The sequence below is a fragment of the Phragmites australis genome, chromosome 11, assembly GCF_958298935.1.
Source record: "Phragmites australis chromosome 11, lpPhrAust1.1, whole genome shotgun sequence".
NCBI lineage: Eukaryota > Viridiplantae > Streptophyta > Magnoliopsida > Poales > Poaceae > Phragmites > Phragmites australis.
In genome coordinates this window covers 14653283-14725371 of record NC_084931.1, presented here as the reverse complement: position 1 = coordinate 14725371, position 72089 = coordinate 14653283, and the positions used below count along the sequence as shown (strand labels likewise).

Here is a 72089-nt window from a genome sequence, read left to right as displayed (position 1 = left end):
TGCGAGGCCACCGTCGCCCACGAACATGATGCCATCGCAGGACACGACCATGAGGCTGCCGCCGCCTGCGAATGTGAGGCAGCTGAGGCCTGTGCACGTGAGGCTACCCTCACCCGTGAAGACAACCTTGACTAGGATCTTCTCCTCCACGAAGCCGCCACCCTCGGCAATCTGCATGCCCAAGCCGTCGCGGTTCCGAACATCCATGCGCTTGTTCCCATGGTTCTGGATCTTGTCTCCCCCAACTACAACAAGTGGCATGGTAGCTTTCTCGTCACCCTCGGGAAGTACTCCCTCTCCGACCATGTCCTCACTGGCACCATCCACCTTGACTCTCACAATTGGGTTCGGATGGACTGCATCGTTCTTGAGTGGATCTATGGCACTATCACGCTTGAGCTCATCGCGATCATGATGGCGCATGACACCACCATGCACACCGTATGGTTCAGGCTTGAACAACAGTTCATCAGCAATCGGGAGACACGGGCTCTTTACCTCGATGCCGAGTTCCGTGCATTCGTCTAGGGTGATCTTAATGACTCCGACTACTGCCACTGCTTGAAGAGTATAGCTGATGCCCTCGGCGATCCCAGGCATCCTGTTCTTGACCGTACGCTCATTCTCACTGTTCTGCGTGGCCTCAACAAGAAACTTCAGTACATGGAGGCCCTCCTCAAGAGGCAATGACTGTTCCCCTCCTTCCATTGAAAAACTTGGTTTTTTCCTGAGCCTAGAGTTAGCTACTTATGTGATTCTCCAGTCTCTCCCTGCGAGCTTCGAGCTGTTCATTCTGATCTTTCATATGAATAGCATGGAGAAAAGTATGACCGAATAGCATGGGATGCTAAAGTCTATTGAGGAAAGCATCAAGAAAAACTCTAGTCATGTGATAATTATTCAGAAGGATAGTAAGAAGAGAAAGCATATGGCAAAGGCTAAAACTTCAGATGAGATCTCAAGCTCTCAGCCTAAACCTATTGGAAAGTGCAAGGCTAACCCTACTGCTAATGATGCTTGCCACTAGTACCATAAGTCTACCCATTGGCGGAGGAACTGCATGCTATACTTGGAAGAACTCAAGAAGAAGAAGGAAAGTAAGACTTCCACTTCAGGTATAAATGTTATTGAGACTAATCTTGCTACTCGTCCTAACGACTCATGAGTATTTGATACTAGTGCAATGATTCATACATGCAAATCATTGGAGAGACTAGGAAGAACTAGAAGTATTGCAAGAGGCGAGGTGGATATTCATGTCGGCAATGGAGCAAAGGTTGTTACGCTGGCTATTGGCACTTACCCCTTGTCATTACCCTCTGGATTAGTTTTGGAATTAAATAGTTGTTATTATGTTCTGGCCTTGGGCAGAAACATTATTTTTTCTTCATGTTTGGAAGAAGATATTGGTTTTGAAATCATAATAAAGAACAAGTGTTTTTCAATTTATTTAAATGGCATGTTCTATGGTCGTTGTCTATTGGTGAATGGACTCTATATTCTAGATCTTAAGGATGTCCTTGTCTATAACATTAATACAAAAAGGCTTTGTCGCTTGGGTCATATAAATGAGAGGTGCAGGGAGAAGCTCCATAAAGATGGTCTCCTAGCTTCATTTGATACATGCAAATCTTATTTACTTGGCAAGATGACTAAGACACATTTCACTGGTCAAAGTAAGAGGGCGAATGAATTATTGACCCTTGTACATACAAATGTATGTGGACCAATGAGTTCTATAGCTAGAGGTGGTTTTCAGTACTTCATTTCTTTCATCGACAATTTTAGTAGATATGGTTACATCTACTTAATGTGGCGCAAGTATGAATCCTTTGAAAAGTTCAAGGAGTTCCAGAATGAGGTACAAAATCAAATGGACAAGATAATTAAATTTCTACGATTAGATCATGCAGGTGAATATTTGAGTCATGAGTTTGTAATCATCTAAATCAATGTGAAATCGTTTCACAGTGGACTCTACCAGGAATGCCTCAATGGAATGGGATATCCGAACAGAGGAACTGAACCTTGTTAGACATGGTCCAGTCCAGGATGAGCAAATCTAATCTTCCATTGTTCTTCTAGGTATACGCTCTAGAAACTACCACATTTACATTAAAAAGGTTCCATCTAAAGCTATAGAAAAGACACCATATGAATATGGACTGGGAAGCATCCTGCGTTGTCTTTTCTTAAGATATGGGGTTGCGAGGCTTATGTAAGATATTTTATGTCTGATAAGCTTAATTTCAAATCTGTTAAATGCTTCTTTGTGGGGTATACTAGGAAAACCAAAGGATATTATTTCTATAATCGAGAAGAAGATAAACTGTTTGTCGTCCGAAATGGTGTATTTTTAGAGAAAGAGTTTCTCTCAAAAAGAGCATGGTACAACTCAAAAAAATTTAGGAAACACCATTAAGCGTTTCAGCTCCTACTGAATCTCAATAGGATGTGTAAGATGTTGTAGAACCTGTTGTTGAGCCATCTGCCCGACGCATGTCTGAAAGGGCACATCGCGCAACTGAACGATTCACACTCCTAACCACGGGGTAGCGCGATATATTATTGTTGGACAATGATGATCCCAGGAACTATACAAAAGCAATGGTGGGACTAGACTCTGAGAAATGGTTTTGAGCCATGAGATCCGAATTAGAATCCATGCGAGAGAATAAGTTTGGAACTTGGTTGATCCGTGTGATGGTGTAAAAACCATTAAGTGTAAATGGGTTTTTAAGAAAAAGATAGACATGGATGGAAACGTTCATATCTATAAGGTATGATTGGTGGTAAAGGTTTCAAGCAAATTTAAGGTGTTGATTATGATGAAACATTTTTGCCCGTTGCAATGTTGAAGTCTAAGAGAACATGGTCTTGAATTGAGCCACCTTGAGATATTGTTGGGATGTTATTTATTATGCCATCAGTTGTAGTCTTGAATGGTGTACATGCAGAATTCTTTGACCTCAAATCGTCATTGATTCCCAGAATATGAAGTAACACACTTAGGGGCTTCTAAACGCTACTCCGTAACAAGGTAGTTATAAAGGTAGCTTTCGGTATACTATGAAACATGTGAGCGACCAAGATGGAATTTTCCTCTTCTAGATAATGAGAGAGATATCTCTGGACCCCTCGATGTGGATGGATTAAGAAAGTGCATGGCCATGCTAATGTGATTAAAGAGCTCATCACAAGATAGTAATCCACTACGAGATCACGTGAATAGTCAAGCTATTATATGGGTGGCATGTATCTCACCTTGAGCTTGACTCGTATCGTGTGGTAAAGGGATTGGTGCATGAGTATATCAAGGTCCAGCCGATATGATCTTTGTGTGCATTTAGGAGTCGATATATTTTGCTAGGTACCACTATTGACTTGTAATTCAGAAATAGTTTCTGGGCAGCGACTATTTACATATGAATCTAACGGGTCACACACTTAAAGAGATGGAATTTAAAACTGGCATGATTGACTCTAGTGCAAGTGAAAGATTGTTGGTGATATATCCTAGAGGCGATCGTATATGCAGATTGGATTTGTAAGTGAAATTTAATATGATTAAAGACTCATTAGCGTACTCTATATAAGAGGAGGCAGAGATCATGGGTGCATAGATTTGACCATCAAAACCCTGGCTACCACTTCTTCCTGAAATCCCTACGAAACCCCAGACGGGCGCGATGCTAACACACCAGCGCACGACGTTTCATCCCTATACGTGTGGACACCGTAGAGGTATTGTTGCCATTGTTGTGGTGCTGATCGATTACAAAGACACTACGATGAGATTGACTATTTCCTCTTCATGGTCGATGAGGTAGTCGACATGATCGACTACTTCCGCTTCATGGTTGTAGAGCTGGTCGAAGAGCTACCTCTTCTTCATTAACGTATACAACGTTGTATCAATCTACTTCAACTCTTCTTTCGCTGTGTTGTGCATCTTACAGTAACGATCTATGATCTTCTATTTGTATAGTTTTTTGGTTGAACATGGTAGAGAAAATTTTATTTTAGACTAGCATAGCCTATTTATTTCCCAATAGATCCTCCGGACGCAGGGGCCGACCACGTCGTGACAGGCATGGGCTGGGCTGGCGCCCCCTAGGCCCAGCTGCAGGATATCGAACAGAACATAGCCAACTGGTTCTTCTTTCCCGTTCTCCTCTCCTCTCTATTGTTCATCTTCCACTTCCGGATTTTCCCTCTTTCCCTTATAGAACCTTCTTTAGCTCCTTCCTCAAAGGATGTTAACAACTGGTACTACTACGAAAGCAACATTTAGAGGCGGGTCGTAACCCATTTCTACAGGTGTTTAGCCAACCCGCCTGGGATCGAAGGCCTGCGGAAATAAATGATTTCTACAGGCGTAAAACAGACTATCTGTTGAAAACCATTTCCAAAGGTAGTTATCTTAAGAACCGCATGTCGCTTGTGGAAATGGTTTTCCACAAGCGGTCCTCTTATGGAACTGTATGTGAAAACCTTTTCCACAGGCGGCTAACTTTAGCTTCCGCCTATAGATATAAAGATTTTCACAGGCGGGTGACATAAGGATCCGCCTGTGATATGTATTTCTTTAAAAAAATAATGAGCATATATTTTATTTCCTCAAGATTTCACACAATTTCAATACAGATTTCAACATCACAGATTTCAATAGCATCACAGATTTCAATATTTAACACAAGTACAATAATATTCACAAGTATTTTTACATCACAAGCCTATATTACTAAGAGTCTTTCTTCTCCCACTCATAAAGCCACGGATGGTTAGCTACTTCGCCTCCGAGATCAAAGAATTTGTCACTCTGTGGATGACTTCGTGCATAATAAACTGGCACATATCACGTTGGACGTTTTAGATAACTTTGTCTGTAAGAGAGAGGTTGGTACGTTGGATCATCCGTGCCTGGAATGAAAACAAAACTAGAAGAATTAAAACACTACTGACGATAGAAATATAACCAAATAAGAATGTGCAGGCATAATGATGACTTACGTACTCAGGGTTCGTTGTGTACCTCCCGTTTACCTAAGAAATTGGTAAACATAGTATCCACAAAGAACGCTATCGAAAATTTGCTTGTGGCACTTCAAATAAAAACGCAACGTATTCGTTAGTTTAATAAAACTCTTCGTTATAAATAGTGAGATACAAGTATTAGAAATATGTTATTACCGGAAAGTGTGTACAGACCGTCATCGCATCCGATTTAGCCGTATCGTATATCACACCTTTCGTTACGTACCACTTGTAGGCCCTATTCGAATGCCAATAAGTAATTATCAATTTATAAATGATTTATAAGAATTTTATGTATGAAGATTTCATTTACCTCTGTATAACGTCAATAAAATCTTGATAGGATTTTTGTTGAAAATCGGCTGAGTCAAGAACCACAATTTTGCTCGACTTCAGCATCAGCATTATACAATTTTGCTTGACTTCGGAAATTAGTTTTCACAGGCGATCCACAACCGTACAGTGCCACAGCCACTTACTTAGATGATTTATCTTTAAATTATTTATAGAAATGAAACTTAGATATCTCAAAAAAATAGCTTTTGTAGTAATATGGTATAGTCGGACTGGAGGACGAACGGCTGCAGCGAGCGCTCATGGTACTTGCCTTGCAACTGGAGGAACCTGGCAAAGTTGAGGTTGGTGGCCGCCACGCGCACCCGGATAGCCATCGGCGACGAGATCTGCGGCACCGGGTGGTCCCCGGATACCGCCGCCGGGGGGCAGCTTGGGGTCGCCAAGCCGCCACACCACGAGCGCTTCCATTTCTTAGCTGGGTTTCTTTGGAGTACTGGACGAGGCAGGCTTGCCCGGCGATGCCGAAGCTATGCACATGTGCCGCGTGGGAGCTGTCAGGTTGTGGACCAGGCCAAGCACTGACGAGGCGTCTCCGTAACGCGGGGTTTCCGTCCAACTAAACACCGCACCGGTACCCGGTGCCCCTATGATGCGCGTAACTTGGTCGAAATTCCTCCGCGGTTACACGTGAGCAGCTCAACTTACATGCAATCGAGCGAATGGTCCATAGAGTATATCACTAGTTCCATATAAATTTTTCTTCTTAATTTTTTTAAAACTTTCCTCGCAATTTTTTTCTAAAAAGTTTTGAGTTAAGTTTTTTCTCAAAAAATTTTCCATAAAAATTTGAGCAAAACTTTTATGTGAAAAGTTTTTTAGAGAACTTTCCAAAAGGAGAAAAGACGGGGAAAAGAAAAAGTTTCTGAAAAAAGAAAGGTGGGGGCTGCCAGGTGATTAGTGTGTACGGTTGCTTGCACGCGTTGATTAGCGGTGTCCCACGGAATTTCTATTTCACGGTTGCAAGCGAGCAGCCTAACTTGCGTGCAAACGAGCGAGCAGTCCATATAGCCCACTAGTAGTCTGATATAAACTTTTTGTATTAATATTTTCTGAAAACTTTTTCTCACAATCTTTTTTCTCAAATATTTTGAGCTAAACTTTTTCTCAGAAGTTTTTCCTCAAAAGTTTGAGCAAAAACTTTTCTCTAAAATTTTTCTCTAAAAGTTGTAATAGAATTTTTTTTAGAAAACTTAAAGAAAGAAAGATGTGAAAGGGAAAAAGTTTCCAGACAAGAAAAGATGAGAGCTATCGGGTGGTTCGTGCGGATGGCTACTCACGCGCTAATTAGCATAGCCCTGCTATTTAGCGCACGTGAGCAGCCTCCTCATAAACCTTCCGACAGGCTCCCGCTCTTCTCTTTTTGGAATTTTTCCTCCCATAATTTTATTTTTTTGAAAAAAGTTTGTACGGGAAAAGTTTAGTATAAAAAGTTTTAAGAAAAAATTTACATGAGAAAAAGTTAACAAGAAGTTTGCTCAAAAATTTTGAGACAGTTCAAAAAAATTTATGTAAACTCTATGCTACAGTCGTCCGTGACTTGGCTGCATGCACTCACGCGCGGAAAAGGATTTTCGGCGTAACTGCTCGCAGTGGAAGCACAGAGTTTAGGGCTGCCGTCCCGATTCTGGCAACCGTCCACCAGACTGATCTTGCTCGCGTGGCCTAGTCTCTGTTCTTCCTCAAACCGATTCTTCCCTCCCCAAACACAAAATTTCCAGCTCAATTGCAAATTTTCCATCCCCAGTTGGAATTTTTCACAAATATTTCCAATTCTGTTTGGAAAAAAATTATATCTCTGAACTTCATTTTGTCTAGTAGTACTAGCAAGGCAGCGAACTGCTTGCCGGCTGCCGGATCTGCTCCCAGCTGCTGCTCCAGCCAACATCACAATACAGACAAGGTCAAAAAAAGGAAGAAAGCTGCAAGCAAAATTACGGCTAAAATGGCATCTTTGTAACACAAGACAGTAAATTTGCTAGCACCATGTTGAAATCTAGACATTTACAGTGAATTTGACATTTACTGAGGAAGGGACCATCATTATACAATGTAATACGAACAATAGGCCATCCATCCATAGCATGGAGAGAGTTCAGGGACAAGGGTCGGTATTCGATTCTGCTACTGCTAGACTGCAGTCAGATCGATCCATCAAACATCCAAACAGACAAGAACAGACCCAAAGAAACGAGAACTGAAGGAAGCACTGCCATGGGCATCACGCAGCGCATGGGCGACGGCTCCTTGCGCTATTAGCGAGCGGAGGGGATGGGCGGTCCGTTTGCAGCCATGGTTGTCAAAGGCGGCGGTTCCTTGTCAATCGGATCAAGGAAGACCGAAGGGGAGACGAGGAAGGGTGGATCAGGAAAGAGCGGAGGGGAGCAGCGGATCCGCAACGCAGGAGAAAACGCTTACGTCTCGGTTTCCAACACGTTGGATTTCTAACCCTAGCGGTATCTCCGGTAAGGTACTTTTTTCTCTTTTTTTTTCAATAGCTTGACACTAGAAACTGTACATATATTTCATACACGTAAAATTAATTTAAGATACAGGTAAATATTAAACTTCTAGATATATAAGACAAATAATAACATATTGAATGTATTTTTAAAATGTAAGAAGGTAAATATTAGATGACTAGATATGAAAGGTAAATAATGTGATATTAAATGTATTTTGGAAGGAGGAACTAGGATAATCTTTGTACAGTGATCGTTTGATCAACTCGAATGAATGATAGAGATTATTCGATTCTATCACAACTCGTACGTTTTATAGATCTATAAATATAGATATAGATGTCCCAAAAATCCTACGAGGCACTTAATAAATATGTATGATACAATGTATTGGAAGTAGTCTAAGGATGCATTTGCTCATTTAACAAAAACAGAGGAAGACACCGGGACACAAAAATCCTGACTTATGATGACACTCTCTTGATGGATGATAGATTGGTGAATATTTATGTGGAGAAGAATATAGGGAGGAACATAATTTTGTCAGGTTATAGGCAGCAATATAAATTAGAATTAAACTTTACCTCTTATATTTATCCAGTTTGTGTGCATTTGCATTTGTTCTCCACATATAGCACAAAGAAGAGACATCGAGGCTATCTCTCATTTATCTACTTTATATTTTGAGTGTTTGTGATATTGATACACAAGATTAAACTACATATATCCTTTTTCTCGTTAGAAAATCAGTCTCTTGACAGAAAGACTATCACCTTTGTTTACGTAATGAAGTCTCTATAAATCAGGGATAAGGATCTTTTGCCATTAGAGACCACCAAACTGGCTTGTTACATTGTTGAAGATGAGATAAAAAGGACATGTGGGGAGTGCGTATTCAAAATCCGCAACAATTTTGCTATCAAAAGTCGCACCCAATTTCCTTGAAAGCTTAGAAGAGAATGTCCGTATGGTTGGTAGTTGCCAGAGGAACAAAAGGATGCAAATTCGATAGAAAATTACGTGTTGTGAAGTACTGGGTGGAAACTTGTGTAGGAGGGGAGTTTTTGCTAGCCTTCTCAGAGTGTTGATTTGGGGAGTCTTATTCATCAAGTCTGAATTTTTTGTTGGAGTTTGATGAGACAAGGAGCTGCAGTTTTGATTTGAGCCGTGCTGCCTATATTTTGTAAGCAATAGGTGGAGCACGACAGACTAGTTTAAATTTTGGTGTCCATAATTTACACATGCATGAGTGTTTCTAGCAGTTTTATTTGTAAGCGTGAGATAGGTACGTATTCGTGGGTGTGTAAATGTGGTGTGCGTGTTTAGTAGTAAATGTGCATGTAAGGGACCTTGTAATTGCAAAAATAGATTTTAGTTTATTACTTGTAAATAAAAAGCACGGCAAAAATAGTATATTTTATATATTGTCTTGTTCAACCGCATAGTTGTATGGCTGGCTTGCTGCTCCTGCTACTTGTGGCCGGCTCGCACAATGGTTGTTTTTAGGGAGCTTCTCCTCAGTTGCGTCAATGAACATGAATGGGCTAATTCCCATCCAACCATACTGCTTCTTTCTTCTCCATTATGTTGTTTCACTCTTTCTACTATGCCGTCGCTGTTTTGCTCCTTCGCCCCTATCATTCTCTACGTCTTCAGTGATTATCTACCGTCTGTCGTCATCAATTAACGACATTATTTTTGTCATCCCCATCACCAACCCACCAACCACCCTCCTCTTCCGTCACCTCCTATCCAGTTGTCATCCCTAGCTCTCCTCTAAGCCCGGGACACCCTGTTCCTAAAACCCTAACCCGACAGGCTGCAGAAAGCCATAGACTGAAATCACTCGCCGATTTCAATCGATTGACCTTGAGACATTCCTTTTTTGTTTTTTTAATACTACATGCCTTTGACGAATGGCAGAACTCATCAGCAATTGCAGGGAAGCTTCGCAAATGGGACAAGTCCCTTTCAATCGTTCCCTATTCTTTCCGTACATATCCGCTTCCGCGGGCTACCCGCGTGGTGCCCGCGTTGTCTAATAAACTGAAGATATGATGAGCCTCGACCAATAAGATGGCACAAAGTCAGGCTTATTACCACTTCGGCAATTATGCATGCTTAATTAATCTTCCTGGTCACGCCAAAAACGAACCTTGCTTGATTGCTTGTGTTCCAGATAAACTGATGAATAGCTCTTCTTACTATATTTGATGGTTTTTATGAAGAGGAGAAGATGCTATTCGTGGTTGCTGGTTGAACACCAATAAATTAATTTCAACCTCCAATTTTTTGGTGCCGTACCAACACGATGTGGTGATGTATATATAGTCAAAGAAAACCGATCTATAGGAGGTCCATGCAAGGATATATGCGTGGTTCTTGCACAGTTGCAGAGTGGAATATACTCTGATATCTTAAAATCCGTCATGCGATATTGAATTGGCGGGAAGTTTCTAACGGAAAACCACTTGGTCATTTTAGTTGCACATACAGCTCCTCGGCCGATCTAGAGGCGTTCAATTCCTATACAATATGGCTTTTGGCTGAATTTAATTTTGAATATCCACCTGTCTTGTCATCTAGGATTCCAAAGACGAAAGGACCAGGAAATTCCCTAATCGAAATCAAGGACGAAAAATAAACAGCGTAACTCCTCAAAAAGGAATAAAAGCACTACATATGCTGCTGCAACTAGTTTTACGCGTCGTCCATAGAATTTACCCAATCAATAGATTTCGAAGACTCATTAACCTGTGTATATATATCAACTTAAGAATGTAGCTGTTGATGCAAAAAATCATTTGGTCAACACACTCACGTGAATGACCTCTTGCCGAACTAACTGAGTTTCCTATTATTTTTCCGTGCAATGCAGTAAATGACTTGAGCGGCGGCAGCAACAGTTAGCTTAAACAGTGTATTCGACAGTAGCGATAGCAGTGGCAGCATGCGACAACAGCCAAAATACACCGGTATGCAGCACTTGAGAAGCCCAGTCATGGTGCTACCGAATATAGGTTGGGTTCTGAAACCCTAGAAAGCAGAGAAGAAAAGGAACTAAAGGAAAATAAAACGTAAAATAATATATGTGTTTGTTTGATTGATTGGTTGGTTATTCTCAATCTACCGTGATTCTGGCAAGTTTTAGCCGTAAAAGATTATAACTTTTAATTTAAACCAAACAAAATTTACAGATATGATTCAGCTATGCTATCTAATCTCCAAACTTTCTATAACTGACACATATTTTCTATTCAAACACGTAAATTTCCATGTATCTACACAAGTATCCTTTTTATTATGTAGTCCGGCCTTCTTGGACTCAATTACCTATTTGGTCTAAACACCTACTTGCATGCTGCCTACTCAGTCTGACCACCTGCTTGAAGAACGACTGCTTGATTCAACTATATGCTCAAATTTGACCAGCATTGCTTGATTCAACCACCTGGTTAGAGATCGCCGTGGTCGAAGATCACCGTAGTGAACACCGTGGTTAGAGATCACTGTGGTCATCAGTGATCACCGTGGTCGGAGATCAACGTGGTCACAGATCACCTGAATATTCCCAATCACATGTGGTTTTTCTTAATAGAGCACTCTGTCTTCCGATTCAAAGTTGAATAGCATTTGAATCAGCATCATCCCTAAATTCTCATCGTTAAGCCAATCAATACTAAAATGACTGTTATAGATACCAAATCTTATCATCAACACATGTCCCCCTGTTTTTGGTAAACAAACAAGCTTGCTATAAAACAATATCCTCATGCATATTTCTTATGGCGATGACTAACAAGACATTGGCCTTGTATACTTATGTATTTTCTTAGCGTGATGATAAACATCTCATTGGCCATACACAGATAAATTCCTTAGGGTGATGATGAACAACTCATGGCCATGTGTGTTTCTTAAGCATCCTGCCAAATACTCGAATAGTACCTTTTTAGGTATTTGCCATTAAGAGCTTTAGGTAGCCTATCTCCCTGTAAATATTACACTATATACGAACTTCCATGAACAACCTCTACAACTTTATATGGACCTTTCCAATTTGAAGACCACTTTCCAAACTTATTATTTTTTGACCCAACAGGTAAAATCGTCTTCCACACTAAGTCTCGTATTTGAAACGATTTTTCCTTTACCTTCTTATTGTAAGCCTTGGCTACTCTTAATTTATCCTTTTCAATCTCCCCCAAAGCTTTTAATCTTTCATCTTCTACTTCATCTATTCTATCCATCATCAAGTTATGATAATCCACAGCTGACAAATATTTTGCCTATCTAAAGTCACCAGATTTACCTCAACAAGTAAAATGGCCTCTTACACATACACTAACTCAAACGGTGTTATCTCTGTAGCTCTATGCTTAGATATACGATGAGCCCATAGCACTTTAGATAACACTTCATGCCACCTCTTAGGATTCTCTTCTATCTTTTTCTTAATGAGCTTGATCGTTGTCTTATTACTTGATTCGGCCTGACCGTTGGTTTGAGCATAATAAGGTGAAGAATTAAGTAGCTTGATTCTAAATGATTCGGCAAATTCATGTACTTGATGAGACATAAAAGATGAGCCTTGTTCAGTATTTAAAATCTGCGGTATGCCAAATCTATGAACAATATGCTCTAAAATAAAACTAATCACCTTCTTATGTGTCATGTTTTTAAAAGGAACAACTTTTGTCCACTTTGTAAAATAATCAGTGGCCACTAAGACTAAACGATGACCTTTAGAAGATGCAGGGTGTATTTGGCTGATGAAATCTAAACCCCAACCACGAAACGACCATGATTTAATAATAGGATGCAACATGGCACCAGGTGCTAATTACACATCACCAAACTTTTGACATGACTCAAACCCTTTGTAATATCTAAAACAATCCTCCAACAAAGTCGGCCAATAAAACCCAGTTCTCCTTAATAACTACTTCATCTTATAGGCCGACTGATGTGTACTGCATATGCCTTCATGCACCTCCTCCATAGCAACTTTACATTGATCCAAACCTAGACACTTTAAAGCAACTCATCTATAGTTCGGCGATACAACTCTCCATCAAGCAATATATACTTTAATGCTTGTCGCCAAAGCTTTTTATCAACCGATTAACTAGGGTTTTCTAAATAACTAATTAGAGACTTTCTCCGGTCACTAGGTTCAGCAACACTTGATATTCTCAAAGCATCCAAACTACCATCATGTTTCTCGGCTATACAAATTATAGCACCTTCTAGCATCGGTTTTCCTATCATAAACAATTTACCTCTATTGACTTGACAACCAAACGCTTGTTGTGCTAAGTCATCAGCTCTAGTATTCTCTTCTCTAATATATGACTAATAGTAAAATTATCCAAAGTTGCTATGACCTCTAAGCACTTCTCTAAATAGCTATTTAGTGATCCATCAAAGTACTGATAAACTTTATAAACCTACTTCAAAACTAATAGCTAATCACCAAAAGCCTATATGTTCTTTACACCCATGAATTCTAAAATTTGCAATCCTAATAAAAGAGCTTCGTACTCGGTCTGATTATTATACAAAAATATTCTAAATGAACCGATGTTTCAAAAATGATGCCTCTAGGTGAAATTAAGACAATACCAACACCTTATCATTCTCTACAAACTGAGCCATCAAAATACAGTTTCCATGGATGTATAGATAAATAATCAACTAGCTCTATATCATCATCAATTCTATAATCAACAATGAAATTTGCTATGATCTACCCTTTTATAGATTTCAAAGATTCATAAACCAAATCATAATCTGTTAATGCATAAGCCCACTTTCCGATTCTACCACTTAAAATTGGTCTTTGCAACATGTATTTTATAACGTCGGTCCGACATGCCACTACACAAGTACTAGATAACAAATAATGTCTCAACTTGGTACAAGCATACTACAAGGATAAACATACTTTCTCAATAAATACATACCTAGTTTCAGCTCCCAGGAGATGCCGACTCAAGTAAGTAATCACATATCCCTTGCCATCTTTCACTTGTGTTAGAACAGCACCAATGAAATTTTCTTCTGCAACAATATACAGCCAAAACGGTGTCCCAACTTTAGGCGCCCTCAACATAGGAGGTGTAGACAAATACCTTTTAATATCAAATGCTTGATGTTGTTCTGCCTCCCAAGTAAACTTGGTTTCTTTCTTTAACCGAAGTATATGAGTGAATATACTAACTTACCAGACAAATTAGATACAAACCTCCTCAAATAATTCACTTATCCTAGGAACATTTGCATATCCCTTTTAAACCGTGGCGCCTCTACCTTCTTAATAGCCTCTATTTTACTGGGATCTACTTCTATGCCTCTCTAATGTATTATAAATCCGAAAAATTTGCCAGCCGACACACCAAAAGCACATTTGAGTGAGTTCATCTTCAAACCATACTGATGCATTCGCCAAAAGGCTAGATGTAAATCGGCTAAGTGATTATCCATACCATCCGATTTAACAACTATATAATCAATGTATACCTTTAGGACAACACCAAGTAGATCATGAAAAATCAAATTCATAGCCCTTTGATAAGTGGCACTAGCATTCTTTAGACCAAAAGTCATAACAACCTACTCAAACAAACCAAGAAAATCAGGACATTGAAAGGTCATTTTAGACATATCCTCTTTGGCTATAAAAATTTGATTATAACTAGCATTACCATCTAAGAAACCCTATGTCCTGAAGCATCATTAATTAATATATCGGTTATAGGCATGTGATATTCATCTTTAGGAGTAGCTTTATTTAAATCTCTAAAATCAATGCATACTCTCAACTTACCAATATTTTTCTTCTAGACCAGGACAATATTAGAAACCCATTCAACTTACATATGTGGCCTAAATAAAACCAGCCTTCAACAACTAGCCTATCCCTTCCTTGATCCGATCATGCATATTAGGATTAAATCTTCTAGGTGGCTGCTTATAAGGTCTAAAACAATACTTAATAGGCAACTGATGCTCAACTAACTCTCAGCTAAGTCCCAGCATCTCATGATACTCCCAAGCAAAGCAATTGATATATTCTCTAAGTAATTTTATTACTTGGTCCTTATCTTCAACACACATATTTTTGTTCACAAACGTCATCCTAGGAATAATCCCATCACCTATATCAACCTCCTCTAATAGGTCAACCGATGAGAAACCTTGTCCCAACTTTTTCTACTTCATCAAAATCATTAATAGTCTCACAAATATCATTCTTATTTGGCCGATATTGCTATGTACGCTATCGCAATCATTCTAAACTATTTTCTTTACCCATTTATAACACCATGTTACTAAGCCAAGTTGCAGAGGCCAGTTGTACAGATACGGGCACAAAATCATCCTTAGTAACTAAGATAATCATAACTAGACAGATCTAGACCCGTCAAACACTGAACATCACCATGCTACCAATCAGCTAATGCATCGGCCATGGCAACATAAGCCGACATGTTTGCTTGAACCACTTCTATATCGTCATCGGTCCATTGTATTAAAGTCTGATGCAAGGTAGAAGGAATGCAACGATTTGCATGTATCCAATCACGACCTAACAAAATACTATAATTACCTTGCACGTCAATGACAAAGAAAGCCGTAGGTAGAGTCTTACTCTCGATAGTAAGCTCCATATAGATAACACCCTTAGCATCTATAGGCTCACCCGTGAAACCAGTAAGCGTCAAATTAGTCTTCATAAGCTCGTTGTCCTCTCACCCCAATTTCTTGAAAACTAAATGTGGCATCAAGTTCACGGTAGCCCCACCATCAACTAACATCCTCGAAATCAATCTACCATTGATATGCCCCTTAACATATAATGGTTTCAAATGTCAGCTCAATTCTTCGGGCTTCTCAAAAAATAGCTTCTTTAGGTCCAAGGCATAATTGGGCAACTTCCTCACTAGCAACCTGAAACTCGAAAGGCAATGTAAAAACCATATTAATATCTATATCTTTCGGAGGAGGAGAACCATCCTTAATTACTAGATAACTCACATCTAGCGTATCATCTTCATCATCACTAGGTACTGAAGCTGGCACCTCAACTTGTTTTATTCTACATTCTTTCCTATCGTATACCACATGCTTGATTTCATTGAAAATTGCATCCCCTTCTCATCTTCAACCTCTCTTAATTCTTGCATGCACAACCTTTGCAACCTCTTTTTTTGAGAATGTGAGAAACCACGAGGATACCATTGTGATTTTGGTTTAGCCCCAGGCAGCAAGGACCTCTTTTCCATGCTTGAACCCTTGTTTGGTTCGGCCATGCTCGTTGGTCTCGACATCTCTTCTTGGGCGCTATGCCCCCCAACACTAGCAACTAAATCCATGTTAGCTGGATACTTTTGCATCCCTTTTTGCTCAATAGCTAGCTCTTTTCTCTTTGAATTCAGGTCTGATTTCTCACTTGAATTAGCATTTTTTCTTCACATGATGAACCATTTTTACCACCTTTCTACCTTTTCCATTATTCAACCGATCCCTTGGCTCAAATTAGTCTTGTCTAGAATGAGATAGTCTATCAAACACATGCGGCCTAGGTGTGGTCCACCCTGGATGGAATGGCTCAAAGGGTATTGGAGGTGGCACCCAGGGACCATACGAGCCCCACGGCGGAGAAGGAGGAAACTCAACAGGAGGAGGACCCCATGGGATAGGCATTAATGGCCCAAAAGGAGGATATAGCACTACTGCATGGAATTCCTCTTGACGGTGATTCCATCAATCAAACTCTTGTTTCATAAGTGATCTTGGTTGCTTAAAATTATTGGGCCGAATAAGAATCCTTTGGCTAGCCTTACCACCTTCATATTTAGCCAGGAGCTCTATGAATGTGGTCTTCAATTTTCTAACCCTTTTGATGGTTTTGCTCTTGCTCTCATTAATCTTCCAGCAGCGAACTTCCGAGCTTCTCAGCTTGATCATCTTCGGTTTGACATCCTCACCTATCACCACATTTTTGCCCTTTACTGCTTTGGTCTGATGTGGCCGAATCAACACCTTCTTATTTTCAAAGTCAATTGTGTTAATAGGAAAAGGATCATGATCTAGCTTCATCTTTGTACTTCCAGCAAATTTCAATCATCCTTGAATCTGTCGACGGAAAACATTACAATCATTAGTGGCATAAGAGTGAGAATTACGCCACTTGCAATATGCACATCTCTTAATCTCTTTAGGTGATGGAATAATATGATTATTAGGCAATCTAATATGTTTCTCTTGTAAAAGATAATCAAATATACTATCACACTTAGCGACCTCGAAGGTAAACTTTATCTCTTCCTGCCAATCCTTTTGTGGAATTGGCTTCAAAGCAGAGCAAATGAATGGTTTAGGTTTAGAAGACCATACCTATTCGGCTACACATATCTACATTTTCATCATCCGATAATTTTGAATCATGATCAACTAAATTAATAATAGGACTATCATTTTTACTTTTATCATGAGACCTCATAAAACTCCTAGATTTTTCAGCATGGCTCTCTTGAGCCAGAGCTTTTTGCAACAACTGATTGACATCTAGGAAATCATGATCTTCCAGCTTTTCTTTTAAATGAGAAAATAAACCAAAATAAGCTAGATCAGCTAGGTCTCTATCAGAAATTATTAGATTAAAACATCGATTTCTTTTTTCTCTAAACCTTCTGATGTATTCAGCAATAGGTTCATTGTATTTCTGCCTAATCGATATTAATGTGACAACCTTAACTCAATATTACCAGTATAAAATATTCATAGAATTTTTTCTCTAACTGGGACCATGTATGAACAGAGTTAGGCGCAAGTGTAGTAAACCATTTGAATACAGTGCCAGATAAAGAAAATAATCTTAATTTTAAAGCATCGCTAGCACTAGCCACACCAAATTACACAATAAATTGACTTATATGTTCTAACATGGATTTACCATCATCCCCAATAAATTTAGCAAATTCAGGCACTCCGAATCCTCTAGGGTATTGCACAACATCATAAATATCGGGGTATGGTTTTTGATATGCACGTTATCTTCTTTTAGGCTCTACCCCGAATGTCTCTCTAAACATACTCGCTACTTGTTCTATAATATTTTCAGGTCCAACATATGTCTCAGCCGTAGGCCAATTAGGTGTCACATTGACTGGTTGTTGTGGCCTAAAAGCATTAGGTTGTGGTATGTCATAGGCATACTATGGAGCTTGGTTTGACTGTGCCTGCGATATATGTTGTAAAGAACTGTTAAAATGACTATCTAGCAATGGACCATATGCAAAACCTGAACCTTGAGGAGGTATAGGAGGGGTACTATACGCTACAATTTGGTATGGTGGCATGAGTAATCTTGTTGAATGTTCATCTACTCAGCCATGATAATCAGTTATATGAGCTAAGCTAACTAAACTGGGTGAGCTATTTAGGAATGCAAAAGTAGATGGTGTAACCCATGTGTAACAGTATTTGGTATCGTAAATGATGGTGCCCCAATATTAGCCGAACCCCCAACAATAGTTCAGCTATGGATATGCTACATTCGTATGTCCTGTTGTGCAGGTGTATGTGGTATAGGTGTAACCGATGCATCAAAAGGTATACGCTCAGGATGAATTCTACTAGCATTATTAGAGGTTGAGGCATTAACATCCTTATCTAGGGGTCGTTTCTTATTTTTCTCATCTTGCAATTCAAGAATCATAGCCCTAATATCATTACACAATCTTTGAGAATTATTGTACATAGCTTGATCTATTATATGATGAACTTTCTCTTCCATAAGAGGCGAGTTACTTAAAACAGGCATTACCTCAAGCTTGGTGTAGATAGATGCCAGTTCACCCTCCTTCTTGATAACACCTTGTCTTGTCTTCTGGAAGCAAGATAATATTGGCTTGTCAAACTCCAATTTACTCTTCTCGTACTCCTGACGATACTCCTCGGGCAGATCCTCGAGTGTAGGAGTGATGATGTTCCCAGGATCAACGGTAGATCCATCTTTCACCATGACCAAAGAATAGATCGATTCCCTAGTGGAGTCGCCAAAATGTGTTGATGCAAAAAATTGTTTGGTCAACACATGATCACGTGAATGACCTCTTGCCGAACTAACTGAGTTTCATGTTACTTTTCCGTGCAGATGCATGCAGTAGATGACTCAAGCGGTGGCAGCAACAGCTAGCTTAAACAACGTATTTGGAAGTAGCAGTAGCAACGTATGCGGCAACAGTGGCAGCATATGACCACAGGCAAAATACACAAGCATGTAGCACCTAAGAAGCCCAACCGTGGTGCTACCGTCGATGGGTTGTGTTATAGAACCTTAGAAAGCAGAGAAGAAAAGGAACAAAAGGAAAATAAGACGTAAAATAATAGAAGCGTTTGTTTGATCGATTGATTGGTTATTCTCAATTACCCATGACCCTCTCATATTTAAAGGGTGACACATCTCAACCATAAAAAATCAGGACTCCTAATTCAAACTGAACAAGACTTAGATATGATTCAGCTATGTCATCTGATATCTAAGCTTTCTATAACTAGCATATCTTTCCTACTCGACCATGTAAGTTCCCAAGTATCTACACGAGTGTCCTTTTATTGTGCCGTCTAGACTTCTTGGACTCAATTACCTATTTGGTTCGAATACCTGCTCGCATACCGCCTGCTCGGTTTGGTCACCTGCTTGAAGAACGACTACTCGGTTCAATTACGTGCTCAAATTCGACCCGTCACTGCTCGGTTCGACCACCTAATCAGAGATCACCGTGGTCGAAGATCACCATGGTCAGTGATCATCGTGGTCACAGATCACCTGATCGGAGATCACCGTGGTTGGAGATCACTGTGGTCACAGATCACGTGAATATTCCCGATCACGCACAGTTTTTCATAATAGAGCACTCTATTTTTCGATTCAAAACCGAATAGCATTTGAATCAGCTTCATCACTAAATTCTCATCGTTAAGCCAATCAATACTGCAATAAATATTATAGATACCAGACCTTATCATCTAACATTAGCTCAACCTAGAAATTTCTAAATTGTACATGACGTACGTTTGTACGTTCCTTCACCTCATGCATATCCAATTACTCTATGCATTCCCTTTATATATAGCATACAGAAGACGTTTCATTCGAAGCCTTACAAGTTCCGTACACACGTGAAAAAGTAGAGTGCACACACGCATGATGCCTCCTCCGCCACTGCCTGTGTCCGCGCCGCAGGCTGGTCCGGTGTCAGCTCGGCCGCTGTCATCTCAGAAGCAGCGCCACGGGTCGTGCGACGGCGGCCGGCAGCAGCGGCTCGACGCGCTGCGCCTTCGGCGCGTGTTCGACCTGTTCGACCGCGACGGCGACGGCGTCATCACGCCGGCCGAGCTGTCAGGCGCGCTCGGACGGATCGGCCTCGACCTTGGCGTGCCGGCCCCAGCGCCGGCGCCGGCGCTAGCGAGCGCGCTTGATGCCGTAGTCGCGGCTTACGTCGCGCCCGGCATGCCGGGTCTGCGGTTCGCGGACTTCGAGGCCCTCCACGCGGAGCTCGCCGGCAGCCACGGTAATGAGGATGCCGAGGACGACGACGACATGCGGGAGGCGTTCCGGGTGTTCGACGAGGACGGCGACGGCTACATCTCCGCGGCGGAGCTGCAGGCCGTGCTGACGCGGATGGGCCTGCCGGAGGCCGGGTGCATGGCGCGCGTGCGCGACATGATAGCCGCCGCCGACCGGGACAGCGACGGCCGCGTGGACTTCGACGAGTTCAAGGCCATGATGGCCGGTGGTACAATTGCTGATGTCTAGTTAAAAAATGGATTTTTCTTGTCAAAATTGAACTACTCTCCGTGGTGATAGATAGACTTGTAGTGTGTGTCTGCCAATTGGCATTGTCAGTTTTGCTAATTTTGTATGGTGTGGTAGGGAATGGCTTCACGTACGACGGCTTTGTACGACTGGTGCCGCACAAATCTCTGTGGCGTGTGAACCTCCGAGTTCCTTCAGCCCAACTGCCTCGTTGAACCGCGTGATGGCGCCGGTCGTACGTGAGTCGTACAAAGCAGCCGGACGTGTAATGTGATATCAAGGCCATGATGGGTATTATTGTGCTGTACATAGATAGACTTGTTGTACACGCCTTTCTTTTCTTACGAATACTTGTTGTGTACGTCTGCAAATGGGCAATTTGGCTGTTTGGGGTTTCCGAGTTTGTTAGTTTTCAAAATTTGTGTGGTCTGGATGAAAAGCTTTTTGATTTCCGGTATGAACTATGAAGGTCATCTGACTCTTGATTCAAGACCCATATACATAAGCATATTTGAATCGGCCAAGTGAAAAATGTGTTGTATTGCGCCACTATTCCCTAGCAAGTTATCCTGGTTTGCTGCCGAGGGTTTCTTGTTGCACTTGGTTATATGGTTTGTTCCACTAATATGTTTGTAATACAAGAAGATAAATGCTTGTATTTTTTTTTCATTTTTCTCTCCATTAATTTCAAAAATATAGTTTTTGTTTGTTTTCATGCGAGACATTTTGTTTGTAAGAAATACGATGATTCAAATGGATCATCGCTAACCAGATGCAGTGTTTACCAATTAATTGATTTCATGTAGCAAACGAAGGCAAATTTGAAGTATAAGAAATATAAGTCTTGATTTGCTGATCTCATCGCGCATAGAAAACAAAGCTACCATATATCCAATCTGGGTATGATTTGTTCATCTCCTCGAAGCAACATGATAGTTCAAATAGATTATGAATCATATTCTTGGTTTCAAAGATGAGCGCAGTTAGTTTTCGGGAAGATCTCTCACTCGAAGTGTTTTAGGGGGCTCCATGACCCGATTTAATTTGTAATCATAAGATATCGTTGTGATTCGTGCTCAAAGGGCGCCGGGGATTTGAGTTATTAAGAAAAATTCATGTGCTTTTACACCCTTAACACCTGAAGTTTTGTTTATATCTAAAGCCACACTTGGTTTATAAATGAGCTACATTCATATTTGTTTTATGTAATTTTTAAATAGTGTTGATGTAAAGGAAAATGGTATGCATACCTAAATCACTTTTACTGACCGTGTATTAAGGGCTTGCCGTGAACTGTCAATCGCAAACTGCATTAACACGGCCCTGTTTGGATTTGAGGAATTCCAAAGAAATTTCAAATTAAGGAATGCATTCCTGTGGAAAATTTTCAGAGTTTGATGTTTGGAATGGAGGAAAGACAAATTCCTTTCCACAGGAAAGGCTTCCTCACCTATACAAAACGCAGGAAAAGAAACATCCACTCGAATCTCTTGGAGAACTTTCCTACGAATGGAGCGCGAGGGAGGACCTAACCACTATGTTAATCTTGTCGTGGTACGGCACTTGCGTTGCCTTCGCCATTGCTCGCCTCGCTCAAAGCCTTCGCCATTGGTGCCATCCAGGTAGCGGCCGTGTGAAGCTGCGCCGCGACAAAGCATCGGCTCTCTCCCGAGCAGCCCCGTGCGCCGTAATGCTCCAATAGCAGCTAACGGCTGGCGACCGTCTCCTAATCGATCGGGATGAGGGCGATGGAAAGAGAGGTGGAAAGCGATTGGAAGGGGAGCGATGCGATTGTGTCGATAGGAACTGGGCGCTGGGCGCTGGACGGGAAGGATAAGGATGGAGCAAATTAAGAAAAGTCCATGTGTTTTCCTTTATTTCTACAACTTTATTAGAATTTGGTCTACATGTCAGTTGCAGATCGAAAATCACTACGTGAAAAATAGACAAAAAAAGACACTATATAAGTGACGGATCGTAATATGACTCGTAACTTATGTTAAAAATGACGGATCGTAATTATGACCCGTCACTAATGCCAGTCATCGGTGACGGGTGAAAACTTAACCCGTCACCAATGATGACTCATCACTCGCAAGTCATTATAGACTAGTCATTGGTGACGGATCAAGTTTTGACTCGTCATTAATGACTAACTCAACGGTGATGGGTCTCATAGGACTGTCATAAGTGACAGGTAAGTTATGATCCATCACTAATGACGATATTCAGAAATACAGAAAATGATCTAAACATTAAAAAAATATTTTTATTTTATTTTTCTCTTATTTTTTCTTACTTTAGAAGCACTAGAATATAAATCATTGTACATTTCTACTCAAGTTTGATGTAAGGGATAATGACTATGGACATAAACACTCGTTCCGAAAACGGTGCAGAAACTTTCAAAGGAGAGAACTCAATCTTCCAAGCCATTTTAGGCCTCGAGAAATTCACCGAACCTAACAAAGTCGGAGAGAAACGGATATAATTTTTTCTGTAGATATCCATAGAGTCAAAAAAATATTGAAATCGGAGTCTGTATGTAAAAGTTATGACCATTTAACCGAAAGCATTTATGACCCTCGGCAAAATAGTTAAAACGATCTTTTATCCGAGTTCCTTCAGGGCGCACACGAGGTTGAGGTAGTTAGGTAGCTACGCACGCGAGGGGCCGTCACGAGTTTGATTCCCACAAAACGCAAATTCTAAAAACAGCCTGAAAAATAGGTAGAGACACGTGGCGAGTGGTGATAGACCTGAGTTGAATTGGCTTGGGTGAAAAATATTTTTTTGACTTTTTCACATCTAAAAAGTGCAAAAACCGTATATCAATCATAAGTGACGGGTCACAAACAAGTCATAAGTTGTGACCTATCACCAATAAACTTACTAAGTGACGGGTCAAGTTTTGACCCTGTCACCAATAACCTTATTGGTGACGGATCCTTACTCATGACTTATTACATATCATTAGTGATGGATGCAGGACCCGTCACCCATGACTATTATGATCCATCACTCTTATCATTTTTCACATAGTGAAAAAAAATATAGTGCTGAGCTAATCTAAGCAAACGAACTCTTGGATTTGATGTACGGTGGACCATGGGTGAGTCGAGTTCCAGTTCATGGACCAAGGGTCCCACGTGCAACAGGGCGAAAACAGAAATAAAATGACGTTAACTAATTTATCATTAAGCACTAATGGCTTTATATCACTCTCATACATTCTGATTCATATGTTATATATTCCTGCATTTCAAACACTTCTTCATCTTTTCTATACTTTTTAATCATCTGTTTTTGTCACTACACACCTATCTCATTCGTGCGTTTTTCTCCATTCCTCTACTTTCTGTCATCCGTTTCAAATAGCCCCTTAGTTGGTTAGCATAAATAATGTCAATATACGAGTCCTTAATAAACGTTTTACGAGGACTTTTTTGCATGCATACGAGAGCTCTAAATAATAATTTGGGCATTAGAGTGCTCACTTCCGAGAAACCGGAAAAAAAAATGACACGCAGGAGACATGCATGGCTAGGTAGACGTTTGCAAAGTAAGCCATCGGTTGCTATTTCTGGCAGCCCCCGTCTTCGGCTCCGGACCGTTATAATGCAGGGCTGCCCCTTCCGTTTCGGTTTCTTCCCAAAGAACTCCACCGAACGCACAAGGCCAAGAAAAACCAAGCACAGGGGGCAGAGGGTACAGATAGTGTCGTTGAATAAATCGCCATCTCACTGTACACTGTAAGTACGTATCAGTTCTCTTGATCTTGATTCTGTTAGATAAATTGCAAATGCTCTTGATCCATCTCTCCGTTTCGGTTTCTTAATTTCTCTCTATTTTATTACATTCAATGTTGCGACCTTGCGGTTGTTCAGATCATGTCGTTTCTCTGACTCCACTTATGTTGGTCGCCGTATGAGTGCCCTCGGATACGTTTCGTTTAGCCTTTCTGATTGTGTTCCTGTGTTTTGTGAGTAGTTAGGGGAGGGGATGATGTCGGAAAGCGAGGAGCAGGGCTCACTCATGGACAAAATCAAAGATAAGATCCATGAGTACAAGCACTCGTCGTCGTCGTCTTCCTCGGACTCCGACGGCGACAAAAAACCCAAGAAATCCAAGAAGAAGAAGCTCTTCGGGAGGAAGCATCCGCTGCATCGTGTCCTCGGCGAGGGAAAAGGTATACATGTATAATATGTATCTTCATTCTTGGAAAGCCGATTAGTTGCTAGAGATGTGTAAAGCATCATGCATTTGAACTCTATTCAGAGGGCTGGCTTTAAGGAGTCTTCGACGAATTAATTAGACGTTATTTTTACATGCACCATGGAAATGTTTTGCTCACGTTTCGGACATTGAGAAACAAGAATCGACACGTTACGGACCATGGATTGATTATTCATGCAATCTGCAAAGTGGCTATGAAGACAAGAAACTAATCCATGTGATTTCTGTGACTGTCAATCCAAGGTGTACTGCTACTGACGATGATTATATCTAATTTTCTTTTTTGTTTCAGCTGCTGATCTTGTGCTGTGGAGGAACAAGCAGACATCCGGGAGCATCTTGGCAGGGGTAACCGTGATCTGGTTGCTGTTTGAGGGCATCGGTTACCACCTCCTCACCTTCCTCTGTCATACGCTCATCGTCATCCTCACCGTCTGCTTCATCTGGTCCAACGCTGCGTCCTTCATCAACAGGTCGCTCCTTCTGTTCCTCTCTCCTGCCCTTTCGCTAGGCTAGTCGTAGCACATTGTATTTGAGTATCCCTTTGTCCCTCCCCTGGCCTTTGATAGTGAAAGTTTTAATCTGAAACCTTGCAAATCGACCACTTGACTTTCTATATTTTTCGAGAACTGTACGCTGATCATGTTACCACCCTCTATGGTCCGAGAACAACTAGATGAATTTTCAATTTAGTATGCTTCTTTATGATTCAGATGTTTGATGCACCGCTATCTATACTATACAAAAGTAATGTTATCAGAACAGTAACAGTCTGCGAAATTTAAAGACCATCAAATAAAACTCGGATATTCCCATTCAAGTTTCTCTACTAGTTACTTAATGAATCTAGCTGCTTCTCTCCTGCAACTTATTCTGGAGATGGCATTATTACAGTATGTAGTTTCTTATGCCATGCACAATCCTAGATCTTAATTATACAAGTCATACTTAGTTTTAACTGCTTAAGAAAGCTTCTGTGATATCCCAAGTGCAAAGAAACATCTATGATAAAAGAGCCTTGATTGTCATTTAGTGAGTGAGAGACAATGGAATAAACAATTCAATCTTATTCAACGGACTCATGATCCGAAAAATGATCGCCCACAGATTGCACTAAATTTATCAGCATCTTACTTATGACGTAATTATATTTTGGGAAATGATATTGCATCCTTGAAATTTCAGGTCTCCTCCCAAGTTCCCAGAGGTCATTCTATCTGAAGTCCAATGCCTGAAGTTCGCTCATATTGTGAGGAAAGAAGTCAATGAGGCTTTCTTTACATTGCGCAAAGTTGCTTCTGGGAAAGACCTGAAAACATATCTGATGGTAACCTGAGTTCTACTACCTCTTTTGTTAACTCTTGTTTCTGTTCTAAGTAAGATGGTGCTGTGCTTCATTTTTCTTACTGGAGCGTTTTTCTTGCAGTCAATTGTTGTCCTGTGGTTCATTTCTATAATTGGGAGCTGCTTCAGCTTCTTGACTCTGTCTTACACTAGTAATTTCCTTGTCTACTTTCACGTTTGCTTTCACCGCAGATAAATTTACTTTCGTGCCATTCGTGCTGTATGTTACTTGCTCCACATAAATTTACTAATGCCTTAAATAATATTACGTAGAACTGAGATAGGTGATTAGAGAGGGTGAATAACCGTTTTATAAATTTCTTACAAAATAATGATCTACTTCTTGTTCACTCAACACACATAAAAAAATCACCATAAAGAACAACGCAGTAGAAATTCAGGCTCAACCCGACAGTTTGGATTCAAAAATCAAAATTAAAAATCCAATAAAAATATGAGTATCATGGTTGGAATCAAACCTCAGGTTGCACAGCAAATCAATATATAACTCAACCCACACAAAAATAGCATTTTTAGGAGAAAAACCAAAAACTCAAGATGATCACCGGGTAAAGAAAACCACTAAGTTAATGAATTAGAGACAAAGAAATTTAATACCCAATTGTGTATTTTTGCACGTGAATTTTATGCCTCTAGCAACTAGAATATTAACTCCAACAAGGTGGAAAAATTCAGCTCAAGCACGAAAATGAAAATCGCAACCGAGATCAAAAACTTGCAAAAATAAATAAATAAGTGAACCAATAGAGGGAAACTAGAAAGAGAGAAAAACGTAAACTTCAATACTCAAAGAGATCAGCCCTATTTTAGACAAATTATAAAGTTTTTCTTCTCAAAACCCATCTAATTACATAGACTAAGCACTCATCATTTCTCTTCTACAACTCTAGCACTAGGCTCTCAAATAAGTGGCATAAGGAACTCAAGTGGCTAGTTCAAACTCTCCTATAACTTTATCCATCTATTTATAGACTTAGGAAACTTGAACCCTAAGTTTCCTAACTTGTTACCAAAATACACATCTCTGGTAATATACTCCTACCTATCACTAAGAACATTTTGATCAATTTCTTGCTCCGTTTATCAAACGGCCGCGGGACCTTCACAACTTAGCTTTCACATACTCCTCCAATTCTCTTACGGTTTTAAGGTCCAACCGTGAAACCCTTTGCACGCTTCTCAAAGCGTGACTAAACACTTGCTTACACCTTAAACAAATGCTATGATATCGACACGTGTACTCTGTCTTACTATCCTGATCGCCGGTAAGTCTCTCTCGCTCTCGATCCCTCGGACCGCCTTACTTGCACTGGCATCTCTTTCGCTTCACTTTGTCAACACATCATCTACATTTTCTATTTTATTCTTTGCTTGACCTACACATGTACAACTAGGGTCACCCTTGACTCTGTCTGGTCTCCTTGATCGTCCGGCACCAAGCACCCGCTTAGCCGCAATCTTCTACCATGACCACCAAGTTGCATCCATCACCTACGTAACATGAGATAATCAAACACATTTCTCCAACTCTAACTCCAGTTAGTCCATAATCAAAATGCTTAAACTAAGCTCAAGCAATCCAAAACTCGATAAACTAAATCGACAATTTTATCAATCACTCATCACATTTAAATTAAGATATATTTCAACTTGATTTCTCAATCTCCTCCTTGATGAGTGCATTCACAACATCTCAAAACATATTTTGGTTTGAAGAAGATAGACTCATCAAGTGACAAAAACTCAAGAAAGAGCAAAAACATGTCACTTGGCATAAGAAATGTTGCATAAGGCCTAAGAGAGGCAAAGAAAATCCAAAAACGTCAAAAGAACAATAACAACTCAAAAACACAAAATCAAATGCTCCCCCTTGATGAATGCACGTTTTTCATTTATGCAAGATTTTTCTTTAATTTGGTGCAAATTTTTTATTTCTCCTCTCTTTCATTCATTTCTCCCCCTTTGGCAATGCAAATATCAAGGAAAAAATATTAGGCAATGCATTAACATATAATCCTAATGAGCTTTCACAAGATGGAGCTCACAAATGCACAAAGGCTAGAAAAAATAATGAGACAACAACATGAAGCTATACAAGCTAAACCCGAAGAATTAGCTGGCGCATTTAATTTCACATAGTTGAATCAAGTTCAAAGTGACCACCACATAAGCATCCACTCATGTCGAGGCAATACAAGTATTAAGAACTAGCCAATTTTAATCTCAAACTAGGCAAATAAGTATTTATTGCAGTAGGCTGTGCAAACGCTCACATATGAAACCAAGACTTAGTTAAGTCAAGTGATTAAAACAAAATTGATCTTTTAGGCACATTTGTTTCATTTTCATTCTCAAGTTGCCTTTTATCCAAGCGACACGCAATTGGGTACGAAAAACACCTCAAGGCTTCAAGACAAAGCGTATTGGATCACATTTTTGCGCAAGAAACTTGATTTTCACAAGATTATTCAAATTTCACAAGTTATCAAATTTTCACAAGATCAAGTCAAGTAGTGTATTTGTGACACAAGAAATACATGTTCCCTTAAGATTTTATCATGAGCTAAACATTTGACAAAGACAAAAACATACTGTAATGTTCCCCAATCCACTGACTTGAACCAAGAAGCCTAGAGCAAGATATTCATCAAACTAACTTTGACACAAGCATTGACTAAGCCAAAGTAAGTATGAATATGGTGATCAAGAATGTAATATTTTATAGTCTACATGATTCATAAAATTGCCAAATTTCATCTTAAGGAAAGCTAGCTTACTTGAAATGTTTCATATCAAAGCATCAAGAGGAGTCTAAGATTAAAAGCTTGCTCCGCACAATGACTCAACTTAGTCCAAATTCAATTCTAGCAAACAAAAATGCTAAAGACATAGAAGTCAAAATTCAACTACTATGATTATCTTACATGATGCGATGCAATGCAAATGCAACAAAAGTAAGATATAGTATATACAAAGGTAACTCCCCTTCACACAATACCATAGGGATGGCACACATCAAGCTCTCCCCTCAAATAGGCAAATCTAGTAGTATCTAGTGGCTTGGTGAAGATATCGACTAACTGGTGTTGGGTATCAATGTATTTTAAGTCTATATCCCCCTTCTTATTGTAGTCTCTTAGAAAATGGAACCTCATATCTATGTTTTTTTTATTCTAGAGTGCTAGACTGGATTATTGGCTAGGCTTATGGCACTGGTGTTGTCACACAAAAGTGACACACTCTTGAAATCTTACCCAAAGTTCCTCAAGGTAGCAGTCATCCACAAAATCTGTGAGCAATAGCTGGTAATAGCTACATATTCAGCTTTAGCAGTAGACTGCACAACGCTAGAATATTTGCGAGAAGACCAATAACTAAAAAAGTACCTAAGAAATGACAAGTACCAGAGGTACTCTTCCTATCAATTCTAGAACCATCAAAATCAACATCGAAAAAATCTCGAAGAGAAAGTGAAGAGGCAACAGAAAACCATAGTCTATACTCAAGAGTGTGCTTAAGTTACATCAGAATGTGTTTCACTACTTGGCGGTGAGACGTCCTCGGTGAAGCTTGGAAGTGCGCATAGAGGCAGATGATGAAGTGGATGTCCAGTCTTGTTGTTGTCAGGTACAGGAGGCAGTCAATCATGCTCCTAAACTCCCGCTGGTCCACTGCTTTACCATCTTAATCCGGATCAAGCACAGTCGAGGTAGTCATCGGTGTCGCCAAGGGCTTTGTGTCGCTCATGTTGAACTTCTTCAGTAGGTCATTGGTGTATCCACCAGATAAAACATACCCATGCTTTATCCATCATCGACATCTCAAACTTACTGCTCATAGTTTCTGCAAACTTGACCACAAGTGCATGGGAAGAGCCACAAAAAATGATAGCATCCACGTAAATCTGAACACGTAGGAAATCTTTGCCATGCCTAAGAGAGAATAAAGTTATATCAACCGATCCCATGAGATACCCATGCTCTAAAAGAAAGACCTAAGCCTATCATACCAAACCCTAGGTGCTTACTTAAGCCCATACAAAGCTTTCTGAAGCTTGTATACTTTGTGAAGGTACTTAGGGTGCTCAAAACCTGTGGGTTGCTTGACGTAGACCTCTTCCTTTATGAAACCATTTAGGAAAGCACTCTTGATCTCCATTTGATACAGCTTGGAACCCTGGGATGCCACAAATATTAGGAGGATCCTAATAGCTTCTAGCCTAGCTACTGGTGCAAAGGTCTTTCTAAAGTCTATCCCCTGGATTTGAGTGAAACCTTGAGTGACTAGTCTAGCCTTATTTCTAACTATAGACCCATCGTCTCCCTATTTGTTTTTGAAAACATATTTTGTGCCTATGGTGTGAACATTAGTTGGTGGCTCTACAAGGACCCAAACATGGTTTCTGTCAAAATTTTCAAGCTCTTTGTGCATGGCATTGACCCAATTTGAATCAGATAAAGCATGTTTAACATCATGGGGCTCAAAGGAAGCAATGAATGCAGAATTAGTAAAATGAGCATAAGTAGATTTCGACCTCGTTACTCTCTCATTGATGTTACCGATCATCGTCTGTGGAGGGTGTCACTGCTGAATGTGTTGAGGGGCCTCACGTCTTGATAGACCCCCCCCCCCAAACACAGCTGGTGCAGGCTCAAGAGCATCTGAAGTAGAAGTAGAGGCTGTAGGACCCTCTACTAAAGTAGAAGAAGAAGGAGCTAGCTCTGGAGCAGGTGTGATCGAGGGAAGTAGTGGATCATCCTCGACATCACTAAGAGCTGGAAGGTTGCCATCTACAAAGATGCCCTTGCTCATCTCCTAATCACCTGCACACCTAAAGACAAATCTAGCATAGGGGGTTGACTCATAAAAAGTCACATCACATGATTCTATGATGGTGTTAATGTCAAGACTGTAAACTGTCACACCCGATTTTAAGACCAAAACCAGATGTAAACTATATGTATGCCAGGATCAGTTATTCATACATATAGCGACTTCATTAGTGTAACAGACATAGTGCTTCCTATTACAACGTTAAATTATTACAAAATGACCCCACACGGGTCTAAAGAAAAGAACACCACAGCGGAAAAAAGAAAGGCGCAGCTCCAAGCCAACAGGCAGCCGACCGAGAGTTCCACAAGCCTAGAACTCGGCATCATCCTCGGGGAAGTCGTCCTCTGGAAATTCTTCAAAGGTTTCACCTTCTGAAACAGCAAGCGTGAGTATTTCCAATACTCAAGAAGAGGAGGGGAAATGAATTTGCATGGTGGCTTGAAACAAGGTTTCCTATTCTAGGGTTTCATTTGCATAAAAGCCGATTTTTAGCCCTGAACTATGGAAAACAAATTTTTATTTTAACCGGGAAAAGATGTACCAAAGATTTTCTTTATCCTCCGGGAATTCAACCCAATTCCCAAAGATTTTCTTCAACCTCCGGGAATTCAACCCAATTCCCAAACCAAGAGAAACACCCACCCGACTAATCATGTGAGGGTCCATGCTGCTCATAACCGTGAGCACGGCTGGATATTCAGTTTGACACTCTGCAGAGTTTGTGCACTTTACCCACGAGTCGTGATCTTCTCTGTTGCCGGCACCTGATGGTACCTTACACACTTCCGGGGTGTGCGCCACGAGATCACTACGAGGCTTTTCCAAAGAGCCTCTCAGTATGCACTTTTCCCACTGAGGTTTCACCTCCGTACATAAGTGGAGTAACCCTCCACCCCAGAAGCCCCCTCTTGTGCCGGGTAGAATCGGGAAGTAACCCTTCCTTTTCTACACATCCGATTGGCTCATACAACACTGGAAGAACATCTAGTTACCAGGCCAAGCCGTACCATATTGGTCTCGTGGTTGCTTTATTTGCCATGGATGTTCGCTCCACGAACCGGTCCTTAAAATGGTCTGGGCAAGACCTCCAATAATCCCATTAGGGTATATTACTAAACAATTCCAAACAACCAACCATGTTGGGAAAAGTAGCCCCTTTCTTGCCCAAAACCCCAATTATCTTTGTTGTTAACTCCCTTAACAACATCAGTTTCCATGATATTCTTTCTATATCAATTTTTAGTTTACAACTCAAGATTCATCACCTACACGCTACATGTTCATCTAAAGCATGGCTAAGCATAAACATGATAATCTTGTATGGATAAAGCATCTATATCTAACACTAGTATTTGCTATAATACCCATTTTTGTAAAACAGCATGCATATTTAACAAAGATTCCCTTTATGTAAAAACCGGGTTTGCAACATGGTTAAGACACTTGACTGCATCGAAGTGTTGCACAGGTCCTTCAAAATCTTCCTCCTGAAGGTTGCCGAACTCCTGGACTGAATCGTCTACACGAGCACACAATCTAGCATAAGAACAGTACACCAAACATTCCTAACACTAGATAAAAATCCTATAAACAGATTCTACACGATGCTACAATCGTTTGAGCGCGAAAATCGCTTAAATCGGAGATACGAACAAAAAGTTATGATTATTTGAAGTTCCAGGGGTGTTTCTGCATAATTTCCTTATTATCAGAGAAAATCCGAATTGTTTTTATACTGGAAAATTGGATTTATGACATCATAAAGCAAAACAGATTTAATTCTTAAAAGGAAAAGGCGTGGAAAAGGTTCACGGGGCTTGGGGACCACGGAGGACACACCGGTCCACTGGTCCATGGTGGACCGAAGGGGTATGCCCCCGGCCGGTCTAATCCGGGCCGTAGATCAGAGATCTGATGGCCGGGGTTTGAAACAGCGGTGCCGGCGGCTTCCAACAGAGGGGGCGACGGCCGGCAGCGGCAGGGGCGGCGGCGAGCTCGCCGGCGATGCGCCAAACGGCGCATCCGGCGATGATACTCAACGGTGAGCGGCGGAAAAGAGAAAGGGGGAGAAAGGGAATCTCACCACGGGTTCAACGGCGGCAGAGGAGTACCGGAGATGGCTGGCGACGGTGAGGGAGGCAGATGGCGCTTCGGTCTTCGACAGAAGTGGATTCCGGTCACGAGAGACACTCCAAAAAGCGCCGAGGGACGAAGACCGAGACCCTACAGAACCGTTTGAGCGAGGAACAAGGTCAATTGAGGCTCGGCCATGGAAGAAACAGGCGGCGGTCGTGCTCCTTACCGTCAGCAATGGAGGACTCGGTGCTGGCTTAAACCCGAATGCAAATCGAGGGGAAAAAGGTCGGTTCGGGTGGGGAATGAAGCAACAATGCCGATGGAGGGCTTAAATAGCCCAAAGGGGAAGGGAGGTGGCCGGATTCGGGAGGATTGGCTGGCGGTCCCAAATTTTATTCTAACTACGGTTTCCATGCAAGGGGAAGGGGAAACGAAGGGGAAACGGTCGGAATCAAGAGTGGGGAGGGGGAGGATCACGGCCATGCAATTGATTTCACGATTCAATGCACGGGGCGGCTTCGATTTGAAACAACGGCGGCAAAAGAGAGCTCGGCGTCAGGCGTCGGAAGGAGGAAGAAGGCGAGCCGACGGCTTCGAGGCTCGGCGCGTGGCTTCGGCTCGGGCTCGGTGGGTCCACACGTCAGCGAGAGTGGGGCGACGGGCCGACTGGAGTGTGAGGCGGGTCGGCTCGACGCTGGCTTGGGCCGGCACTGAGAGGGATTCCGGCCCACGCGGGAGGGGAAGAAGGGAGGGGGAGAGGGGAAAACTGGGCCGGAAAAAGGATTCGGCCCAAACGAATTTCTTTATTTTCAAAACCTTTTGCCAATTGAATTTCAGCATATTTTCCAATGAGGTTTTAAAGCGACGAAAGCTAGCAAAATTTTGCAAACTTTTTCCACCCAATAAAACCTTATTGCATGTACAACGGCATGAATGCATTCAAACAATTATCCTAGGCCCAGTTAATTTTAGAAATTAATTTCCTATTGAGCTAAGTTGCAACACCTGAGTTAATTTCTAGCAACATTTTAAATTATTGCAAATATTGAAATTTAGGTGTTACAAACCTACCCCCCCTTAGGATGAATCTCGCCCTCGAGATTCGGGTTGATCTTCAAACAACTGCGGGAATTCTGCCCTCAGATCATCTTCTCGCTCTCAGGTTGCCCTCATCTTCTGAATGATGACTCCATTGAACCTTGCACATTCTAATAGCCTTTCTTCTCATCGCTTGCTCTGCAGTGTCCAAAATTCTGATACGATATTCTGCATAGGTCAGATCTTCTTTTGGGTCCACTTCTTCCAGGGACAACTATTCTTCTGGCATTCTTAAACATTTCTTTAATTGAGATACATGAAATACATCATGCACGTCAGCCAGTGTAGATGGCAGTTCCAGCTGATAGGCTACCTCTCCACGTCTAGCGATTATCCTGAATGGTCCAATGTACCTGGGTGCCAATTTTCCTTTAACCTTGAACCTGCGGAGACCTCTGATAGGTGAGACTTTCAAATACACCATATCCCCCACTTCAAAGGTCAATCCTCTCCGTCGATTATCCGCATAACTCTTTTGTCGGGACTGTGCGGCCTTCAAGTTTTCCCGTATGGCCTGAACCTGCTCTTCTGCTCTTCTAAGAACTTCTGGCCCAAACACTTGGCTTTCTCCAGTTTCATTCCAATACAGCGGAGTTCTGCACTTTCTACCATACAAAGCTTCATATGGAGACATTTTGAGGCTGGCTTGGTAGCTGTTATTGTAAGAAAACTCTGCATATGGTAAACTTCTATCCCAACTCTGCTTGTACTTCAAGGTGCAGGCTCTTAACATGTCTTCCAACACTTGGTTGGTCCTCTCTGTCTGTCCATCGGTTTGGGGGTGATATGCGGAACTGAAGTTCATTTTAGTGTCCAAGGATTCGTGTAGTTTCTGCCAGAAGCGAGAGGTAAATTGGGTACCTCTGTCCGACACGATCTTTTTAGGTGCCCCATGTAGACACACAATCCTTGACATATACAACTCGGCAAGTTTCGCACTTGAATATGTTGTCTTGACTGGGATAAAATGCGCAACTTTCATTAAACGATCCACCACTACCCAGATAGAATCGTAGCCTGCTTGAGTGCGGGGTAACCCGACAATGAAATCCATACCAATTTCTTCCCACTTCCACTCTGGAACTTTCAAGGGTTGCAATAATCCTGCTAGCCTTTGATGTTCTGCCTTTACTCTCTGACAGGTGTCGCACAAAGCCACATATTCTGCAACATCTCTCTTCATACCATACCACCAATAATACTCTTTCAGATCCTGATACATCTTAGTGCTCCCGGGGTGAATGGAATGTGCAGAATCGTGTGCTTCTTGCAAAATCAAATCCTTCAAAACTTTCTGGTTGGGCACACAAATCCTTTTCCCAAACCACACTGTTCCTTGATTATCTTCCGAGAATCCCGGTGACTTATTTGTTTTTATGAGTTCTTTGATCTCCTTTATTTTCTCATCTTCCCATTGTCCTTTTCGGATGTTTTGTTCCAATTGTGACTTCATTTCTATTACTGTTGCATCCATGTCGGCAACAAATCCTAAATTTAATCTCTCAAACTCCTTGCATAATTCCGGCTGACTCCCTTGCAACATAGTCATATTGCAATATCCCTTCCTACTCAGGGCATCTGCCACAACATTTGCTTTCCCAGGGTAGTAATGTATTCCCACATCATAATCCTTGATTAGTTCCAATCATCTATGTTGCCACAGATTAAGATCCGGTTGGGTGAAAATATATTTTAGGCTTTTATGACCCGTATATATTTCACATCGGTTGCCAATGAGGTAGTGCCTCCAAATCTTTAGGGCGTGAACCACTGCAGCTAATTCCAAATCATGGGTCGGATAATTTTCCTCATGTTTTCTTAACTGCCTAGATGCATATGCTACCACATGACCTTCCTGCATAAGCACACATCCCAACCCTTGTCGAGACGTGTCACAATACACAGAGAACGATTTCTGGGTGTCTGGCATGATAAGAACTGGCGCGGTGGTCAACTTTTTCTTCAATTCATTGAAACTGGCTTCTCGAGCGGCTGTCCATTTGAATTCTGCTCCTTTTCCCAGTAGTTCTGTCATTGGTTTCGCTATCTTGGAAAAACCTTCTATAAATCGGCAGTAATACCCTGCTAAACCCAAGAAACTGCGGATCTCCAAAACATTCTGCGGGGTTTTCCAGTTTAGTACATCCCTTACTTTGGATGGATCTACGGACACACCTCCTAATGAAATAATATGACCAAGGAAGGGTACTTCCGTCAACCAGAACTCACACTTACTCAATTTGGCATAAAGCTGGTTCTCTCTGAGTTTCTGTAATACCATCCTTAAGTGTTCCTTGTGTTCTTCCTTGTCCTTGGAGAAGACCAGGATATCATCAATAAACATTACGACAAACTTGTCCAGAAACTCCATGAAGACCTTATTCATTAGGTACATGAAGTATGCTGGCGCATTTGTCAAGCCAAAAGACATTACCGTGAACTCATAAAGGCCATATCGAGTGACAAACACGGTCTTTGGAATATCCAAAGCGCGAATCTTCAACTGGTGGTATCCGGACCAAAGATCAATCTTGGAGAAAATACACGCTCCTTTCAACTGATCAAACAGACCATCAATGTGAGGCAGTGGGTATTTGTTCTTTGTAGTCACTTCATTGAGAGCTCGATAGTCTATGCACATCCTTTGCGTTCCATCTTTCTTGGGTACAAAGATGACCGGAGCTCCCCAGGGTGAAGAACTAGGGCGGATAAACCCTTTGTCTAACAGCTCTTGGATTTGCTCCTTGAGCTCTGCCAGCTGATTGGCATCCATTTTATAAGGTCTCTTATATATAGGTGCAGTTCTTGGCACTAACTCAATCACAAATTCTATTTCACGATCTGGTGGCATACCTGGAAGATCATCGGGGAAAACGTCCGGGAACTCGTTCACCACATTGATCTCTTCTATAGGAATACCCTTCATTTGATTTAGTGAGCTTTCCTCTGTCGAGGGTATAGTTGCAGCAAACTTGACCTGCGTGCCTTCTCTGTTAGTCAGTTGAACTGCTCTTCTGGTGCAGTCTATGATTCCCTTATATTTCGGCAGCCAGTCCATACCCAAAATGACATCAATTCCATTGGATTCCAGAACTACTAGGTTGGCTAAGAAATCTACCCCCCTTATATAAAGGCTTAGCTTTGAGCATATATACTTTGCCCTCATCTTTCCTCCAGGAGAGCTAATAATCATTTGCTGCTTCATATGTACAATTGGCAGATTATACTTTGCAACATATCTTGTAGTGAATGAATGCAATGCTCCTGAATCAAATAAAACTGATGCCGGGTTTGAGTTGACAAGGAACATAGCAAGCACCACATCTTGCGCTTCTTGGACTTCTTCAGCAGTGACATGGTTGATTCGCCCACGCGCGTAATTCTGTTGAGCCCGGTTGGTTGGAGCTGGTGCCGGGTTCCCATTACGGCGCGGAGCTTGATGCTGTCCTTGCTTTGGAGCATTCCCATTGCCATACTGCACGGGAGAGTTGTTGGGTTTCTTCCTTGGGCATTTATTGGCATAATTCCCTACTTCACCACAGACGAAACATGCCCTTCCCGTGGAAGGTGCCTGATCACCAAACTTCTTTTGAGGCGTCGGGGGTTGGGTCTGACGAGGGGCTTGGAAGTTTGAGCGCTGAGCTTGCATCTGTAGCTTGTTCTAATTCTGATGCTGGTTCTGATTCTGGTGCTGGTTCTGTTGGCGGAACATGGGTCCTTGTTGAGGTGGGTTATAGCGCGGTCGGGAGTGACTGCTTGAGCCTTGACCTTGAGAAGACATCTTTCTCTTATGATCCATCTGGCGGGGTTTGTGTTCCACCACCAGGGCTTTATTTACCATAGCCTGGAAGCTTGCGAAGTCTTGGGGAAGCAATGCATATTGGATACCATCATTCAGGCCCTCTAGGAAGTGCTCCTGCTTTTTCTCATCTGTATTGACATCCTCGGGGGCATACCTTGATAGTTGTGTGAACTTTGCCACATATTCACTTACAGACATAGCTCCCTGCTGCTCATGAAATTCCTTCTTTTTGAGTTTCATTGCCCCAGCTGGTATATGGTGAGTGCGGAAACTGGTCTGAAACTCCGCCCATGTAATGGCTTGTGCGACTTCATGGGCATTGACGTATGCGTCCCACCAATCTGCCGCGGGCCCAGAAAGCTTATGTGAAGCAAACAAGACCTTTTCCCTGTCGTTGCACTGAGCTATCCAGAGTTTCTTCTCCGTGGCTTTCAACCAGTCGTCAGCATCCTTTGGTTCCACAGCCTGTGAGAACACTGGGGGTTTGGTCCTCATAAACTCTCCCAACTTATTCTGCAGTGGAGGAGGAGGGGCTTGCATGCGCACGGGGGCCTGCTGCATATTTGCCATAGTTTGAGCTAGTCCCTGAAGGATTTGCGTTTGCATGGCCATCATTTGCTCCATGTTGAATTGAGGTGGTGGAGGAGGAGGCGGCAGTTGCTGGTTGTTGTTGACTTCGTTGTTGTCGACGCGGGGGTTTCTCTTGGTGTTCACCATCTGCTGGTTGCCAAGGTATGAGTGGAGAACAGAGGGAAAAAGCAAAGATGACAAGATATGACTGAGACAGGAAGAACAAGAGCAAAAAGACTCCCATCTATTTATTATATTATAAGATAACTGATGCAACGTGAAGAAAGAGCATCCACCTTACATCGACAATCACACAAAGATCCAACTCATAACATGATCACAAGACAGACATGACGACACCAGGACTAGACAACACAAACGGTCTAGACGACTTATTAAACTGGCTTCAGGTACTCTCCTAAGCTTGCGACCCAACAGATGGTTTGGCAGTTGACTGGTCATCGTCCTCCGAAGACTCCTCACTAGAAGGATCACTTCGGCGTGGCCTCTTGGGAGAGGGCGAGCGAACGGACTGGTCCTCTGAGTCGGAAGAGCTGGACATCCCATTGAGGCTCTTCTGCAGCTCCCTGATTTGTGCTTCGGCATCACGAAGGCGCTTGCGGGTGTCCTGAAGCTCGTTCAAAGCTTCATCCAAGTCCTCGTGCAGTGTGGTGGCCAGCAGCACCTGCTCTCGAGCCACACCGCTGTGCTCGTGGGTGGTTGCTTTCACCTTGATGTCCCAACTTCCATGCTCTCGACGAGGGAAGTAGTCGTAGGAAGTCCCCCTCAGAGTACTCCTGTGGCGCTCACAGACACGAGCCAGTGCCTGCCTTGCTGCGTCTCGGATCCCTGCTTCAAAGCTTGCACGGACGGCCATTGCTTTGTGGATGGCCACGATCTCATAATTGTCGTCGCCTTCTGGAGAGCCGTAGATGCACACCTCCACTGTCCACTCCTCACGTCCTGGATGAATCTGGCGAAGACCGTGGTAGACAGGCGCCTTGGTGTACCCTAGACGCTGCAGCATTTCCACTAGTATCATTGGTTCCTTCCCTGCTTCGAATCCCTTGGAATGGTACAACTTCTTGCTTCCGTTCTTAGGGCCTGTTTGTTTCCAGCTGCTTCTGGCTTCTGCTTCTGTCAAAAGCCCAGAAGCCAGAAGCCAGAACAAACGGGTTTGTTGAGAAGTGGCTTCTGGTGAAGCCAGAAGCTGCTTCTGAGGAAAATGAACTAGATGCTGAGAAGCTCGCTGAGAGTGGCTTTTCTGAGAAGTTATGTGCAGAGAAGCCAAAAATTTATTATAGAAGCCAACAACCTATTTCCAAAAGCAGCTTTTCAGAAAAGCCAAAAGCGCAGCTTTTCAGAAAAGCCAAAAGCGCAGCTTTTCAGAAAAGCCAAAAGCAGATGCTCAAACAAACAGGCCCTTAGGAATGGTGACTCCACGGCTGGGTCCAGCAGAGGCGTTGGGTGCAAAAGAGGAAATATAGTTTTTATAAATTAATCCTTATTACGCGACCATTTCTAGCTAGGCTTACGACGTACGGTCAACACGGCTCTGATACCACTTCTGTCACCCCCGGTTTTAAGACCAAAACCAGATGTAAACTATATGTATACCAGGATCAGTTATTCATACATATAGCGACTTCATTAGTGTAACAGACACAGTGATTTTTATTACAACGTTAAATTATTACAAAATGACCCTACACGGGTCTAAAGAAAAGAACACCACAGCGGAAAAAGGAATGGCGCAGCTCCAAGCCAACAGGCAGCCGACCGAGAGTTCCACAAGCCTAGAACTTGGCATCATCCTCAGGGAAGTCATCATCTGGAAATTCTTCAAAGGTTTCACCTTCTGAAACAGCAAGTGTGAGTATTTCCAATACTCAACAAGTGGGGGGAAAATGAATTTGACATGGTGGCTTCAAACAAGGTTTCCTATTCTAGGGTTTCATTTGCATAAAAGCCGATTTTTAGCCCTGAACTATGGAAAACAAATTTTTATTTTAACCGGGAAAAGATGTACAAAAGATTTTCTTTATCCTCCGGGAATTCAACCCAATTCCCAAAGATTTTCTTCAACCTCCGGGAATTCAACCCAATTCCCAAACCAAGAGAAACACCCACCCGACTAATCATGTGAGGGTCCATGCTGCTCATAAACGTGAGCATGGCTGGATTTTCAGTTTGACACTCTGCAGAGTTTGTGCACTTTACCCACGAGTCGTGATCTTCTCTGTTGCCGGCACCTGATGGTACCTTACACACTTCCGGGGTGTGCGCCAAGAGATCACTACGAGGCTTTTCCAAAGAGCCTCTCAGTATGCACTTTTCCCACTGAGGTTTCACCTCCGTACATAAGTGGAGTAACCCTCCACCCCAGAAGCCCCCTCTTGTGCCGGGTAGAATCGGGAAGTAACCCTTCCTTTTCTACACATCCGATTGGCTCATACACCACTGGAAGAACAACTAGTTACCAGGCCAAGCCGTACCATATTGGTCTCGTGGTTGCTTTATTTGCCATGGATGTTCGCTCCACGAACCGGTCCTTAAAATGGTCTGGGCAAGACCTCCAATAATCCCATTAGGGTATATTACTAAACAATTCCAAACAACCAACCATGTTGGGAAAAGTAGCCCCTTTCTTGCCCAAAACCCCAATTATCTTTGTTGTTAACTCCCTTAACAACATCAGTTTCCATGATATTCTTTCTATATCAATTTTTAGTTTACAACTCAAGATTCATCACCTACACGCTACATGTTCATCTAAAGCATGGCTAAGCATAAACATGATAATCTTGTATGGATAAAGCATCTATATCTAACACTAGTATTTGCTATAATACCCATTTTTGTAAAACAGCATGCATATTTAACAAAGATTCCCTTTATGTAAAAACCGGGTTTGCAACATGGTTAAGACACTTGACTGCATCGAAGTGTTGCACAGGTCCTTCAAAATCTTCCTCCTGAAGGTTGCCGAACTCCTGGACTGAATCGTCTACACGAGCACACAATCTAGCATAAGAACAGTACACCAAACATTCCTAACACTAGATAAAAATCCTATAAACAGATTCTACACGATGCTACAATCGTTTGAGCGCGAAAATCGCTTAAATCGGAGATACGAACAAAAAGTTATGATTATTTGAAGTTCCAGGGATGTTTCTGCATAATTTCCTTATTATCAGAGAAAATCCGAATTGTTTTTATACTGGAAAATTGGATTTATGACGTCATAAAGCAAAACAGATTTAATTCTTAAAAGGAAAAGGCGTGGAAAAGGTTCACGGGGCTTGGGGACCACGGAGGACACACCGGTCCACTTGTCCATGGTGGACCGAAGGGGTATGCCCCCGGCCGGTCTAATCCGGGCCGTAGATCAGAGATCTGATGGCCGGGGTTTGAAACAGCGGTGCCGGCGGCTTCCAACAGAGGGGGCGACGGCCGGCAGCGGCAGGGGCGGCGGCGAGCTCGCCGGCGATGCGCCAAACGGCGCATCCGGCCATGATACTCAACGGTGAGCGGCGGAAAAGAGAAAGGGGGAGAAAGGGAATCTCACCACGGGTTCAACGGCGGCAGAGGAGTACCGGAGATGGCTGGCAACGGTGAGGAAGGCCGGCGGCGCTTCGGTCTTCGGCGGAAGTGGAGTCCGGTCACGAGAGACACTCCAAAAAGCGCCGAGGGACGAAGACCGAGACCCTATGGAACCGTTTGAGCGAGGAACAAGGTCAATTGAGGTTCGGCCATGGAAGAAACGGGCGGTGGCCGTGCTCCTTACCGTCAGCAATGGAGGACTCGGTGCTGGCTTATTCCCAAACGCAAATTGAGGGGAAAAAGGTCGGTTTGGGTGGGGAATGAAGCAACAATGCCGATGGAGGGCTTAAATAGCCCAAAGGGGAAGGGAGGCGGCCGGATTTGAGAGGATTGGCTGGCGGCCCCAAATTTTATTCTAACTACGGTTTCCATGCAAGGGGAAGGGGAAACGAAGGGGAAACGGTTGGAATCAAGAGTGGGGAGGGGGAGGATCACGGCCATGTGATTGATTTCGCGATTCAATGCGCGGGGCGGCTTTGATTTGAAACAACGGCGAGAAAAGAGAGCTCGGCATCGGGCATTGGGAGGAGGAAGAAGGTGAGCCAACGGCTTCGAGGCTCAGCGCGTGGCTTCTGCTCGGGCTCGGCGTGTCCACACGTCAGCGAGAGCAGGGCGACGGGCCGGCTGGAGTGGGAGGCAGGTCAGCTCGGCGCTGGCTTGGGCCGGCACTGAGAGGGATTCTAGCCCACGCGGGAGGGGAAGAAGGGAGGGGGAGAGGGGAAAACTAGGCCGGAGAAAGTATTCGGCCCAAACGAATTTCTTTAGTTTCAAAACCTTTTTCCAATTGAATTTCAGCATATTTTCCAATGAGGTTTTAAAGCGACGAAAGCTAGCAAAATTTTGCAAACTTTTTCCACCCAATAAAACCTTATTGCATCTACAACGGCATGAATGCATTCAAACAATTATCGTAGGCCAAGTTAACTTTAGAAATTAATTTCCTATTGAGCTAAGTTGCAACACCTGAGTTAATTTCTAGCAACATTTTAAATTATTGCAAATATTGAAATTTGGGTGTTACATAAACCTTGTAAGTATGACTATGAAAAGAATACCCCAAGAAAATACCATTAGAAGAGCATGACTCGAACTTGTCAAGATTGCCACGCTTTAGGATGAAGTACTGACAACAAAAAACTCTCAAATGTGAAACTTTCGGTTTCCTCCCAAAGCACAACTCAGAAGAAGTTAAATTCATGATTGAATGCAAGAAAGTACAATTTGAGATGTAGCACGCTGTACTGGTCACAATCCAAAACTTTCTCGGAGTCCTATGCTCATTGAGCATCGTCCTAACCATCTCCACTAAAGTCTTTCAACTAGTCATTCTACTGAGGAACACGTGGGGAAGAAAATTGATGCTCAATGCCATGTTCAAGGTAAAAAACATCAAATAGATAGTTCTTGAACTCGGTGCCATTATCACTATGAATTGCTTTCAATGCACCTAGGAGTTATTTGAATAATTTCAAAGCTAAGCTCTGAAAGTGTGAGAACACTTCATCCTTGCTTACAAGAAAGAAGACCTAAGAGTAGAGAGGGTAATTGTCAACAATAATAAGTACATACCACTTCTCACCTGCCGAACGAACCCAACAATGTCCATATGGAGAAGTTCTCCTGGTCATTCAGTCATCATTAGATTGATTGGTGGGTGATCATCTTGCCATGCCGATAAGGAGCACAAACAAGGTTCTTCTCAAACTTGAGCTTGGGCAATACTCAGATCAAGCTTAGGACACTCAAATGAGTAAGCAAATTAAAGCTTATGTGCCATAATCTCCTATGCCACAACCAAAGCTCAGAAGAAGGTTGAGCAAGTAAACACTAAGAAAAACCAGAAAGCTCAGAAAAATCTGCTTCAAAAACTCTCGCAACTCGAGAAACCTTGCAAATCAAAGCGTCAGAAGAATCAAGAACATGAGAAGTATTGCGCTTAAAGCGCACTTCTAAGTCCTCATATAGCAATTGAGATATAGAAAGAAGGTTGTATCCCAGATGCTCAACCAAAGCCATATCTTTGAGAGTAAAACTCTCATTTACCTTTACTGATCCTTTGGCCTTCACTCTACCTTTTTGATCATCCCCAAAAGTGATGTACTCATGAAGCTTTGTCAAGGTGAGGCTGGAGAATCATGATGAATCTCCGGTCATGTGGCATGAACAACTAGAGTCAATAAGCCACTGGTTTTCCAGGCCTCCACCTACCACCTCAGAATGATCAGTCTCAGGGTCGCTGTCATTGTCATTGTCATCCACCATGAAGCAGAGGTCGATGAAGTCCTTGGCCTTGTTCTTGGTCTTCACTTGTGGTTCCTCCTCCTCTGACCTCTCCTTCTCGCTTGAAGAGGTGTCGATATCGCTGAGAGCCACCACGAACGCCCTAGAAGCCGTCTTGGCCACCTTTTTGGCCATCTTGTCACGATTCTTTTTGAAGAAGGGCTTTTTATTCTTCTTCTTGTGCTTGTTGTAGTCATAGTCACTGTCCTCCTTCCTAAGTTTGGGGCACTCCACGTTGAAGTGAGTGGTTTCACCACACTCAAACCAAGCGTGAGAACCCCCTTTCCTTTGGTCTCTTCTGTTGTTGTAGAAGCGAGTGAACTTCTACAAAATGAGTGTTAGGTCCTCATCATCTAGTGCGTCCACCTGCTCCTCTGTGATAGAAACCAAAGAAGGCAAAGTAATCCACTCTATGAAGTGTTAGAAAAAAAAACTAGCTCCAGCCTGATTGCCAGCATTAGGTCCCAAAACCAACATTATGTTTTGACAAGGCTTTCCGAGACCTATCTGAGCCGCCTTGGCTTCTTAGTGGACTTGAGTTTGCTGAAGAGTTCATCACAAGTTAATGTATCGTAACTTGCCGACTCTTCAATGCTCGAGATCCTAACTTCTCATATGCTACGGTTAAGAGTATAGAGAAGATTGATTGCTCTCCCATGGTCAGAATAGGGTAAAACACTAGTGGATCTAAGGTTGTTAATAATTTCATCAAAACGAGCAAATATAGCATCCAAAAATTCTCCAGTGTTCTGTACGAACATCTGGTGTTCCTGGTTGTACGTGCTCTAGTGTCTGGCCTTGATCTGGTTAGTGTCCTCATGAAAGACACTAAGAGTTGACCAGATTCTGCGAGCAGTACGAAGTTGCTAAACTCTGTCAAACTCATTACGACTCGAGCTAATGAATAATATAATACGAGCCTTGTTGTTGGCCTCATATTGTTCAATTTGGGCCGGAGAAGAATGAACAATATGAATAACATAGTTGGAGTCCACAATCTCTCATATTGCACTTCCTTGTCTTAGAAGATAAGCCTCTATGCGCACTTTCCAGTACGAAAAATCTCGACCATCGAAGAACATAATTTTCCCACTTCTCTCCATTGTCACCTAAGGATCACAAAGCCGGTTAAGATAAACAAGTAATCAAACTAGCTCTGATACCAATTGTAGGACCGACATAAGCGACTAGAGTGGGGTGAATAGGCACCTTACAAATTTCTTACGAAATAGATAGCCTACTCCCTATTCACCCAACGCACCTCAAGAAGAAATTAGCACAAAGAACAACGCAGCAGAAATTTAGGTTCAACCCAGAAGTTCCGATTGAAAAACCAATTTGAAAATTCAACAAAATGTGGGTCTCATGGTTGGGATCGAACCCTAGGTTCCACAGCAAATCAATCCATGACTCAACCCCACACAAAAATTGGATGTTGAGGAGAAACTCCATAAATTTAAGGAGATGATCACCAGGTGAAAAAACATCCAAGTTGATGGATTAGAGACAAAGAAATTCAATATCCAATTGTATACTTTTGTACGCGATTTTTATGCCTTTAGCAACTAGAAGATTAACTCTAAGAAGGTGAAAAAATTTAGCTCAAGCGCAAAAACAAAAATTGCAACTGAGATCGAAAACTTGTAAAAAAAAATGAAAATCAATAGAGAGAAACTAGAAGGAGGGAGTTCAAGTATATACAAAAATATAAATTTCATTGCTCAAAGAGATCAGCCTTGCTTTATGCAAATTATAAAGATTTTTCTCTCAAAACTCACACTTATTATATAGGCTAAGCACTTATCCTTCCTCTCCTCTAAAACCTTAGCACTATACTCTCAAATGGGTGGCATAAGAGGTTCAAGTGGCTGGTTCAAACACTTATATAGCCCTACCTATCTATTTATAGGTCTAGGAAATTTGACCCATAAGTTTCATAACTTGTTACCAAATTACCCCTCTCTTGTAGTACACTCCTACCTATAATTGAAGGTATTTTGGTCCATTTCTTGCTCCGTCCATTGAACGGCTATGGCGCCTTCACGACTTAGCTTCACATCGACGCAAGCTTCATGATGGTGCCACATACTCCTCGAATCCTCTCACGGTTTTGAGACCCAACTATGAAACCCTCTGCACGCTTCTCAAAGTATGAATCGCCACTTGCTTACACTTTAAGCAAGCCTTTTGATGTCGCCACTTGCTTACATCTTAAGGTTACGTGTACTCTGTATTGTAATCCTGACCATTGGCAATTCTCTCCTGCTCGTGATCCCTCGGGCCTTCTTGTCGTTTGCATCGGCATTCCTTTCACTTGACTTTGTCAACATGCTATCTTCATCCTTCATTTTATGCTTTTCTTGACCTCCACGTGTACAACTAAGATCATCCTTGACTTCGTTCAGCCTCCTTTATCATCCGACACCAATCACCCTCTTAGCCCCAATCACCCATTGTCGATCGCCAAGTTATATCCGTCACTTACACACCATAAGACAAATAAATATATTTCTCCAACTCCAACTCACTACGTAAGAAACCATCAAAGGAGACATATCTAGTGACGGCTACTCCAGTTAGTCTATAATCAAAATACTCAAACGAAGCTCAAGCAATCCAAAACTCGACAAACAAAATCGACAACCTTATCAATCACTCATCATATATAAACCAAAATACATTTCAACTTGATTTCTCATATTCAAACACAAACCAGACCCCAAAGGGTTCCTGTACATGCAGAAATAATGTGTGATTAAGTAAAACACAAACGCATGCTAATGAACATAGCATCTGAAAATATATGTACCGATAACAATACTTTTCTATTTTAACTTTGGATGACAAAATACAACATAGGAAGATGTAGTTTTTGTCTTTCTTTTCTTCTTCTTCGAAGGCATGATTATTGGATTGAAAGAGGTGCAATTCTCTTGATTTGAAGGATAATTTTGATCAATTAACACATTGCGATATACTAAGATTTGATGGGTTGTAACCGTGACCTGATACTATTGACTGAACATTAGTACGGGTCAAGATATTTTATCGATTAACATTTTTCATATTTTTTGATACGAAAAAAGTCAAAAAAATATTTTTCCACCCGAGCATCATCCCAACGCAGTCCCATCCTATATGCCTCACAAGTCACTTTTTTAACATTGTTTTCAAGATTGTGTTCCATGGGAATCAAACCCACAACCTCCTCCTTGCGTGTGTAGTCACCTTACCACCTTTGCTATCACGTAGTTGTGACAGAAATCGGATATTTTATCCTTTTAACATTCTTTGCCGAAGGTCATTAGTGACACATCATAACAATGACCCATCACTAATGACTAATTTTGCTAAATTTCATCGAAGGTTATAATTTGATAGGTGACCCGGAGTGCATTCGGTAAAACGGGCATAATTTTTGCATACAGACTCCAATTTTGATGTTTTTTTGACTCTACGGACATTTACAAAAAATTTACATCCATTTCTCCCCCACTTTGTTAGGTTCGGAGAATTTTTTAAAGCCAAAAATAGCTTACAAGAATTAGTTCTCACCCTCGGAAGTTTCTGCATCGTTTTTGGTACGCGTGTTTGTGTCTACAGCTGCCACACCTTATATCAAACTTGAGCAAAAATGTATAATAGTTTCTATTCTAGTGCTGTTAAGGTGAAAAAAAGAGAAAAATAAAATAAAAATAAAAAATATTTGTGAATATCGTCATTAGTGACCTGAGTTGGTTATTAGTGACGGATTAAAAGTTGACCTATCACTAATAACTGGCACAGGACGACCCGTTACTAATGAGTAGATTATTAGTGATGTATCAAGTTGTGACCCGTTACTAATAATTGGCCTAGAACGACCCGTCACTGATGATCTTATCATTAGTGACAGATCACAACTTGATAATGACTGGTTTAGAACGGCTCATCACGGATGACCTTATCATTAATGACGGGTCACAACCGTCACAAATGACTGACCTAGGATGACCCGTCACTGATGATCTTGTCATTAGTGACAGATCACAACTTGATCCGTCACTATTATTATCAGTAATGGATCATATTACGATCCGTCATTAGTGATGAGTCTATATCTGGTCCCGATCAGAAGGAATATTAATGACGCGTCCTTATTAGATCCGTCACCAATAAGACATTAGTTACACGTGTTGAGCAGTCATCACTAATGTAATGTCTTCTTTGCTAGTTTCTTATGTAATGATATAAGATCATCACGTTCGACTTCTATTGCTCACCGTTGTCGGAGAAATGCTGAATTTGATCCCTGTTTGCAGTTTTTCTGATGGCATACACGCTTCCCATGCTGTATGAGAAATATGAATATCAAGTCGATGCTGTGGGAGAAAAGGCCCTGATCGAGATCAAGAAGCAATACGCAGTGCTCGATGCGAAGCTTCTCTCAAAGATCCCAATGTTGTCCGACAAGAAACAGCATTGAAGTGGCACTTTGAAGCCCTACGCCCTCAATATTTTCAGTACATTAACCATATACTCTCCTTTGGTTTTCCTTTGTCATTATTAGCAATACATGAGATGACATCATACATATTATATGAATTTTTAAGCATCGGAATTGACTTTTCCGAATCCTAGAACAAAAAGTAGTTGCTTCTGCTTGTCAGTCAATCAATTTGATTTTGTTTCGTCACAGATACATATTCCAGACCAATTTATGATTATTTGCTATTGGTAACTGTTGGTGCAGTTTGTTAATGATCCATTCTGGTAATTCTGTTTGCAGCTCATTCAGGCCCTCATTTTGCTAACTGATTTCTTTTTAGGTGCACGCTTATTCTGTGATCACTTCATACTACTTTAAATAGATTTCAACTGACAGTCTATTTTGCATCTGGAAAAATCGTTCATTTTCACATGTCTTAGATCACAGGTGGTTGCGCTAAATGCTTCTGAAAACCGGTTACGAACCGCATAAGCCTTAGATCACAGACGGTTACGCTAAACGTCTGTGAAAATCGGTTACGAACCGACTCTAGAAATAATTTCTGAGTAGTGTGTATTGCTCATGCTCTAAGTGTTCATGAATTTCAGGACATGAACTTGTTTACATACACTGTTCCAAATCCAGTTCCTGCACTGCAAATGAAATTATTTTCTCTGAGATAAAAATAGCACCCAAGTTTCATAGAGTTCAGGTAGTAGTAGGACCAAATTCTTAATTTACATAATGAAACTGAAATGTTTTGCAAGTAGTATGTTGATTCAGCTTGTCAAACTAGGCATAGCTTACAACCTAAAAGATTGCATCTTCTTCACGACTTTACACACAAAATACTCCAAATTCTTCTTACTATCAAGAAACTGCACCAAGAACCTTAAAAAACAAAGCCTACGCTAAGAAGGCTAAGCCAAACTAAGGCATGCTAGAAGATTAAAACTTCGGACACATGCAACTTGTCTTCTCAACCAGTTTCATATCAGAATCAAATAAGCAATTCAAGTTTTGAACATATATCTGCAAAAATAACCCAATCATAACTTCGAATAAAAAAAGAAGAAACAAATTAAAAGAGGTTCCTATAACATCGTAAAGATTCTAGCAATTCGCAAACCTGTCGAACTCACAAGCTTCCTTTTTTACCAATTTTGCACTTGATTCTAAACACGCACTAACTTATCACTACAAACACATCAATCAATCTACCGTTCTAACAAGCGATCACTTCCTCACTTATATGATATACTAGCTAAGCGTTCGTGCATGACAACAAAAACATAAATATTGGATATGATAACATTAAACATAAACTCAAGGTATGAAGATATGAATGTATCATGGGAGAGTTGCTGAATGAATACGTTGGGAGTGATACCATAGTTTAATTTTAGATGAAAATAGAGAAGGAGATTATCCGCTAATTTGTCTCTAATTTTTTTATTTTTATTAGTAAAATGAGTCATATATTCGTAGCCGATAATGAGACGGGGAGATTGGAAGACGAGGATGAATAGTAAAAGTGAGTAAATTATTTGAATTTTAAGTGCTTTTATTAGATATGAGGAGGATAAAGGAAGATGTGATGTGAGAACCAACTCGTATTTTATATATAGAGATATAGTTATGCACCACCATTGCAAGTTTGTAGCAGTATTGCCGTATGCCACAATGACATTACAGTACACACGGTGACATGGTCTGGCACATGGCTAGAACTTACTCCGGTATCGGCACGACGATGTCAGTCCGCCCATCACGCACAATCTCACCTCAACGTTGCATACCATGATCACAACCACATGGTGTCTAATCAGGCCGAGCACCATGGCTGTGCCTGGCACAGCCATCCGCAGGGTGAGCGGCACATCCCTAGCGCTAACCGCGTTGATGTACAGCTGCGGCAAGAGCGCGGCAAGTTGGTCGGCCAGCACAGTGAGTCAGACGATCACCTGCTCGGTGCCACCCGTGCCGACACGCCGGGGGGAAGGTCGGCGTCCGTGGCGAGCACGCCGCGGTAGTAGACTTCTGCGCGCCCGTGGTCGTACGTGAAGGCGGCCACGGGGCTGGGGTTGCGGATGGAGAGGACCACATCTAGGGTGGCGTTGAGGGAAGGGAGCCGGCGCCAGGGAGAGATAGAGCGACGCGAGGCAGAGTGCTCGAGTGTGGCGGTGGCCAGGCGCGGGCAAAGGGCCAGCACAGCAGTGGTCACAACGAGAAGGAGGAGCGTGACGAGGAAGACAATGGAGCAGGCACAGAGACGGCGGCAGCAGGACAAGACTGCCGCCGCACTATGGTGTTTGTAGAGAGTGCCCGAAGAGCAGGTGGGCTTGGCTGGTTGGTTTCTTGGTAGTGTGTAGACTGTAGTGTTTGAGTTCGTGCATGCACGGTTGAGGGAACATGAGGTAGTGACAACTCGAGTGAGGAACAGAGGTGCTGTGAACTTGTGATTAGGGAAGTTACTGTTGTTATTTAGATGGCGTCTGGAGAGTGAGAGGGGGCTGATGACTAAGATCAGTAAAGTGTTGTACTAGCATCTCCAGCCTGCTTGACATATCGCTCGGCATCTCTAGAAATAGAGATTCGGGCAAAAAGAAATGCGCTCCAATCGGCTCCCTACCTCCTCTCGCCGTTTTCTTGACTCGGCATCTCTTCCCATCGCTCGCCATTTCCGTTCGACTACAAGGGAGGTCAGCATCGCAACTGCCGCCGTCCGGAGCCTACCACGGAAGCTTGTGCACACCATCCCCCACCCACCTCATTGTCCTTGTGCTGCTGTTGCACCCCTCCGAAGCAGAGGGTTTTGATCGGAAGCAACACAACACAACAGGGAGGAGGGGTGATCTTGAGGGTTTTTCATCCATCATCCAGGTAAACTGCACGGCGGTTGCACTTCCAGAGATCAAAGTAAAAACGGAAAAAAGAAGGGATTTTTATTCCCACTTCTAATTTCCTCCTCCTTCTGTGGATTGTTCTTGGATCTTCTTCTCTGGTTTGGTTCTTGGTGGTTTGGTTGGGAGGTTGCTTGATCTGGTGGGTTTCTTGGAATTCACACGAATTGATCCCCTTCCTTGGGCGCAGGTTGGATTTCTGGTGAGTGGGTAGTTGTTTTTGTTCCCGATTTGGTATTGGAGCTGTGAGTTTTTGTGTTCTTTTGCTGTGATGTGGTTGGGATTTGAATTTTTTGGTCAAGAATTGTTGTACTTTGATTGAAGCAATATCTGCTTTGGATCTACGTGCTTGCCTTGTTGATTCCTTTGCATTTTTTTATCGAGAATTGTCGTACTTTGATTGAAACAATATCTGCTTTGGATCTACGAGTTTGCCTTGTTGATTCCCCTGCATTTGTCTTTGTCTTGATCACCATTTTTTTAATGCAATTCTGCATTTCCCTCTCTCATTCTTTTTGTTCTAACATATGAATAAAATTAGTACCAATTGTCTTCGATCTATTCACAGGAACCGATGAGAAAGATTCCTGCTTAGGTGCTCAATCTTCTGATGCTCCTTGGAGGTGATATCACTCTCCTTTAAATCTCGACTATTTCTTGCAAGTTCTACAACATTGAAGTATCCGGCCTCAGGTTATTCTTTTTTTTTTTTGGAAGGAGCAGGAAGCCTTATAGCGATCACATCGTAGAATGTCCAAAAATTCTTCTAGAAGAATATAATCTGCCACTTCGACGTTCCACGGCAGCTCAATGTCGACAACAGAACACAATTCGACTTCGGGCATTTTAGACAATTTTGTGACGACCTCGGCATCGAATTATGCTTCGCTACCATTCACCATCATCAGTCCAATGAGGCCATCGAACGGGCCAACAGCAACATTCTCTCCTACTTAAATTGCCAACTCATAGGCCTAGCTCGAGGCCTATAGGTCGAAGAACTTTCCAAGGTTTTGTGGTCCCTCCGCACCACGATCACACGAGCCACTGGGTTCACCCCTTCTGCCTCCTATATGGCGACGAAGCTATGACCCCCACCGAGGTCAAAGTATGCTCACTCAGGGTGCAACTGCCGCAAACTACCGGAGAGAGAGAGCTCTCCATCGACCTCACCGAAGGCACATGACTCCACGCCGTCTAGAATCTTGATTGCTACATCGCGAAAACTAAGGCCTGGTACAATCCTAAGGTTGCGCCATAAAGCTTCAAACCAGGGGACATGGTACTTCGACGTGCCTTGGCTCTGAGAAAACTATGCATCAAATAGGAAGTCCCATACCTGTTCCTTGAGTCTAACAGGCCTAGCTCCTACCATCTGGCTGATATAGAAGGGACCCCTCGCACGCAGTTGGAATGCGGAGATCCTCCTCAAATACTATGTGTAGGGGACCCCAGGCTCAATCCTCTCCAAAGGTCCAAAACAATAAAAGTCATAGGTTTACATACACAGGAAATAACCTCCTAACCTTGAGGTGTTACCTCCAAAAAACCCATACCTCACAACAACCTCATACAAAACCTACATAAGCCCCCCGGCATCTTGAAGGCAGTGCCTCCGTATCGGAGAAGTAAATCCCTCTGGCATCTTGAAGGCAGTAGCTCTGTGCCGAAATGGTAAATCTCTCTGGCATCTTGAAGGCAGTGCCTCCATGCCGGGGAAGTAAATCCATCGGCATCTTGAAGACAGTGCCTCCATGCCAGAGAAGTAAATCCCTCCGGCATCTTGAAGTCAGTGCCTCCCTGCCAGAGAAGTAAAATTCCTCCGGCATTTTGAAGGCAGTACCTCAATGCCGGAGAAGTAAATCCCCCCCCCCAGCATCTTGAAGGTAGTGCCTCCATGTCAGAGAAGTATATCCCTTCGTCATCTTTAAGGCCTGGCTAACCAACGTGATGGAGAGGCAAAGACCGCTCCAGCAACTTGAAGGCATTGCCTCTGTGCTAGACAGGCATATACCCTCCGTCGTCTTTAAGGTCTAGCTAACCTACATGACAGAGAGGTAAAGACCAAGCCGGACAGGCATAGACCCTCTGTCATCTTTAAGGCCTAGCTGACCTACGTGGCGGAGGGATAACCTCCCCGGCGTCTTGAGGCCTAGCCTCCGCGCCAAAAAGGATTCATGAAAAAGTTATGATCCTCTGACATCTTGAAGACTAAAAGTCTCCATGCCAAAATGATTGACCCATCTGGTATCTTAAAGGCATAACCTCCGTACTATAGAAGCATCACGCATCAAAACGTTAGTAAACGAGTTGTTTTACCCTGCTCGCACCTAACGCAACTCAGTACCCCTCGGATCTTGCACCACGCGGGCTACTAAAAGCCGTAGAATCAAAAGGGGCTAGGATAGGGGTACAGGCGAAGCGTTGATGCGATAAAATTATAACGCCAAAAAGAAAGTTAACACAACGCAAGTTTATTCATACATGACATACAAAAGTTTGTATTCTGCTAGTCACTGCACATTGAATCTATGCCTAGCAAACTTGCTAGCCTATTGCGCCTCCCTAAAGTACTACGGTTGTATTCTGCTAGTCACTGCACATTGAATCTATGCCTAGCAAACTTGCTAGCCTATTGCGCCTCCCTAAAGTACTACGGGATGTGGAGGGTGCTTGGCCGCCATGCCTCCCAGAAGTGCCGCAGGATCTGGAGGGTTGACCCCGGTAATAGTGCACGGAGGGTCGACGCAAAACCCCTCCACACAAAGACCTACTACCAAAGATAGAGCCCCCTCCCCCCAAACTCGGGAAGACAAAGGTTCCACTAGGAAGGGATACGAGTCTAAGGCTGAAAAATCCAGCTCTTCCTCCTCCTCCTCCTTCGGCGGGGACTCCGCAGCCTGTACCTCCTCCAACTTCACTCCAGTCAAAACATGCTTAAGAATTTCAAAAGACACCCTTCCGTCAGAATCCTAGGGGAGGACCAAACGTTGAAGGAAGCATGGGCCGGCAACCTCCTGAGCTATTCGAGCTGTACACCGGTCGCCCTTTTGAACAAAATACACATCCAGAGCACACATAGGGGGGGTCCTCCAGCTCGACCATGACCAAGACATCAGTGGCCACCTTCGGATCCACGCACCCTTCAGAATCGCGGGGCATGACAAAGCCACTCCACCGCGGACAGATGGAGTGGCCCCAGATGCTCTGAACGCACTTAATCCCTCCCTAAAGGCACCATCCTGAAAACGAGCGAGGTCCCCTCTGGTCTCTGGTCATCGCACCTATATGCACAGATCGGGCTCTGGTTAGCCTCAAGGCACGAGCATTCTAGAACAACACAGGCAAAACCATAAGGAGACATACATGTTTCTATTTGGCAAGAAAAAGACAAAAAACATGAAGCAGAAGAGGGTAGTCAACATACTAAGACTCTGACCCTCTTCGGAAAGGAAAGAAAAGAAAAAACAAACAGCCTGCATAGAGCTACACCTCCAGAGGCAGTTTTTGCGGAGCATCCATCCACGTGCACTAATTTCCCAACGACCTTAGGCTCTGGCAGATCCCACCACGCTAGAGCCACCACTCCGAGATGATAGCAGACGTGGTTGTACCGCTCCTAGATCGCTGTCAGAGCCACCCGCCGCTTCCGCTCCACGTCAGTAGGTGGGCCCATGATCACCTCCGCAATCTCAGTCGCTCACTTCAGCGAAAGGTAGCTCTTTGAAAGAAAAAGACGGCTCACATCTGTGGATCCAAAAACTAAACAACAAAGAGGACTTACGAAAGCTGACGGGGGGCTCGGAGTACACATTCGGCCACCCTTCTGCACCTTGCTCAAAGGCACAGTCCCAGCCTGTCTGAAGGGGCCGAATGCGCAACATAATAAACTCCTCCACGAGGTCACGCATGCTCATCTTTCCAGCCACCTTCTGGAGGAGGGCCAGCCACGAAGTAAATTGGTCGTACGTGATGTCCAGATCCAACTAGACATACATGATATCCCAGTTTGTGAAGCGTAGGGGGGATCCGAGGCCGACGTTATAGTAAAACCATCGCTGCGACCAGCTGGTGTACCGCGAGCTATTGATGGCCTTCGTCAGAAAGGCATCACAGTACTGCAGCCGTACCTAAAAATTGACGCTACCAAAGCTGAGGGCCTTCTTCACCCCATCCTTCTTGACCACCTTCGGCTGGCAGCTGGTGAAGTGGAGGGCTATGAAGAAATCCGCCCTCCCTTCACACCCCTCCGCCCACATGACCCACTCGAAGGTGGCTAGGTGGGCGATGGCATTGACATGGAGCTGCAGAAGCTCCATGTAGAAGTGGCGAAGCAACTCCTCGATCAATGTCAACGACGGAAGGCCCAAGCCCTCTTCGAAGAAGACCTCAAACACCATGATCTTGTGGGCTAGAAGCTCCGGGACCTCCTCTTCCAGCAGAGCTCGGGCGATGGCTCTAAATGTAATCTTCCCATCCCTAACCATCCGGTCAAGCTCCTCATCGTCAATGGCAGATACACCTAGCATGGTGGTATGCTGGGGATGCATTCTGCTGGCATGGTGGAGCTCCACTCCCGACGGTGGCCCCAGCAACAGTGGAGGAACTGGCACCATCTGAAGGCCCCCCACCATGGCTGCATCAGCAGCTTTGCTCGCCGCCTAAGTTCCAGCTCCATCCTGGGCACTTGAGCTAGCCATGTGGATCGATGGATGGCAAGAAAGAGGGAAGAACAACGATCGATGGACACACACACAAAGACAATAATGGCTGGAGGCAAAGGCAGATACGAACGAGGTGCAAAGCGAGATCACCACTCGGAATACTCCCTCTCCTTATAAAGATAAGGAAGAAATCACTTCCCCTAGGGAAACAAGTGCACACCCTATCCCTTCCCCTACCAAGTTACGGTCATGGGGGAGCAGAACCACCCCTCATGACCCCTAACAAAACAAGATGCCACGCGTCCCATGTTCACCTAACAAGGCGTAATCATGCCTTTTTCACATGGCACATTCAATGCCCCTTGTCACTAGTGTCACCGAACGGTCAATTCAAATCAAGTGGACTGAATCTTCCAAGTCAAGCCAAGAAATACTATGGGCCATAAGCCATCAGTAGCGAAGCCAGGGACCGCCAGAGGCCCTGTTCTGAAAGAACCGTGGGGCCGACCGCTCCCCTGGCTGCCCTCACGAGGGGCTACTATTGGGTCGATGTTAAGGACCCTCGACAGCCCCTTGGCTCAGCTAGCCTATGCCTATGTATCTAAGCCCCTGAAGGCCGCTTTCGGGCCTCCAGGCTTTGGGGAAGCCTCAGCTTCTCAGAGCCATGCCTTCCGCAGCCCCAGCCTCCGAAGCTTGGGCAGGTTTCCTGAAAGCTACGGGGTGAGTCATCAGGCCTCAAGAAAGATCTACCGGAGGAGGAACATCGGTCATCCTTCCCTTGGAAGGATGTGACCGACATTCTGCACCAAGGCTGGTGGATGCCATCTTGACATGATGACGCAAGTGGAGGACGCCTGACACACGGGACAGTGCAGCACCGGGCCACGTTTGGTGACCAGCCCTGCACCGATCCCTGGGTTGGTTCAGCCCCTGCATTTGCTGTGGTAGATATTATCTCCTGAGTAAGGTAAAAAGTAGTTTTACCTAGACCTACGCCTTGTAATTTGGCTGGTCCTAGATATTTGTTAGTAGCAATAATTTGTACGCTACACCAGGGGCAGCCCTATAAATATAGGGCCATGGCCCCTTCCCCAATCTTTTTTGCTCTCAATACATTTGCACTGCCCCTTCCTCTCAAACTTCCTCTCCAAGCTTGAGTCTCCTCCTTAGAAGAAACTCTCGCTGTACTGGTTAGCACAAGATGATCTCTTGCGCCTACAAGTGCTTACACCCTAGGTTTTACAAAACACTCCTAGATAAAGTTGAAAATACAAGAGAAACAACTACAACCTTTTCTCCTGCTAGAAACTTCTGTAAGAAAGACCCTAGGATACCAGAAAATGACAATGAAACACCATTGGGTCATTTTCTTCACTGTCAATCCTTGTTCTGTTCGTCAGGCCACTAGAGGCGGAGAAGAAAAACGAAGGTCGGGAATCATAAGCTCAGACCAAGCCACTGGAGAAGACATCCAACTTTGGAAAGCTGCAAGAGATCCTCCCTCTGGAGCACATAAGCCGTCATCCTCGTTGACCTAGACAGGCAGTAAGTCGACGCTAGCAACGAAGTCACTGACCCGAATGATGAAACCAGCGTCGCCATAAACCAACCCAAAGGGAGACTCCAAATATGAGATTCTTGTTGCTCATACTTCTCAGACCTAAATCAAACAATATGAAACCAACAACAGGCTCGAAATATATTGTTCACCATCCTAACTCATAATGAGTTTGACAGAATCCAGCACCTCTGTACCGCTCATGAGATTTGGTCACTCTTAGTATCTTTGATGAGGGTAGTAACCAAATCAAGGCTTAGTGCCAAAGCACGTACAACCAAGAATATCAGATGTTCGTGCAAGGCCTAATAGAGTCTTTGGATGCTATGTTTGCTCGATTTGATGTGGTTGTTAGCAATCTTAGATCAACTGGAGTTTTGCCCTACTCTGACCATAAGAGAGCGATTAAGCTTCTCTATACTCTTGACTGTAGCATATGGGAAGTAAAGATATCGAGCATTGATGAGTCATCCAGTTATGACACATTGACATGTGATGAACTCTTCAGTAAGATGAAATCCACCGAGATAGCCAAGGCGGTTAGAATAGGCCTAGGAAACCCCCTGTCTCAGAACATGGTATTAATTTCAGGAACTAGTGGTGGTAGTCCTACTGTAGTTGGTTTTTCTTGTGCTAACCCTTCACCCAGTGGCTTTGCATTGTCTTCTTTGGTTTCTATTACAAAGGAGCAGGTGGACACACTTGATGATGAGGATCTTGCTTTGATCGTGAAGAAGTTCACCTGCTTCTACAACAACAGAAGAGACCAGAAGAGAGGTGGCTCTTGGGCTTATTATGATTGTTGTGATACCACTCATTTTAAGACGGATTGCCCCAAACTCAAGAAGAAGGAAGATTACGGCCACAACCACAACAAGCACAAGAAGAACAAGAAGCCCTTCTTTCAAGAACCGTAACCAATTAGTCAAGAAGGCGGGCAAGGTAGCATCTCAAACTTTCGTGGTGGCGCTCAGTGACATTGACACTTCCTCAAGGGAGGAGGAGGAGCTTCTCATGAAGAACGAGAAGAAGAATAAGGGCTTCACTGGCCTTTACTTCATGGCGGATGACAACGACAGCGGCCCTATGCTCGATTCTTCTGAGGTATCACCCTCTTATGACCAACTTTATGTTCATGTACATACGGCTATGACTCAGAAACCCTTTCCAAACCAAGATCAATAGTGGTCCCTAGTAGGACATGTTGACTCCTGAGTATACGCAAAAGATCATATTGGCTGAACCTTGATATACACATGCACTGATCCCTTCGCCTCATGATACCAGTCAAGCTCAAGGCGAGATACATGCCACCCCTGTGATAGCACGACCATTCACTCAATCAAGTAGTGGATTCATAATGATTAACTCTTTAATCATATTGGCATGGCCATGCACTTTCTCAATCCATCTACCTCGAGGGGTCCAAAGATATCTCTCCTGTTATCAAGGAGGGGCAAATTTCATCTTAATCGCTCACAACCCACGACATATTTCATGACAAACCCGAAAACTACCTTTATGACTACCTAGTTACGAAATAGCATTTGGCAGCCCCAAAGTATGTCACTACACATTCTGGGAATCAATGATGATCTCAGGTCTAAGGATCCTATAGGTACACCATTTGAGAAAATAACTGATGGCACATCATAATAAAAATCCCAACAATATCTCAAGGTGGGTCTATCCAACATTATATTCTGCAACATAAATGTCCATATTATTAATATGGTATCTCTATACCTATGATCCATGAAACGTAATCATCAAACAATACATGTGCTAGTCTTATGTATCATCACAATGATATGCGACCAGGGCTCGACTAAGAATAACATCATGATATAAACAAAGAGTTTCATGAACAAGTCACATACTTTTCAATCAAAGTAAACGATAGTCATTCTTGGAATAACATATTATTCAGAAGTAAATGAGCATAGACATGTGATACAATCATCTCTATGATTGCCTCTAGGGCATATCACCTTCAATCTCCCACTTGCAATAGAGTCAATCATGTAAGTATCTAATACACATAGCTCTCATGTGTGCCTCATGCTCTGACCGCGGTAGTGGCTTTTCCAATGGATCAAAAATATTCAAATCCGTGTGCACCTTGCATATCTTCACGTTACCCCGATCTAAAATCTCTCGAATAAGGTGATAGTGCCACAGTATGTGCTTGGACTTCTGATGCGACCTAGGTTCTTTGACTTGCACAATGGCTCCACTATTATCACAATAGAGATCCATTGGACTAGAAGCACTAGGCACCACACCTAACTCAGAAACAAACTTTCTGATCCAAACAGCCTCCTTTGCAGCTTCAGAAGCTGCAATATACTCGGCCTCCATCGCGGAATTGACCATTGTTTCTTGCTTGGAACTCTTCCAACTCACTGCTCCTACATTGAGGCAAAACACAAAACCAGATTGCGATCTTGAATCATCCTTGTCGATTTGGAAGCTAACATTGGTGTAACCATTTACAACGAGCTCCTCCTCATGTTCATATTTCTTCTCAAGTACTTGAGGATATTTTTTACTATTACATAGTGAGCTTCACCTGGGTTTGATTAGTTTCTACTCGTAACACTTAGAGCATAGAAAACATATGGGCATGTACAAAGCATGGCATACATGTTGGACCCGATAACAAAAGCATACGAGATCACACTCATCCTCTCGAGCTCATCAGTGGTCGAAGGACACTAACTCTTGCTGAGAGTGATACCATGTGACATTGGCAAGAAACTTTATTGGAATTCTGCATATTGAACCTTTTCAATACCTTGTCAATGTATATACTCTGGCTTAATCTGATCAGCCTTCTGGACCTATCTCTATACATATTTATGCCCAATATGTATGCTACCCCTCCTAGATCTTTCATTGAGAAACTCTTTCGCAATGAAGATTTGATAGCATCAAGCAGTGGAATATTATTCCCAATCAATAATATGTCATGTACATATAAGAATAGAAATACAAGTGCGCTCCCACTAGCCTTTTTGTAAATACAAGGCTCTTCTTCATTCTTGATGAAACCAAACCCTTTGACCACTTCATCAAAACGAAGATTCCAACTCTGAGAAGCTTGCTTCAACCCATAGATGGACTTTTGTAGCTTGCAAATCTTCCTAGCATTTTTTAGATTGACAAAACCTCCAAGCTGTGTCATGTACACATCCTCACTTAGTTTTCCATTAAGGAAAGCCATTTTGACATCCATCTGGAATATTTCATAGTCATAATATGCAGCAATTACTAGGATGATCTGGAAAGACTTTAGCATTGCGATGGGCGAAAATGTTTCATCATAATCAACATCTTGAATTTGCTTGAAACCTTTCACCACCAATCGTGCCTTATAGATGTGAATATTTTAATCAACATCTATCTTTTTCTTAAAAACCCATTTACACTCAACCGCTTTAACACCATCGGGTGGATCAACCACGTTCCATACTTGATTATCGTGCACGGATTCTATCTCGGATCTCTTAGAGTCTGGTCCCACCACCGCTTCTGAGTAGGTCTTAGGTTCATCATTGTCCAACAATAATATATCATGTTGCTCCGTGGTTAGAAATATAAACCTCTCAGGTGCGCGACAGACCCTTTCCGACCGACGTGGGGTTGATGTCTCCACAACATGTTCTGCAACATTATATTGTGGTTCAGTAGGGGCTGAAACACTTTCTGATGGTTCCCGAATTTCTTCAAGTTGCACCATGCTCCCACTAACTTCCTTTGGTAGAAACTCTTTCTCCATAAAAACACCATTCCGAGCGACAAATACTTTACTTTCTTCCCGGTTATAAAAGTAATATCCTTTCATTTCCTAGGCCACAAAGAAGCATTTATCTTATTTGGGAGTAAACTTATTAGACGTCAAACATTTTACATAGGCCTCACAACCCCAGATCTTAAGGGAAGACAATCTGGGACACTTTCCAGTCCATATCTCATATGGTGTCTTATTTACAGCTTTAGATGGAACCCTATTTAAAGTGACGCAACAGTTTATAGAGTGTATCTCCAGAAGGATAATGGAAGATCCAATTGGCTCATTGTGGACTGGACCATGTCCAACAAAGTCTGGTTCCTCCATTTGGACATCCCATTCCATTGAGGTGTACCTGGCGGAGTCAACTTTGGAACAATTCCATATTGCTTTAGATATCACCAAATTCAAGTCTCAAATACTCACCTCCACGATCAGACTGCAGAAATTTAATTATCTTGCCAAGTTGATTTTGTACTTCATTCTAAAACTCCTTGAACTTTTCAAAGGACTCAGACTTGTGCCTTATTAGGTAGATATAGCCATATTTGCTAAAGTCGTCAGTAAAAGTAATGAAGTACTAAAAATCACCTCTAGTGATAGAGCTCATTGGTCCACATACATCAGTATGTACAAGGACCAACAACTAACTCGACCTCTCTCCTTGACGAGTGAAAGGCGCCTTAGTAATCTTGACAAGTAAACAAAATTCGCATGTATCAAATGATTCAAAACCAAAAGAATTAAGAAGACTATTTTTATAGAGCCTCTGCATACGTTTCTCATTTATATGACCTAAGCGATAATACCAAATAAAAGTGAGATTCAAATAATTAAGTCGAGGCTTCTTTGTATTAATGTTATAAATAGGGAAATCCTCAAGATCTAGAATATATAATCCATTCACCAATAGACAATTACCATAGAGCATACCATTCAAGTAAATCGAACAATACTTGTTCTTTATTTTGAAATCATATCCATCTTCTTCCAAACATGAAAAAGAGATGATGTTTTTGCCCAAGGCAGGAATGTAATAACATCAGAAGCAGCAAGGCTAGCCTTGGACTTTCCAATAGGTTTAGGCTTTGAGCTCAAGATCTCATCTGACGCTTTAGCCTTAGCCTTGCGCTTTCTCTTCTTGCTATCCTTCTAAACCATCATCACATGACTAGAGCTTTTCCTAATGCTTTCCTCAGCAGTCTTAAGCATCCCATGTAATTCAGCCATGCTATTCATATGAAAATTCAAAATGAATGGCTCAAAGCTCATAGGGAGCGACTGGAGAATCACATCCATAGCCAACTCAAGACTAAGGGGAAAACCAAATTTTTCCAGACTCTCAATATAACCAATCATTTTGATCACATGAGGACTAACTGGACTACCTTCTGTCAACCTGCACGCAAACAAGGACCTGGAGGTGTTGAATCTCTCGGGCCTAGCTTGGTTCTCAAACATGCCTTGGAGTTCCACAATCATATCGTGAGCACCCGTATTCTCATATTGCTTTTGAAGCTAAGAGGACATAGTGGCAAGCATGAGATAGCTAACATCGAGTGAATCATTGGTATGCTTCTCGTAAGCCCTCCGATTAGTGACACCTTGCATAGTTTTTGATTCGGATCGGTCACATATATGTGATATGTGGTAGTAATAGATTGGATCTATTATTTTAGTAATCGTTTCATGTGATGGATCGGTCGCTACACGGTTTGGTGTAATTGGGATCAGACGAGGTGCAAGTCGATAGAACCATACGACAAAAAAGATTAGCTCGATCTCTGTAACACCCCAAATTTCAATTTTTGCAATAATTTAAAATTTTGCTAGAAATTAATTAGGTGGTTGCAATTTTTGTTCAATAGGGAGATTCATTTCTAAATTTATTTGGCATAGGTTATATGTTTGATGCATTCATGCCATTGTAGATGCAATAGGGGTTTTTTTTATTCGTGGAAAAAGTTTGCAAAATTGCGCTAGTTGCCGCTCGTTTAGAAACCCCTTTTGAAAATGTGTTGAAATCAATTTGGAAAAGGAATTTCTAAAAAGAAAAATGCCTTTGGGCCGATTCTCTCTCCCTCGGCCTATCTCCACTCCCCTTTCTCCTTCCCGCGTGGGCTGCCTCTTCCCCGCGCCGGCCCGTTGGCCGAATCGGCCTGCTACCGCTCCCAAGCCAGCCCCCCTCCCCCGCTCCCTCTCTGTCGTGCGAGCCCCGCGCCGAGCGACTAGCTGCAGCGCCGAGCCGCTAGCAACCGCGCCCGAGCCGAGTCGCCAACCCTGCCCGAGCCAGCTCCGCCTCTTCAACCTCCCGCCGGCCCGATCCCCTTTGCTCGGCCGCCGCTGATTTCGCGCCTCCCCGCGCCTTCTCCCCTCCCCAAAATGGCCGGCATCAATGCCTTGACACTCAATCAAGAGCCCCCCATCGTTTCCCCCTCCTTAAACTCTCTCTATTGCCCAATCAAAGCGAGAAACCAACGCCATTGAAGGCCACTACCGCCGGCCGTTTCTCTCCAAATTCCGGTCGGTGCCCTTCCCCTCTCGTGTATTTAAGCTGGCCATCTCCTTCCTTGCAACTTTCCAAACATCTCCCACCCTTTTTCCCTCTTTATCCCTCTCAGATTTGACCGTGGCGCCAGCTTCTCCCTCAACTCCGGTGAGGTTGCGCCACCGCCACCCTTCTGTGCATATGTGCCACCTCCAGCCGATTTGAACTATTCTTCGGCTCTGCAGGAACTCCCCGAGTATTTTCTGAGGCACGTCGTCGTTGATTCGGCCGTCGGAGCCCTTTCCCGATGCCGCACCGACCGCCGCCGCCATCCGCTCCATCACCCGGTTGCCTCGAGCCCTCTCCATCGCCGTTTGCCCTCGGGGTAAGCTCGTCGCCCTCCCCTCTCTCTCCGCCGCCGCTCGCCGTCGATCCCCTTGCCCGGCGACGAGGTTTGCCGCTTCTCCGGTGAGAGAACCGCCGCCACCGAGCTTCCACCACCGTCGCTCTCCTCTGAAGCCGGCCAGATCCCCCCCCCCTCAATTATCCACCGTCCGATCCAATTTGGAGGGCCACGATTAGAAGCTAGAATACCCCTTCGGTTGGGCCAATCACATGGAGACATGTGTCCACTTATTCCAAGTCACCAAATCAGCCACCTCAGCGCCACATAAGCCAGCCACCTCATCCAATTTGCCTACGTGGTAGTGCCACATTAGCAAACCTTTACCCAGTAATATTCCTATTTGTTTTCATTCGGGAATAATGGCAAATTTGCAAAACAAACCCCTGTACTTTCCTAAATTTAACCAAGAGCCCATGTCTTTTTGCAGCTAGTCCCTAAACTTCTCCATATTTACAATTAGGTCCCTCTATTTTTTAAAAAGGCCCCTAACCTCTCTATTTTTATTTAAAATAAGTCCTTTTCTTTTACAAATGTAACCATAATCTTGTTTATCGCATAACTTTTAGCTCGTAGCTCCGATTCAGACGTTTTTCGCACCCTAATGTTCGTAGCGACGTGTAGAATCTTTTTATAGGGTTTTTTGCATAGTTTTGGTACTGTTTGATGTACTATTCTTAGATGTTTTCTTGTGTGCTTTTCTGGTATGAAGATCTAGGGTTTGAAGACTTTGAGCAACCCCTCGTCGAAGCCAAGTGCCCTTGAGCATTTTTTTACCCTGTTTTAGGATTTGCAGGTGTAGTTTTTATCCTTCATTGCATGCTTGTTAAATATGGAATCCCATGTTAGGGTTTACTAGTTTCTGTATGAATATTCCTTGTTGCCATTGGAGTATCATGGGCTAAAATGGGTAGCCATGCTAGTGCATTGAAGGTTGGGAGAAATGTTAATATTGACTAATGAACTATGCAACAATATTCGGAAATGGTAATTTGTGTAGCAACATGGTATAGGGATCCTAACAGGATGGTTCGTTTGAGGTGGTGCTTTATAGCAGGCTTGTGTTTGCTCCTGTGTGGGGTCCTAAGGACCGGTTCTTGAACATGTAACCAAGTGAATCCGCACAATCATGAGGCTTATATGGGTACGGCCTGGCCGACTAATTAGTCACCCTCCGATTCTGTGGGCACCATTGGACGGAGTAGTGGCACAAGAGGGGGCTTCTGTAGCAACTTAGTCGTCTATTAGCGGTGAAACCTCAGTGGGTGCCTACAAGTCGGCGGGAGCTTTGTAAAGGCCTTGTAGTGAGACCCTGACTCCACACCCTGGAAGTGTGAAGCAACACGGGAATCACGACTCATGGGGAAAGCTCTGCAAACTCTGTAGAGTATCAATCTGGTCGATCAACCGTGCTCACGGACAAGAGCGAGCTTGGACTTCTTTAAGATTAGTTGAGATCTGGGTTTGGTATGGTTGGTTGGGGTAACCAGGTAATGGAATTACTGTGTGAGTCTTGGTAGTCGGATTGAATCCAATGAGTCAATCCTTTTGATACAGTTGCGTCTTCACACTTAGTAAATAGGATGCCTGAGGTTGGAGTCATAGGCAGGCCATAGTTGCTTAGTGCAGTTAACCCGTGCCTAGCCTTTCCTTGACTTAAGCCCCATAACATGTTTTCCCTCCACTTGCGGAGCACAATCTTTGTACTCACACTTGTTGTCCCCTTCCTTGCATCCTGCTGCTGTTCAAAAGCCGTCATTAAAGCTGGTCCCTTTGAAGAGGAAGACTTCGACCCAGGGTTGGTGTTCTAGGCTCACGTGCCCCCGATTGACGCCTGTGGAAGATGGAAGCCCCGCTGACGCTAAAGACCTTTTTGTTCTGCTGTGTTTTCTTTTAGACCCTCGGGTCCTTTTGTAATAGTTATTATCGTTATTATAATTTGACAGTGTAATGATACAATGATGATGTAAACGCATGTATGAAAATTGATCCTGGCATACATGTGTTGTGCCTGGTTTTGTTCCTTTAAAACCGGGCGTTACAGAAGTGGTATCAGAGCCGTGTTGACCGTAGGACGTAGCCTAGATAGAATGCTCGTGCCATAAGGTCCTATTTTGAAAGACTATTTAAAAAAATTAGCTGTTGAACTAGTCTCGGTTACCCTGATCAAGGAGGATGCTCCGAAGACCATGCTTGGTGCTTCTACTTCATATGAAGATTCCGTTGATAAAGTGAAGGCTCTTCGCTACAAGGAAGATTCATCTGCCACAACACTAAAGACTTGAAGATCTGCTTCTACGTCGCTCTTAGTTCTAGTTTTCGAGTCATAGGAGGACTTTCCCTGTTCCTCAGAGGCGATAGAGCGTTGTGCTTTCGTGTGGTGTGCCTTGGGTGATTTGGATTTTCTGTTTGAGTGCTGGAATGCGTTGAGGGATGCTTTAGCATCTGGTAACAGCGGCATTCCTTATATCTCTCTATAGTTTAGAGTATAGCTAGGTTTTCTCCTTCTAGTCCTTTCCCTTCTTGCTTTAACCTCCTTCTTTAATCATGATCAGATGGTGAACACAAAGGAAGACCAGTATGGTGAGGACACCAATCCTAACAACAATGACAACAACCAGCATACACCACCACAGCTCAACAAGGAGCAACTTCTACTAACACAGACTCAGATCCTCCTAAGCATGGCTCAGAATATGCAAAGGTTGCTGCAGACCACTATTGCTCTGAGTGCAGAAGACGAACATAGTCAACAGGACTACAGGAAGAAGAGGAAGATACCATTCCAAGGACATGGAAGCAATGCACGTCCCTGTGTGTTAACTCAATCTCTTCAGCAAGGTTCTATGCTCCATCCTAACCATCAGTACAGGCCTCAACCCCAAGAACCTGTTCAACACTCCGATTATCAGACACTCCGTTGTACTCTACTTGCCACTCATCAAGCCAAGAATAGCCTGGCTACTTCCACCTCAAGCAAAGTATGTTTCCATTATGTAGATGAAGGACACTATGTGAATAGGTGTCCCAAGAAGTTTCCAAATCAGGCCAACACTAACACTCTAAGGCCTACTCGGTCTCAACCCCAAGCACATAATAGAAGCCAGAAGCAAAGTGATCCTTGTGATCTAGACATCAATGATTGGGTGATCACCTACAGTGAATTTCAACCAAGCAAGGCCAAACGTTCCAAAAAGTACAAAAATCAAGTTGGATTAGTGCAACAGGGCAAACCCGTCAGTCAAGAAAAGGATGATACGATAGAAAAAGCTTCTTTTCCATGTCCCAACATTCAGATTCCTCAACATGTAAATCTGGACGAAAACAAACCCCGAGATTCTACTACAAAGAAAGTAGAGTGTTTCTGCTGTGGAGAAGAAGGACATTTCGCCAAGAAATGCCCTAAGAAGTCTTCCGCCCGAAACTGGATCAACCCTCAGCCCCAGATGAAGACCTCAGTTAAGCATTCATGCCGCCAAGACTTTCAAGCTGCAACTCAAGATGGTCAAGATCGACAGGGTCCCGTCAAGCTCAAAGAAGAAGCACCGGGTGCAGAAGAAAAGCTTAGACAGCAATGCAACAACAAGAAAAGGAAAAGTGTTTTGGAGGACCAACAGGCAAACAACGGTTCTCAACTCCATTCCACGCCAGAACAAGCACATTGTTTTGTTAATTAGGAAGTTCCACAAGTCGAGAGCAAATCCCAGAGTACCCCTACAAGGAAGACATGTTTTTGTTGTGGAGAAGAAAGACATTATGCAAGCCAATGTCCCCTAAGTATTCTTGTGCCAGATGCGAGGAAAGTATGTTTACACTATGGAGATGAAGGACACTTTTTCAACAAGTGCTCTAAAAGATATCGTTCTCCTCCCAATGAGAGAGCATGTTTTCACTGTGGAGGACCCCTACATTGAATCTGCAGGTGTCATGCAATGTATCCTACTGTGGATCAACCTGACCTCAATATTCAGAAGAAGTTCTCAACCTAGCCACAGGAAGTCTCAAACTCCTACTTAAGAAAGATCAGCTCAGCTCAACAACATAGAGACTAAAGAAGCTTAGTAGGCATAAGAATATCCCTTGTGATGTAATCATTGATCAACTCTATAATAAAGTTTTCAGAATGGGTTACGTTTCCCTTCATAGAATCAAACTTCTATTGTATGTTACACCTTCAATGTCACCGATAAAGTTTTCGGAAAGAAACAAGAGTAAGATGTGTATGTTTTAGTTCGAACCTTTTTAAGGTGGGTAGACTATTTAGCCAATCTTTTGGTTCTGGAATCTAAAGACCCAGATGTTTTTCTTAGAAGAGGCTAGTCAGCAAGATTAAAGGAGTAATATGGTGTGCCAAAGAAAGGACAGTACTCGGAAGCTACACTCTGACCTCAAAAGTGACTATCAAGAATAAGCATCCTTTTCCCAGGATCAATGACATCTTTGATCAGCTTAGGGGTGCATGTGTGATGTGCTATATCAATCTTCGCCTAGGAGATCATCATTTGAAGATTCAAGCATCAGATATCCCTAAGATAGCTTTCATCACCGGTATGATCTGTACAAGTACACGATGATGTCATTCGGTTTGATCAATGCCTCAGACTATTTCATGTATCCGATGAATAAGGTCTTCATGGATTATTTGGACAAGTTCATCGTAGTATTTATTGACGATATTCTGGTTTTCCCCAAGAATGAAGAAGAGCACGAGAAACACTTAAGGATTGTATTGTAGAAGCTCAAAGAAAACCAATTGTATGCTAAATTGAGCAAGTGTGAGTTCTGATTGAAGGAAGTTCCCTTCCTTGATCAACTAACTAGTTCCCACAGTGGGAAGGTTAATCTTGAGCTAGGTAATGACAGTTTACTAGCTCTGAAACATATGTCTTCCAGAACCATGTTAAGGAAAGAGTCTGCTAACCAGTTGGCAATTGGTGGTACGAAATGAAACGTAGAGTAGCAGAATACGTGGCTTTGTGTGGTCTGTCAACGAGTCAAAGCCGAGCATCAAAGACCAGCAGGACTGCTACAACCATTGAAAGTACCTGAGTGGAAATGGGAAGAAATTAGCATGGACTTTGTCGGTGACATAGGAATCGGGGGTACCCGAGTCCCGAGGCCAGAACAGCAGAGTGCCACATGGCGCCCTCCCTCGGGGGTTATCTCCCCGAGGTCCGAGAAGACCAAGTCCTGGGAGATATTGCTCCAGGCCATGAATAGTGGTCCCCGAGTTCCCCGATGACCCGAGAAGACCAAGTGCCAGGAAGAGGATGCTCGGGGTTGCGAACAGAGGTCCCCGAGTACCCGAGTTCCCAGATGACCCGAGAAGACCAAGTGCTGGGAAGAGGGTGCTCAGGGCTGTGAACAGTGGTCCCCGAGTACCCAAGTCCCCCGATGACAAGAAAAGCCAAGTTCCGGGAGAGAGTGCTCGGGGCTCAAACAGTGGCCCCCGAGCACTCGGTTCCCCGAGGACCCAAACATTCAGTTCCGGGAGAGAGTGCTCGGGGCCATGAACAGTAGCCCCCGAGCACTCGGTTCCCTGAGGACCAAGAAAGGGCATATCCGGGAGAGAGTGCTCGGGGCTGCGAACAGTGGCCCCCGAGCACTCGGTTCCCCGAGGACCTGAGAAGTCCTTCGCCGGTGGTCCCCACAAAGGCCCAGCGGTGAGGTGTCAACTGGTGAGAGGCCTGATGCTGCATTTAAGAGGGCGCATGGCCTGTCACTTCAAACTGCTCCCCCCATGCCTGCTGTCAGTCCCTGCCACGGCCTGGCAGGGAGGCGTGGGGACATTTAATGCACAGGTCCTATCGCGCATCATCCGGCGCGTCTCGGGATAACGTCGCAGAGCTCGAGGCACCCCGTCTGCCGCCCTGCTGTGTCAGACCTACTCTGACCGAGCAAGCACGCTGGGCTGTTCGGTGGCTGCCCGGTGGGCCCTCCCCGCGGTGCCCATTGAAAAGGGGCATTATGACGAACAAGACCGGACGGGGGCGCGTTTTCAACCCTCCCCGTCACCTCGTGTAGCAGCCCATGATGGTTGCTTTCTATTTATGGTACCTTGGAACTCACGCCATCCTTTCTAGGCACGCTACCGCCCCGGCGGGTATATAAGCGGGGCGGGCTCCCCGAAGAAAGTCAGTGAAAGTTGAGATCGAGACAACAGAGGACGAACCAGAAGTCAAGTCTCGAAGAACAAGGAGCACGAAGCTCTAGACTTAGACAAATATTCTTGTAACGCAGCAGATCCTCCGAGAGATATTCTCAGAGCATTTATAGCATACACACAGGAGTAGGGTGTTACGCTCAGTGCGGCCCGAACCTGTCTAAAAATCCCCTGAGCATTTACTCCTTCCTGCATCCGATCGTTCCACCTCCACTGCATCTCATTTACTCCCATTTATTTCACCTACGAAGCGGATTCAGAATCATCCCCCCAGCCGAATCTCAAAGGGAGTCCCTCCGGATCCCCGCTTGAGGAGTTCACCCTCCGACAGCTTGCGCGAAGATGGCCAAGATGACCACCAAGTTCGGACTCAGGTGGATGAGTTGGATGCCAAAGGTGTCCAGCACCTTGAGGAAGAAGGTGGAGAACGATGGCACCAGCCCAGCGGCGATGAAGGAAATGAAGATTACAATGCACTATGGCCGGTCCGTGATGGGCAGAAAGCTTGTTGGTGACACCACTGACACCTCCCACTAGCCGTCGGGCACCATGAGTTTTCGGACCTTCTCCGCCCCCTCCTCATTGACGATCCGTGACTCCGACAGCAAGCTATCGGGGCCCTTGTCTCGGCGGCTACTTCCTGCCCTCGGCATTTTTTGGGGGTGGGGAGTGTGCTGGAAAGGGTGGGGAAGAGAATGCGCTGCGGGCCGAAGGAAGGGCGAGAGCTCTCGAGTGCAAGGAAGAAGAAAGCAGGAGCGATGATCGCAAGAATGGCGTAAGGGGGCAATGGTTCGCTCCCCTCTCCTTTTTATATCCTGGGGATTTCAAACGGCACTTTTCGCGGTGCATTTGGCGAGGCGCATTTTTTCCTCGTTCGGCGCGGATGCCAGGCGAATCTCCCTCGATCCGTGCAGGTTGCCAGGCGCACTATCCTCGATCTGCGTGGTTGCCACACGTGCCGCTCGCCTCGTTATCATGTGCCTCGGGAGCCAGCAGGACACGCGTCCATTCGGTTCCCCGCCGGGCCATACCAAAAGCCTGGGCCAGAGAGACCAGCGCCTGAGAACAGGCCACGTGGCATCGATGCTGGGATCGGCC

General features: G+C 43.3%; 2 protein-coding genes and 1 long non-coding RNA gene across 3 annotated transcripts; 2 read left to right on the top strand and 1 right to left on the bottom strand.

Annotated features, from left to right (window-relative positions):
• Positions 1 to 4594: 4594 nt before the first annotated feature.
• On the bottom strand, positions 4595 to 5109 carry LOC133883847 (uncharacterized). Its single transcript, XR_009903018.1, has 2 exons — positions 5014 to 5109; positions 4595 to 4923 (listed from the first exon to the last, which is right to left on the bottom strand). It is a non-coding gene; the product is annotated as an uncharacterized LOC133883847 (long non-coding RNA).
• A 14926-nt stretch (positions 5110 to 20035) lies between these two features.
• LOC133885205 (probable calcium-binding protein CML21) lies at positions 20036 to 21043 on the top strand. The gene has a single exon (XM_062324877.1). The coding sequence runs from the start codon at positions 20071 to 20073 to the stop codon at positions 20680 to 20682; it is 612 nt and encodes a 203-aa protein (XP_062180861.1). The 5' UTR covers positions 20036 to 20070; the 3' UTR covers positions 20683 to 21043.
• Positions 21044 to 24319: 3276 nt separating this feature from the next.
• Positions 24320 to 49190, top strand: LOC133885612 (reticulon-like protein B1). Its single transcript, XM_062325342.1, has 5 exons — positions 24320 to 24434; positions 24673 to 24871; positions 25211 to 25391; positions 26104 to 26414; positions 48853 to 49190. Exons 2-4 carry the CDS (start codon positions 24685 to 24687, stop codon positions 26252 to 26254), a joined length of 519 nt encoding a protein of 172 aa, XP_062181326.1. The 5' UTR covers positions 24320 to 24434; positions 24673 to 24684; the 3' UTR covers positions 26255 to 26414; positions 48853 to 49190.
• Positions 49191 to 72089: the final 22899 nt, after the last annotated feature.

Bases quoted from the DNA above. Each gene is read 5' to 3' on its own strand.
- LOC133885205 (XM_062324877.1), top strand. From the start codon at position 20,071: ATGATGCCTCCTCCGCCACTGCCTGTGTCCGCGCCGCAGGCTGGTCCG.
- LOC133885612 (XM_062325342.1), top strand. From the start codon at position 24,685: ATGATGTCGGAAAGCGAGGAGCAGGGCTCACTCATGGACAAAATCAAA. The intron at 24,872-25,210 runs GTATACATGTAT...TTTTTGTTTCAG, and splicing joins TGTCCTCGGCGAGGGAAAAG to CTGCTGATCTTGTGCTGTGG. The intron at 25,392-26,103 runs GTCGCTCCTTCT...TTGAAATTTCAG, and splicing joins GCTGCGTCCTTCATCAACAG to GTCTCCTCCCAAGTTCCCAG.